A 72,089-nucleotide genomic window follows, 5' to 3' on the forward strand; every position below is an offset into this window, starting at 1 on the left:
ACGTTGGTTCCATGTCTGTATATGTGACAGTGTCCGAGATATTATAGCCATGCATAGTTAATGAGTTCCATGACCATATATAGTCATCAGGTATGTTTGTCAATTCTCTTGTTCAATGTCTTCAATGTAGCACTGGTTCCATGTTCCTACTTGCAACAGTGCCTAAGATATCAGAGACATGCATATTTAATACCATATATGGTCATCTACTATGTTGCTCAATTTTCTTGTCCAATGTCTTCAATATAGTGTTGGTTGCATGTCTATACTTGCAATAGTGTCCGAGATTTTAGGGACAAGCATATTTAATGATTTCTATGACCATATATGGTCATTGATTGTGTTGGTCAATTCTCTTGTTCAATATCTACAATATAGTGTTGGTACTATGTTTGTACTTGCAATAGTGCATGAGATATTAGGGACTTGCATATTTAATGAGTTCTATGACCATATATGGTCATTTTATATGTTGGTCATTTTTTGTGTCCAATGCCTTCAATATAGGTTTGGGTACATGTTTATATCTTTAAAAGTGATCGAGATATTATGGATATGCATATTTAATGAGTTCTATGACCTTATATGGTCATCGAATATGTTGGTCAATTCTCTCGTCCAATGTCTTCAATATAGCATTGGTAGCATGTTTGTACTTGCAATAGTGCCCGAGATATTAAAAACATGCATATTTAATGAGTTCTATGACCATATATAGTCATTGATTGTGTTGGTCAATTCTCTTGTTCAATATCTACAATATAGCTTTTGTTCCATGTTTGTACTTGCAATAGTGCATGAGATATTAGAGACATGCATATTTAATGAGTTCTATGACCATATATGGTTATCGAATATTTTGGTCAATTCTCTCGTCCTTTGTCTTCAATATAGCGTTGGTTCTATGTTTGTACTTGCAATAATGCCTGAGATATTAGAGACACGCATATTTAATGAGTTCTATGACCATATATGGTCATCAACTATGTTGATCAATTCTTTTGTTCAATGTCTTCAATATAGCATTGGTTCCATGTTTGTACTTGCAATAGTGCCTGAGATATGAAAGACATGTATATTTAATGAGTTATATGACCATATATGGTCATCCAATGTTTTGGTACATTTTCTTGTCCAATGTCTTCAATACAACGTTAGTTCCATGTTTGTACTTGCAATAGTGCCTGAGATATTAGAGACATGCATATTTAATGAGTTGCATAACCATATATGGTCATCCAATATTTTGGTAAATTCTCTTGTCCAATGTCTTCAATATAGCCTTAGTTCCATTCTTGTATGTGCAATAGTTCTCAATATATGTCAATTCAATGTGTATCGTATATGGGCCCTCCCCCCTTTCCCATAATGCAACATTGCTGACTATTTTATATAAAATGTGAAAAATATTCATAAATCAACTGCTCCAAAACTACTGGTCGCACTCTCATGATGCTTTGATTAATCTGTAGTATGTATGATGTTCTTCAAAATTATGGCGTGGAATTTTGATACGATCAAAATTATGCAAATGAGATGCAAAACAATATTTTAGAAAATTCTAGAAAAAAAAGTCACATGACCGTTCAACTTTTTTTTCATGAAATACGTAGCTCTAGGGCCAATGCTTCTTTTAAGCGAAAGTTTGAGACTCCTAGACCCTCAGAAAGGTGTTTAAATGAGCATACCATTTTTCGCCTTAAATTCAAAATGGCCGCCGTACCACGTGACCAATATGCATCATCTTAGGATATGCACTAGATCTCATCATACTTAACAAACATGTGAAAAAATTTTCCAGATATGTGCAACGGTGTTCGAATGGCGCTTAGCGAAAAAATCTGGCGGAATAATAATAATAAAAAACATAACGATTACAATAGGTTTCCAAGACATGTGTCTTGAAAACCTAAATATAGCTGCATAGCAGCAATCACCGGTTTTCAAGACCATGGCACATGGCGAAGTCACATGCAATGCATGGCCATGTATGACTGTTTGCAATAGCCCTGAAAATTAACGTTGGTTCCATGTTTGTATATGTGATAGTGTTCGAGATATTATAGCCATGCATATTTAATGAGTTCTATGACCATATATAGTCATCGGGTATGTTTGTCAATTCTCTTGTCCAATGTCTTCAATATAGCACTGGTTCCATGTTCCTACTTGCAACAGTGCCTAAGATATCAGAGACTTGCATATTTAATGAGTCTTATGACCATATATGGTCATTTAAAATGTTGGTCAATTCTTTTGTCCAATGCCTTCAGTATAGGTTTGGGTACATGTCTCTATCTTTAAAAGTGCTCGAGATATTATGGATATGCATATTTAATGAGTTCTATGACCATATATGGTCATCGAATGTGTTGGTCAATCCTCTTGTCCAATGTCTTCAATATAGGGTTGGTACCATGTTTGTACTTGCAATAGTGCATAATATATTAGAGACATGTATATTTAATGAGTTCTATGACCATATATGGTCATCAACTATGTTGGTCAATTCTGTTGTCCAATGTCTTCAATATAGGGTTGGTACCATGTTTGTACTTGCAATAGTGCATAATATATTAGAGACATGCATATTTAATGAGTTCTATTACCATATATGGTCATCGAATGTGTTCGTCAATTCTCTTGTCCAATGCTTTCAATATAAGTTTGGGTACATGTCTCTATCTTTAAAAGTGCTCGAGATATTATGGATATGCATTTTTAATGAGTTCTATGACCATATATGGTCATTGACTGTGCTGGTCATTTCTTTTGTCCAATGTCTTCAATATAGCATTGGTTTCATGTTTGTACTTGCAATTGTGCCTGCGATATTAGAGACATGTATATTTAATGAGTTATATGACCATATATAGTCATCGGGTATTATTGTCAATTCTCTTGTCCAATGTCTTCAATATAGCATTGGTTCCATGTTCCTACTTGCAATAGTACCCAAGATATTAGAGACATGCATATTTAATGAGTTATATGACCATATATGGTTATTTAATATGTTGGTCAATTCTTTCGTCCAATGCCTTCAGTATAGGTTTGGGTACATGTCTCTACCTTTAAAAGTGCTAGAGATATTATGGATATGGATATTTAATTAGTTCTTAGACCATATATGGTCATCAACTATGTTGGTCAATCCTTTTGTCCAATGTCTTCATTGTTTGGGCTAATCTGCACTGGCTCGGAAGGTTGTAAATGATTAGCTAGTTTGAATTTGCATAACAATACTGACAATGAACATGCATTCAAGTTTTTTTAGCCAATCAGAATTCATCTTCCGAGCCAGTGCAGATCAGCCGCATTGTTTCCATGTTTGTACTTGCAATAGTGCAATTATTGAGTAAACTTCTATGAGTAAAAAGAGTACTGGTAGGTATCAGTGTTTGAAACAAGAATTCATTGTAAGATACTGACTGAATTGACAAGATGCATACTATAGAACACAACTGAGGTTAATTTATTCACTTAAACTTAACTTTAACTGATATTAGTAGAAAACTTTTATTAAATATATATAGAAAAAAATAGAATATATTGGCTATTTGAGATAGTTTTGCTGTAAGCTATGCAATACTGAATAAAGGAATTGAAGATATTAGAAAATGAACCTGAGGTATGTATATGTTTAGTATCAAAGTAATCAGACTGGCTGTTTTCGAAAATGTTGGGTTTTTTTTTACCAAAATACTGTAAAATACCCGCTGAAGGAATGATTCATTGAAAATAAAATCAAACGAATATAACGTTTTTCCTATATTTTACATTGAACTTGTGAAAAAAGAGTAAAATACATTCCATAGTAAACGTTCAAAAAGTCTTCAGCAAAAATTAAGTATTTTACAGTATTCACCAAAACTAGATTGGATTCAATGTTTGTGGGATTTTACAATCATCACAAGTTATAAAAAACTACTGACTAATAAATCAAATAAAATAATTAAAAACTAGTACCCTTTCAGCTTTGTTGTTATCAATGCACATTTCAATAAAGGAATTGAAGATATGATTTGAAAATGAACAAATGTGATAGAGGTCTGCCTGAGGTCCCTATATGTATAGTATCAACGTAATTAGAGTTGCTGTTTTCAACAAGTTGAAAATATTACTTGTGACCAAAAATTACAAAAATATTTATCAAAATTAGAAAATTGAATATATCATCACGAAATGAACAAATCTGAAAGAGGTGTACCGAGGTACCTATATGTAATCAGACTTGCTGTTTTGAACTAGAAGTCTAAAATATCAGTGTTGTACCAAAAATACTGTAAAATGCTTGTTGCAACTAATTGTTGCTATTTTCATTGAAGGAATGATTCTGTGAAAATAAAATGCAGCTAATATAACTTATTTCATTTTCCTTATATTTCACATTCAACTTGCTGAAAATGAGTAAAAATACATTTCGTATCAAACACCCAAAAAGCCTTTTCAGTGAAAATTGAGTATTTTACAGTATTTGCCGATGTTCGTGGAATTTTAAAATTATAAGTTTTAAAAACTACCAACTACTAAATGAAATTAAAATAATTATAAACAAGATGCCTCTCAGTTCCATTGTTAGCAATGCACATTTCAATAAAGGAATCGAATATATGATTTGAAAATAAACAAATGTGATAGAGGTCTACCTGAGATCCCTATATGTATAGTATCAAAGTAATGAGAGTTGCTGTTTTCATTAAGTCGAAAAAGTTATAAGTTCTACTCGACAAAGGAATGAATAAAGTAACAAAGAGTCGCATGAAATACAAAAGTTCAATGTTCATCAGTGCCTTGTTGTTCTCCAGCAGGATCTGCATCTTTCGCATCTACCGGGGGAGTTTCTTTATTTTCATTTTCAGCTATAGCGTCCAGGTTATTTGGATCTTCTTCATCTTGTTCACTTTCACAATTTGTCATTGATACAATGTTGAAATTGTCTACTGTGAATTGGCAGTTTATAACATCTAATAACATTTCTTCTACCTCATCTGTATTTGTGATATCTTGATTTGGAAAATACGATTGCAATACCATTTGCGATACTGTCAGCTTGTGTAATTTTCCAGTTTCTGTCTTGATCGTGACATCTGCTTTTACCACTGGTTTGACGTTGGTTGTTTTCGTCCGCATTCTGCAATTCGTGCATTTAACCGAAGACGCCTCCATATTAAAGTCGTGTAGCTGTTTGCGGCAAATGCAAAAGTATTTGCATGAGACTTCAGCATACTGGATGGAACCTGTAATAATAGTGGATGCATCTGGGTCATCTGCAATACTTACAGTGTGGTCAAGTTGATTGTGCTGCTCGATGGTGGTCTGCGGTGTCGTTGTTAAAGATTTGCGCAACATATACGAACGCACAGTAATTTCATTGAACTTGTAAGTACTGTTTAATGATATCTGCGAAATCTTGTCACCCCATATTGCAATTCTAATTTGTCCAGTTTCATCTGCAATTGCGAACTCCTGTTTGGTCATTATTTGTCCGGAGGACAGCATATGATCTTGGGTATCCCCAATACTGAGTACTTTGGCTATTGTAGTCACCTGTATTGAGAAACATAAGGAATTAATAAGGAACATGCATTGTCAAATATACTATTGTATTACATATTGAACGTTAGTTATGAGTTTGCAGAATCAGTTTTGTTCATATCACACACGCCTGATTTAGTGCTCATGTTAGACTAAGTGCTCAATCCTGCCTTTTTAGAAGATTTGTACTTGTGAGTGCAAATTTGACTATGTGTACCCCTTTCAAAGTATTGAAAATATTATTGTCAAGTTTAAAAAAAAAGTAATTAGACATTTTTTTGAATAAATATGTCATCAATTGTGAGCATTGACTATCGTGAATGTGATGTGAATGAGTAAATTATGATTAAACAAATGTTTGTTGATGACCATAGGTGTTAAATGCATTTTCCTCACTCAGTTTACCTTTATAAATTGCTAATCATCAGTTTTGAAAACAGATGAGATTGTTTTACTGCTGAAATCAACAGCAATAAATTTTGAACAAACATTGTAACCACTATAACCTCTGTCCTTTATTATTATGGGCAAGGAAAAAATACTCTCCTGTTGGCCTTAAAATCAGTCAGAAAAAGCTGCAGGCGTGTTTGAGGACCAGGACAGCCAATTTTGTGTCTAAAATAGGTATTTGTGGACAAATTTTTGCTTGGATCATGAAATATCATGTGCCTATGTATGTTAATATGTATTGTCTTAATGTAAAATTTGAGAAATGATTATGGATACAGAGAGGGAGAGGGAGAGGAAGGAATGAATTAACAGACAAGAATCAAAATAATAGTTACTGTTTTTGGACTTTATGTCTGAATGAGGAACTGTTTTATAAGGAAAGTAGCTATATGGTCCTAGAATTATCATGTCTAACTATTACCTCAAGGAACAAGTGTACCAAATTTTGATATTTGTTGTACAGACACAAAATGATAAACAGATATTCCAAATAACGGTTTTGTATGTTTTGCACACTGAGGTGGTAATAACGACAGCATGTAGTACAATTTTTGAGAAGAACTTACTTTTTGTCCACTAACCACCTTGTTCCTTATATCCATTATTTTTTGCATTTTGACTGGTTGAGCTGCATGATGTGAATCGAAGTTGAAGTTGAGTTTCTTCACAATTGTCAGGTGCGAATAATTTGTAAATTTTAGGTCATTTTTTGACGAGTCTTTGCGTGATGGTACGCACAGCATATTTTGCAACTTAACAGGGCTTCTGAAATGAGAACAAAAAATACATAGTGATTAGACACTTCAATGCTCTTACTGTTACTGTGTTTTATAAAATATTAAGATGCTTATGGAATGTTTGAGTATGGTTTTCTCTCATATTTTGGCGTTCGGCTGTGCACTTGTTGAGGGCGAAAATAAGGGCAAAAAGTCAGATGGCTGTCAATCGGCCATCCTTGATCTGATTTTGACACAAATTGTGATGGACATTTATTGTAACATGTATAATCTATGTAGCAAGTTTGAATGAAAACTGACAAAGCATGTCCAAAATACCACATTTTCAAAAAACTAGATGGCTGCCAGTGAGCAATTTTGAATGAAATCGCTGAACCACTACATGTGCACATATCCCACATGAAATACTAGGGTCATGGAAAGAATGAACGGAATCAGCCCAAAGAATTCTGAAATATGACTCTGGAAAAATGGTTAATGGACACACGCATGGATGGTCGGAGGACATGTATGGTAATGTGTATAATCTATGTACAAAATTGTAATGGAAACTGACAAAGCATGTCGAAAATACAAAATTTTCAAATAACAAAATGGTTACCAGTCAGCTTATTTTGAATTCAATTGCTAAACCACTGCATGTGCATTTTTTCCACATAAAGTACTAGGCACATGCAAAGAATGAACAGAATTGGTCCACAGGATTCTGAAATATGACTCCGGACGGTCTCACAGAAGGACGGAGGCCAAACCATAAGTCCCCATTTTCAAACTTCGTTCAAAGAGGGACTATTAAAAAAAAAAATCATGATCGTTTGAACATTGCTATTACAAGATTGTTAGGATGTATCAAAGCATACAGCATTGTAGTTTTCAAAAAGAAGTCAAAAAGTAAAACATTGACATGGATGCCAATGGACAATCACTCATATGATAATCTCCGCTTGACAAAGTCGACAGCGAAGCTAAAAACCAATATAAACTTTTTGGCCACACTCAACCTGAGTAGAATGAGCTATAACTGTACTTTTTAATCCTAGAATTGTAGGGCGAGATACATTTGGAGCAAAGGTATTCAATTAATCAGGTTTTTGGCTGTTAGGATGGAAATGGTAGGCCAGAATTTGTTTGCAGATTTTACAACCTAATTAGAGTTAAGGCGTGACTTGCCTTTGGTTTTTTTCTTTTGTTTGAAACAAAATCGGAGCAGGGGAAAAAAAAAATCACAGAAGAATTAGAAAGCTATTCCTGGTGAACAGTTACCCCAACTTTGGGGTCAAATTTCTCTGTATTGAAACAAATTTTAAAAATTTAAATAGTAACTAATTACTTTGTGCCCACACTCAAGCCTAGTAGAATGAGCCATGTCTGAGGTGTTTTATCCTAAATTTGTAGGAGATAAATTGCGCCGCAAAGCTATCCGGAAATCAGTTTTTTGGCTGTTGCTATGGGCATAGTGGACCAAATTTTTGTTTCATATTTTTCCTAGTAACTAGGGTGAAGGGTGTTACCTGCCTGCCAAGTTTGAGCAAAAAAGTGACAGAAAAATAAATATAGGAAATGACACATACAGACACAACTGATTTTAAAGACAATCCTAGCAGAGAGCATTTCATGTGTACATGGCCAGTTAGACAAGGTCAGTTGGATGTAAGTTGTATAATGTGAAAGGTAGATTTGTAGTCATGTTAACAAATTTAATTTTAGAAAAACCAAGAATTTACAGCATGAACTAGTGTTCCATTTATTGTCATAGACACAGGATTTTTGGAATGAATCTGCTATGTGATAATGAGAATTGTGTTTTTGATTTTTATGCGGTCAAATTTCAACTTTTATACTATTTATTGTTATAAATACAACATATAAATTACAGTGAAATTATCGTCTTATACTTTGGCATGACATAATTGACCTGCAAGTTTGAGAAAACGCATGTTTACTTGAGCATGGCGAGAGTTGTTTACCATATTGTGATTTGTAAGGAAATAATCGCCATTGTTTAGAAGTGTATTTATAGTGCATGTATATACTTATGCAACTATGTCAACTGTAAATCTTATCTTGTTTATATATCCTGAATTTAAGTATTAGCAAGTTTTCCTGCATTTGTGTCTCTAAGGTAAGTTAGTTCTGCTGTGAGCAATGCACATTTGATTTATAAAGAAATAAAGATATCATTAGAAAATGAACAAATTTGAGAGATCTACGTGAGGTACGTACATGTACAGTATTCACAGAAAACTTTGAAAATAAAACTTTTTACCAAAAATATTTATAGAAAATTAGAGAATTAAAGATATCATCATGAAAGAAATCTAAGAGGTCTGACTAAAGTACATATACACATATCAAAACAATAAGAATTGTAGTTTTCAAGAAGATGTTGAAAAAGTAAAAAGTTGACACAGATGATGGACAATGATTTGTATGTTAAGCTCTGGTCAACAAACTTGATTTGGGACCTAAAAGTAGCAGGCATTTCACAGGCACATTTCGCAGAAATTAGTTTTAAGCTGTAAGTGATCATGGTTTTTAATATTCACTAATATTATTAGTCAAAGTCTAAATCAACCTAGCATTGGAAAAGTATACTCAATTTTTACATGACAAACAAATGGCATAATTATCTCACTTCAATACACGCTTTTCATTGAGCAAATGGTACTTTTAATTTATTGGGATTGGTGTTATGATTTTGATGTTATAAACATAAATGTGAATGAGCATATATACTGAATTAAAACTACATAAACAGCGACAGAAAAAAATAAATGGAACTCTTTATCACGAAGGTGACACATAGCCCTGTGTACAGTTCTGGGTGTACGGGGACGCGTCCGGTTGATAGCCGTGTGTACTTCCATAGACAAAGCGCGAGAGCGCACCGGAGTTGGTGTGCAATTTCAAAATAAGTAGTTTCCCAGCCGAAATCGGTTGAAATGACGATGGTTATCCGTAACAATCATTACAAAATTATCTGAAAGTGGAAAAATCGACTAGTAAAGACGGAAAATTGTAAACACGTAGGTTCCGAGGAATCATCCACCAAACGCCGCCATTTAATTCACGCAAGAGAATGTGTTTGTTTTTAGGGCAAAGTAGCCGATTTCATCCACAATTGAAATTCGAACTGGGAGGGATGGATATATGTGTTAATCGATCATCGTTTTGGTACATGGGCATGCTATTTCATTAAAAAAAATATTTGTCTACGGGGGTACACAGGGTTGTGAGGGGGGACATCTATCAAGCGAACGCGTCCCCGTACACACAGCACTAACACAGGCGAGATGCCACGTTGCACGAGTTCAAGCTCTGCAAAACTTTGGGTTTTACCAGGGGCTATGGGGGATGGTATGTTTGCTAAGTCAAGTGAATGAATTCAGTACAGTCTATATTTGCTAAATGTGTACAATTTAAATGCACATTATTTTGTCACTACAAAATAAGCCCCCCCCCTCGAAAATTGTTTTGGAATTTGAAAAGTAACGTCACAAGTTGTGTCATTGGACTGATCGAAAAGTAATTCGAAATAAAAGATGAATGATAGGTGAATGAAGATAAAACTTACCTATTATTTTCGGCGTTAATGAAATCTTTATGTTTGTTGGGTGAAAAACTCACCATTTCACTAAAACCATGCTGGTCTTGTACTGTCGCATTGAAATACTTCGTACTGGACTGTGTAGAGAGTTTAACTTTTGTAACATTGTGGACGTAACCTACCACGTCAGTATACAGGGTTGCAGAAAACTTAGCCATTTTACGTGAATGAATCGGAAAGCAAGAATCAAACGATACTAACATGAATAGGACATCAGCGCCACTGTTAAACTACGGTTGACAAACGTTGATTGCAATTGTGTTCACAGCGAGGCTAGAGAATTGCCGAGTGATGGCCGTTGAGGTGGTATCTGAGATGTGATACCCATTTCTATTATACTTTTTTTTTAAATTAAACTTAAAGTACCATCATTGACTAATACTTTTAAATCTGTTGGAATTTTTTTTATAGCTATTTTCGCGTCTCTAATGTGTTAATGTGAATTATTTAATGTAATAAATAGGGGGAGACGATACTTGTTATAAAAGCTGAAAATGACGTAAACAAACATGCCAGGCACTGCCCGATACCATCCCATAATTCCGTGCACGCTAGTAGTTCTGGGATGAAACATGAGCGGAGGAAAGAGTCAGGCGGTGTACACGTGATAATTAAATAAATGCCGATACTCGTACATGTATTTAGTACTGTAAAATGACTAATTTTCACTGGGTTTAAATTTCACTGATTTACCATTTCAGGCATAATCAGAGGGTTTTAAATTCACGGTTTTATCATTAAGATAATGTGTTTTATGCTAAATTTTACATATTTACTGGGTTTTAATTTAGCGCATTTTCCAGTCAGTGAAATAAGCAAAATTAAAACCCAGTGAATAATTAACCCCTTTTCAGTATATATTTTTAGGTATATTAGACCAAGCATCTTGAATACGGTTTGAAAGTAAATAAAGAGACAAGTTATAAAACGCCTCTCTTTAGATTATTACAGATCAGGAAAACAATACCAAACTTTAAAAGCCATATGATGTGCTTGGGCAACATTAAACCATCCGCTTAAAAAATTTAGCTAAATCCGTCGTGGAAAAATGTTTTGCATACGAACATCTAAGACTACTTTCGCTGGGTATTTGAAACTGAAACCGTTATGTAACTGTAATGGCGTCGTTGATTGGCCTCTGAGTTGGGTGGCGATTTCGGTTTCAAAAACCCCAGGGAAAGTGTGATAATAAAAATTTAATCCAAATTACCAATTTAACCAGGGGTCGAACAATGGTATTCTCGGGCGGACATCCGGGCATTTTCACCGCCTGGCAACCATGATGGTCACGGTGAACACAAAGGTCGAAAACTCGGAAAAGGGTACTTTGAGATGGTTGTTGAGAGTCCGCTGAACAGTGTGCAGCATATATATTAGGATTACTTTCTAATTTTAGTTGGTGTTGTTTTCTTTAATTTAACTATTTCACCGGCTTTTATATAGCAGCTCGCCCAGAGCCTATAAGTATAATAGAAATAGTTAGAAATACGTGGTACAGTGGTGCGTGTTTCCGAGGATTGTGACACTATGTTTATATTAACATTGTGAACTATTTTTAAACTTTAGGAAAAATAACTGTGTTCGACATTGAATATTTACAGTTTAGCTGGAAAACAGCTTTATAAAAATAGGTTAATAGTTTTAATATGTTGACGTTATGCCGTGGACGATTTCGATATGCATATCTCATTATACCCGTGTACACAGGGTTCACATGCATTATCATTATACGGCCCCCCCTCCGTTTTTAGCTTCCTTGAGTGTTCTGCTCGCATTGTCCACTACGTCGTAAATATCGTCGCGATTTTTCCCTCCAAAGAATGTTTTTCTAAAGGGAAAACACCATTCATTTTAGACATAATTTGATCTACAACCAACTACCCATTCCTTACACTACATAAAGCATTCCCTTTTTAGCCATTTCCTTGTTTCGTTCTTGCACTGTGCACTCTTTATCTATACTTCAATAATTCCCACTTAGCACCTTTTGTCCATCGTTTACTGGTTCCCCTTTCTACTATACCGCCAAAACATAGTTTCCAATCACCCTATTCAAACAATCTTCCCACGCCGTTTTTAATGTAAATACCAACGTCGAGACCAATTCCTCATTAGCTACACCACCGTCTCCTACCCCCTGCCCCGCCAACACAGTTACTTTAAAAACTACTCAATTTTTATTGCCAGCCCATTCCAAACCAGATATACCACCCGTGCATTTATATCTATACAATCTTAATTGCAAATACATGCACATTACCACCCTACCGCTTGTCCAAGCCCGCACTTGGCCCTACTATTTTTTTTTAAATCGTATGCCAAATTCAATCATTATTATTATTATTCAAAAATTATTTTAAACTGAAATGTTTAAAAAAAACGACCAGTAAAGACAGAAACATTTTTAAGCGCGTAGTGACCGAGAAATCATCCACCAAACGCCGCCAGTTTTCAGAGGGTTGGCAAGGGGTATTTTCGTAAACTGTAATCAATTGTTTTTATTTTCGTAATAATGTAATTTGAATAAATAAAAAAAAAAACGTACGTTCGTAGACATGATCAATGTGTGAAGTGTAATCAGCTATTTTATTCGTCCGTAATTTGTACAAAGATATTATTTTTTTCAAATTAAACGTCGTAATTTCCAATTGTGATTCTTAAACTCAAATTATCAAAAATATTATAAAAATGTATAATGTCATTAGGAATTTGCTTTATCTGTAAAGAGTAAAAACCTATTTTTTTTACTGTAAATGGAAGTTTTACATCCCTGTAAAAACGTAAAATGCCGTTTTCATTTGCTGTAACGTCTACCAACTATTCCCCTTGCTACCCCTTTTTAGGGCAAAGTAGCCGATTTCATCCACAATTGAACTCCGAAGTGGGAGTGCTGGATCATCGTCTTTGGTACCTGGGTATGGTATTTCATTTAAAAAGTTATAATTTTCAGTCCCGGATTTTGTCTATGGGCGTACACAGGGCTGTGGTAGGGAACATCTATCAACCAATACTTCCCTACCCACCCCTATTTACTATTCTTACCGCCTATCTCAACTTTCTATTGAGTAAGTTTAAGTGGTCCCCTACGCTCGTTTTTCTCAATGAGATGTAAACCACTTCTCTATGCTCGTTCCCTTACACCATCTTTTGTACCTGTCTACACTGAGTTCATAGGTGTCCACTCTATATGTTTAGTCTGAGTAAGAGAACACGAAAGGTAATTTGATGCAATTGCGCCACCAAGCGGCCAAGTTTGTACATGCTTATAAAAGAGGTGAGTAGTATTTTGGTCATTTGTATTCGTCTAGAAATTGAATTATTGTTATGTTGTAATTTTCATTTGTTATTTTAATGTGAATCAGTGGGCAATATAATACTCCTGGAAAATTATATGGTAAAATTTTATATAAATCGTACTTTTTTATTTGTTCACGGCTGGAACATCAATTTGAGCGTCGCGACTTGATAAAAATGGTCGTCAGCAAAAGTGACGATGACCCGAATCACATCGTGTCACTGTTAACAGGGAAGCTGATATGCACATCATATTTAAGGATTTTTTGACTGATTTCACCGTTTGTATGTTCAATGATTGTAGCTAAAGTTTTGGAAAAGTCGATTCTGCTGTAGACTGTGTATAATGCGACACGTCGGCGAAAACAAACATGGCGGCGCGAATTACAATTGTTGCTATTGGTTTACATTTTGACCGTTTGAACATAAACATTATAGTTTGACGTGTCGCAAGGATTGAGAATAATATAAATAATGAATAATATATAATAAATAATACAGTACTTGTCTCACACTTTTCTAGTTGCTCCGAATATTAACAATGTCATTTTCAAATCATTATTTACTTATATGTATGAAGCCAGGAAACAACACAGATGTAGGATAATTTATTTTATTTTCAATTTAATATATGTGTATAAATGTATATTAGTTATAAAACATTTCAATACTTGCCATGAATGTGGTTTATAGCTATTTTTTTTGCTCATTTGTAGTGTTCAATTACTGTGAATAATTACAATATGTTGGCTATCTGCTTCACTAGGTGTGTGTGTGGTATGTGTGATTTCCAGTGTTTTCACATATTAATTCTTCTGTGATTTATTTGGTTTGGCAGATTTCCACATTTTCGTTCTAGTTAGAAGGTAAAAGCTGAATAAATATTCTAGCCCATTGTTTCCATAGCAATAGCCAAAAAACTGATTTTTTGATAGCTTTGCACAAAATGTACATTGTATTTCTTTTTACAAATTTAGGATAAAACATCTTGGATGTAGCTTATTATATTCAGCTTGAGTGTGGGCACAAAGTAATTATTGAAATTTTTGAATTTTTGTTCATTACTGAGAAATTTGACCCCAAACGACTTTTTAGTTCCTCTGTGATTTTTTTGGCTTGGCTGATTTTGTTCATAGTTGACAGGCAGGATGTAATGTTACTATTTGGAAAAAATTCCTTGGCCGAACACTGCCATGGCATTCGCCAAAAAACTTGCCTGAAATGTATTTTTTTGCACCGGTTTTGTAATAGTAGTGTTCAAATGATCATGGTTTTTATTATTAACAACATTTACCACCAAGTTAGTTTGATCTCAGTAACTTGTCAGCTTGTGAAGGCTTTAACACCCTATTGTGGCACTAAATATATGCACAAATTTATTGTTATTTTACATTGAAAGTACTATATAATGTATTAAACTTCACTTTTTTTATTGTCATGGTAACAAGTTTGTTTTTAGCGGTGCTCTTATGTTAGCAGTGGTGAATTATAAATTCCAAATTTTGCATAAATTACAAATTAACAGTGAATTATGTTTACTAGTAAAATACAAATATATTAACATGGAACTAACTTCATATTATTTTATCATTATTTTTCAGTTTATGATAATCTACATTTTCAAAGGTGAGTGTGTAGTTGTAATTGTCAAACAAAATGCGCAACACATGGTCATGTACACTGACTGTTCATTTCATCATTACTGTTCTGTAAACAGCCTTGGTAGTGGAGTGAGTGTATGGATACCTCTGGTGCACATACACTTTTAAACACAGAATGGTGTACACTGACTGTTCATTTCATCTTCACTGTCATGTAAACAGCCTTGGTAGTGGAGTAAGTGTATGGATACCTCTGGTGCACATACACTTCTAAACACAGAATCGTGTACACTGACTGTTCATTTCATCTTCACTGTCATGTAAACAGCCTTGGTAGTGGAGTAAGTGTATGGATATGTCTGGTACACATACACTTCTAAACACAGAATAGTTTACACTGACTGTTCATTTCATCTTTACCGTCATGTGAACAGTCTTGGTAGTGGAGTGAGTGTATGGATATGTCTGGTACACATACACTTCTAAATACAGAATAGTTTACACTGACTGTTCATTTCATCTTTAGCGTCATGTAAACAGTCTTGGTAGTAGAGTGAGTGTATGGATACCTCTGGTACACATACACTTCTAAATACAGAATGGTGTACACTGACTGTTTATTTCAGATTCACTGTCATGTAAACACCCTTGGTAGTGGAGTGAGTGTATGGATATGTCTGGTACACATACACTTCTATATACAGAATGGTGTACACTGACTGTTCATTTCATCTTCACTGTCATGTAAACAGCCTTGGTAGTGGAGTAAGTGTATGGATATGTATGGTACACATACACTTCTAAATACAGAATAGTTTACACTGACTGTTCATTTCATCTTTACCGTCATGTAAACAGTCTTGGTAGTAGAGTGAGTGTATGGATACCTCTGGTACACATACACTTCTAAATACAGAATGGTGTACACTGACTGTTTATTTCAGATTCACTGTCATGTAAAGACCCTTGGTAGTGGAGTGAGTGTATGGATATGTCTGGTACACATACACTTCTAAATACAGAATAGTGTACACTGACTGTTCATTTCATATACACTGTTGGTAGTGGAGTAAGTGTATGGATACCTCTGGTACACATACACTTCTAAATACAGAATGGTGTACACTGACTGTTCATTTCATATACACTGTTGGTAGTGGAGTGAGTGTATGGATACCTCTGGTACACCTACACTTCTAAATACAGAATGGTGTACACTGACTGTTCATTTCATATACACTGTTGGTAGTGGAGTGAGTGTATGGATACCTCTGGTACACATACACTTCTAAATACAGAATAGTGTACACTGACTGTTCATTTCATATACACTGTTGGTAGTGGAGTCAGTGTATGGATACCTCTGCTACACCTACACTTCTAAATACAGAATGGTGTACACTGACTGTTCATTTCATATACACTGTTGGTAGTGGAGTAAGTGTATGGATACCTCTGGTACACCTACACTTCTAAATACAGAATGGTGTACACTGACTGTTCATTTCATATACACTGTTGGTAGTGGAGTAAGTGTATGGATACCTCTGGTACACCTACACTTCTAAATACAGAATGGTGTACACTGACTGTTCATTTCATATACACTGTTGGTAGTGGAGTGAGTGTATGGATACCTCTGGTACACCTACACTTCTAAATACAGAATGGTGTACACTGACTGTTCATTTCATATACACTGTTGGTAGTGGAGTGAGTGTATGGATACCTCTGCTACACATACACTTCTAAATACAGAATGGTGTACACTGACTGTTCATTTCATATACACTGTTGGTAGTGGAGTCAGTGTATGGATACCTCTGCTACACCTACACTTCTAAATACAGAATGGTGTACACTGACTGTTCATTTCATATACACTGTTGGTAGTGGAGTAAGTGTATGGATACCTCTGGTACACATACACTTCTAAATACAGAATGGTGTACACTGACTGTTCATTTCATATACACTGTTGGTAGTGGAGTGAGTGTATGGATACCTCTGGTACACATATACTCCTAAATACAGAATGGTGTACACTGACTGTTCATTTCATATACACTGTTGGTAGTGGAGTGAGTGTATGGATACCTCTGCTACACATACACTTCTAAATACAGAATGGTGTACACTGACTGTTCATTTCAAATACACTGTTGGTAGTGGAGTGAGTGTATGAATACCTCTGGTACACATACACTTCTAAATACAGAATGGTGTACACTGACTGTTCATTTCATATACACTGTCATGTAAACAGCCTTGGTAGTGGAGTAAGTGTATGGATATGTCTGGTACACATACACTTCTAAACACAGAATAGTTTACACTGACTGTTCATTTCATCTTTACCGTCATGTGAACAGTCTTGGTAGTGGAGTGAGTGTATGGATATGTCTGGTACACATACACTTCTAAATACAGAATAGTTTACACTGACTGTTCATTTCATTTTTACCGTCATGTAAACAGTCTTGGTAGTAGAGTGAGTGTATGGATACCTCTGGTACACATACACTTCTAAATACAGAATGGTGTACACTGACTGTTTATTTCAGATTCACTGTCATGTAAACACCCTTGGTAGTGGAGTGAGTGTATGGATATGTCTGGTACACATACACTTCTAAATACAGAATGGTGTACACTGACTGTTCATTTCATCTTCACTGTCATGTAAACAGCCTTGGTAGTGGAGTAAGTGTATGGATATGTATGGTACACATACACTTCTAAATACAGAATAGTTTACACTGACTGTTCATTTCATCTTTACCGTCATGTAAACAGTCTTGGTAGTAGAGTGAGTGTATGGATACCTCTGGTACACATACACTTCTAAATACAGAATGGTGTACACTGACTGTTTATTTCAGATTCACTGTCATGTAAACACCCTTGGTAGTGGAGTGAGTGTATGGATATGTCTGGTACACATACACTTCTAAATACAGAATAGTGTACACTGACTGTTCTTTTCATATACACTGTTGGTAGTGGAGTAAGTGTATGGATACCTCTGGTACACATACACTTCTAAATACAGAATGGTGTACACTGACTGTTCATTTCATATACACTGTTGGTAGTGGAGTGAGTGTATGGATACCTCTGGTACACCTACACTTCTAAATACAGAATGGTGTACACTGACTGTTCATTTCATATACACTGTTGGTAGTGGAGTGAGTGTATGGATACCTCTGGTACACCTACACTTCTAAATACAGAATGGTGTACACTGACTGTTCATTTCATATACACTGTTGGTAGTGGAGTGAGTGTATGGATACCTCTGGTACCAATACACTTCTAAATACAGAATGGTGTACACTGACTGTTCATTTCATATACACTGTTGGTAGTGGAGTGAGTGTATGGATACCTCTGGTACACCTACACTTCTAAATACAGAATGGTGTACACTGACTGTTCATTTCATATACACTGTTGGTAGTGGAGTAAGTGTATGGATACCTCTGGTGCACCTACACTTCTAAATACAGAATGGTGTACACTGACTGTTCATTTCATATACACTGTTGGTAGTGGAGTAAGTGTATGGATACCTCTGGTACACCTACACTTCTAAATACAGAATGGTGTACACTGACTGTTCATTTCATATACACTGTTGGTAGTGGAGTGAGTGTATGGATACCTCTGGTACACCTACACTTCTAAATACAGAATGGTGTACACTGACTGTTCATTTCATATACACTGTTGGTAGTGGAGTGAGTGTATGGATACCTCTGCTACACATACACTTCTAAATACAGAATGGTGTACACTGACTGTTCATTTCATATACACTGTTGGTAGTGGAGTAAGTGTATGGATACCTCTGCTACACCTACACTTCTAAATACAGAATGGTGTACACTGACTGTTCATTTCATATACACTGTTGGTAGTGGAGTGAGTGTATGGATACCTCTGGTACACATACACTTCTAAATACAGAATGGTGTACACTGACTGTTCATTTCATACACACTGTTGGTAGTGGAGTGAGTGTATGGATACCTCTGGTACACATACACTTCTAAATACAGAATGGTGTACACTGACTGTTCATTTCATATACACTGTTGGTAGTGGAGTGAGTGTATGGATACCTCTGGTACACATACACTTCTAAATACAGAATGGTGTACACCGACTGTTCATTTCATATTCACTGTCATGTAAACGCTGTTGGTAGTGGAGTGAGTGTATGGATACCTCTGAATATTAATGAGCTCATGAATATTAATTAGTGACCGGCACTCAAATCAAGCTGGGCAGAACCCTGGTGTACACTGACTGTTCATTTTATCTTCACTGTCATGTAAACAGCCTTGGTAGTGGAGTGAGTGTATGGATACCTCTGGTACACATACACTTCTAAATACAGAATGGTGTACACTGACTTTTCATTTCATCTTGACCGTTACGATGCATACTTTAATGGGAAATGACATATAACATTTTAATCAGAGGCCTTTAGGCTTAGTTTTGAAGATAATGATGTATTTGAAAATTTGCCCAGTGGAACAAGTAATTTCTTGTTTTACTGTAATTAAGGTTGACTTGTCAAAACTGGATTTCAATAAAAGGGCCCCCTTTGGAGATTGGACTTAACCATCTTTTGGCCATTTTTTTTTCACTTGTTGGTGAATTACAGTAAAACATCAGTATATAGCTTATATGCTATGGTTATAATATCAACATTGTGGTGATGGCCATTACAAATTTGGCAGCTTTAAATTGTTTCATGTTTATCAATAAAAATGTTTATTTTGCTTACCCAAACCAGTGTATAAAAAAGTATTTCCTATTGGTATTACTCTGGCTGTGCCTTTTTTATGATGTAAACATTTTTGTTTCAGTGGTTAATCACTTCTGAATTTATGAAAAAATTAGTGTAAGTCAATATTCTACTGGATTTCATCCCTAATTTGCACTGCAACACTTCCCACAATGCATGTTGTATACATTTTGTTAGTACATTCTGCAGTTTCTAAAGCACACACTAATTAATGAACATATAAGACAATAAATGTGTTTATTTTTTTACATAATAGTTGTTCAGTAATTGTAATGATCTGTATGTGACTCAATTTTGTATTACATATATATAATTATTTATATTATTTTGTTGTTTAGATGCCGAGAAAAAAGAATTGGAGAAGAAAAGAAGCAATGAAGAAAAGAGCAGCTCTGGGCATCGTCCCACCTGCTTCGAGCATTGTCCCACCAACTTTGGGCATCGTCCCACCAACTTTGGGCATCGTCCCATCAACCCTGGGCATCATCCCGCCAACTTTGGGCATCGTCCCAACAGACTTGGGCATCGACCCAACAGATACGGGCATTGTCCCACCAGACTTGGACATTGATCCAACAGATATGGGCATCGTCCCAGCAACTTTGGGCATTGTCCCACCTATTTTGGGCACCGACCCACCAGATATGGGCATAGTCCTTCCAATCAATGAAATGAATGACATCCTTCGGGAACAAAGTAATAGAACAAATGAAGCAAGACAGAATAAAACTGTGATAGTAAACATAACAAGGGAATCATTTGAGAATGAAATTATCAATTGTTACAAGACAACAGGTAATAAAATAAATGCTCTAGTTTCAGTTCAAGGTAGTTTTAATCAAGGTCACCCTCAGTTTCTATACAACAGTGGACGGCAATGTGTTGCAAACAGTTTAGTATCTATACTCTATAGTAAGATAAAACTTGTGTTTTCATGGGATACGTTTGATCTCGATACCATATTGCGAACAGGAAATGAATTGTATGGATTTTTGCAACAATCCTCAACATGTAATGATGCATACCTTTTAGTGACTGAATTACCAGAAATAATAGAGTTATTTGACTTAAGATTTGCATTGAATATTGCAGAATCTTTATCAGGTATTATAGGAAAAAGTGGTGATTTTAATGCCCCTCTCATGGCATTTAATGTTGCACTTGAAATAACCTTAAGAGATCACGATGCTTGTATTGTTATTTTTGGAGGTGCAGCATTTTCTGTATTGAAGAATGGTGACACATACTGGATTTTTGATCCTCATGCAAGGGATTCCAAGGGAATGGTGGAACCAGATGGAAAGAGTGTACTATTACAATGCAGGAATGTTGAGGTAGTGTATGAGCATTGTTGTAATCTTGCAGTATCCATGCATGTTAGCGCAAACACTCAGTTTGAAGATACTGGTATAAGTGCTAATGTTGAGGAGTATATGGAATGTCAGTCTGAAGATGAAGTGTTAGTTGTTAGTACTGATCATATTCCATTGTTGTTTTCTCCTTTGAGTTTAGAACTGTGTGAAAGTTTGTGCTTTCAACTCGGTATTAAAAATATTAGAAAGACAGAAGTTGTATATAGTGATCAGTGTAATGAAATTGGTGAGCCATGTAGAAGTAAGTCAATCAAAGAGGATGGTAATTGCTTTTTTAGAGCTCTGTCATATGCACTTTCTGGTAATGAAAATAATCACCATAGAATAAGGTTGGCTATTGTTAATCACCTAAAAGAGAATGCTACTGAGTTTTATGGTCATTTAAGACCAGGTTACAAGTCGGTTAGTGATTACTTAGTCAAGTCGAGAATGGAGAATTTGCGAATATGGGCAACAGAAGTTGAAATAGTTGCAGCTGCTCATCTTTTAAGAACAGATATTTACACATTTAGTCAAGGAAGATGGCTAAAATATTCAAGCACTCAAATCGACAAGAACATCATCAATAATGAAAAAGGGATATACTTGAATCACTGTATGGAGATCCACTATGAAGTTGTTGAGTGTGTAAAGATGCCAGGAGTATTGACATCTGTGTGTACACATAATACTAACTCGTCTACTATTTCTGAAGTGGGTAGAAGTAAGAGAAGTTTACAAACTGTTGGACATCATTTATCAGACCATAATATTGACCAGAAAATATCAAATAAACAACATAAATGTGAAAAGAAAGTGTCAACAGATACTTGTACATCATCAGTACATGTAGGCCAAATTTTAAAACGAAAAGGGAAGCGTGCAAATGATAGGCTGCGAAGAATTCTTTATCATCTTAAAAAAAAAACTAAGCAATGTGAAGAACCAGCTGATGACCACAGCAGCATAGCAAAAAAGTGGAAATTAAAAAAAGAAGTAGAACGATATCACACTGATGATCAATTTCAAGAGAAGAAGAAACTTTCAATAATTACTAGGTACAGAAAAAATAATGCTTATAAAGCAGAATTGAAGGAACAAAGTATTCAAAAGTATGCACAAAATGAAAGTCACAGACTAATTGTAAAGGAACAAAGTATAAAAAAGTATGCACAAAATGAAAGTCACCAAGCAGCAGTAAAGAAACGAGGTATTCAAAAGTATGCACAAAATGAAAGTACCAGGGAGGAAACTAAATTGAGAGTGCTTGCCACCAGGCAGTCCAAAGTGAATTCTATGAAAAACATAGATAAAGTTACAAATACCTTTAGGAATGAGATTGCGAATGGCCCAAAGTATGTCTGTTCAGTTTGCCATCGACGACTTTTCAGAGATCAAGTTCTTTTTTGTAAACAAGAGATGTACTTCAATAAAGGAGGGAATGTATCATCTATTGCTGAAAAGTGTATTACCAAAGATTATGTTCATGAATGCACCAACACGTGTGATGATAACTGTCTGTATCTGAGACAAGAGCATTGCAGATTATGGATATGTTTCACTTGTCATCGAAAACTTCTAAAAGGGAAAATGCCAGCGGAAGCTGTTGCCAATAATCTGTATATAAAGCCTATTCCAGAGGAACTGAAGTGCCTGAATTCCCTTGAACAACATTTGATTTGTTTGCACATTCCATTTATGAAAATGTTAGCTCTACCAAAGGGTGGTCAAAATGGTGTCCATGGGCCTGTTGTCTGCGTTCCTTCAAGTGTTGAGAAGGTAACATCTATTTTACCAAGATTTGAGTCTGATGATCAAATGATCAGAGTTAAATTAAAGAGGAAACTCACTTATAAAGGACACTATCAGTATCAGTTTGTAAACGATGTTCATATAAGGGATGCTTTGCACTATCTCAAGACAAACAACAAATGGTATAGTGATATTTGTTTCAATGAAAATTGGAGAAATCCCCTATTGGAAACTGTTGAAGACAATGAGCCACATCATGAAAATGATGCCTCAAATGTGATTGGTTCAGTAAATGAAGACGATGAAAACATTGATACAGAGCATGAAGAACAGGTTACACAACAGCAGGGAATGTTTCTTGATACATGTCTTCAACCTGTTGATATAGCTCAGGAAGTTCTTGACCATCATTATGACACCATTCAATGTGTGGCTCCTGCTGAGGGAAACAATCCAGTGCAGATGTTGATGGATGAAACCAATGAAGCCAAATCTTTTCCTGCTTTGTATCCAACAGGCTCACCAACTTTTTATGATAAACGGGATGAAAGAATAACACTTGCTCGTTATCTCCATATGCGACTAATGAATGCAGATGGTAGATTTGCAAAAAACACTGATTTCATATTTTATGCTCAGTATCTATCAGAGGTGCAACAAGTTGTATCAAATGTGTCTATTGCTTTAAGAAAAGGGTCTGGTAAAGCATGTGGTAAAAAAGTAACTTCTGCTACTCTCACAGATGCACAGTCACTGAAAGAAATCTTGAATAATGATGAAGGTTTTAAATTTCTCAAGCCAATTCGAGGAACACCACCTTTTTGGCAAAGCACACAGAAAGACTTATTTGCTATGTTAAGGCAGCTGGGAATACCTACATGGTTTTGCAGTTTTAGTTCAGCTGATATGAGGTGGCCTGAATTTATAGAGGCTATTCTAAGTGAGCAAGGTGACACACGCACAATTGAAGAGCTTGATTGGTCTGAAAAATGTGCCATATTGAGAAACAACCCTGTGACAGCTGCTCGAATGTTTGATCATAGATTTCATTGTTTTTTAAAACATGTAATTATGTCACCTGCGGAACCTATTGGAGAAATTGTAGATTACTTTTATAGAGTTGAGTTTCAGCAACGTGGATCCCCCCACACACACTGTCTCTTTTGGGTTAAAGATGCACCAAGAGTGGATGATAATGAGGACATAGAAGTAACAGAATTTGTTGACAAATATATTACTTGTGGAATTCCATCTGAAGAAAGTGATGATGAACTCTTTGAGATTGTAAACAGTGTTCAGAAACACAGTATGCGACATTCTAAAAGTTGTCGGAAGCAAGGTACTTCTTGTAGGTTTAATTTTCCGCGACCCCCTTCTAAAGAAACATTCATTGCACGAGTTGATAATGCTGTGACTGAAACTACAGATGTCAATGTTAATCTGTTAGATGAAGTGAATCCTGAGTATAATGATATTAATGCAGATTATACAGAAATGGACCAAAGTGACTCGAAACAAGTTCCAAAATTACTTACTACAGATGAAGCAAAAGCAATTTTGACAAAAATATGGAATGAACTATCAAACCCGGAGAAGAGCTATCTAACAGTTGAGTCCTTGTTTACTAGTATTGGGGTATCTCAGGATCTATTTGAAAAAGCAAGCTCAAAGTTAACGAAGAAAACCAGTATAATTTTGAAAAGGCAAACAAATGATGTTTGGGTAAACCAATATAATAAAGACCTGTTGCGCTGTTGGAATGCAAATATGGACATACAATTTGTGGTAGATGCTTATAGTTGCATTGTGTATATTATTAGTTATATATCAAAATCAGAAAGAGAAATGGGTTTGTTGTTGGGTCATGCACAGAAAGAAGCTTCAAAGGAAGGAAATACAGATGCAAAACTGGCAATGAAACAGCTAGGAGGTGTATATCTAACAAACAGAGAAGTTTGTGCTCAAGAGGCTGTATATAGAGTATGCAATTTGAGGTTAAAAGAAGGTTCAAGAAAAGTTCAGTTCATTCCAACAGGGGACAATCCCATTAAAATGAGCTTACCTCTTCGGGTACTTCAAATGAAAAATAAAGATCGTAACCTGAATAAAGAAGATATCTGGATGACTAGCCTATTAGATCGTTATAAGAGTAGACCAAATGAAGACATATTTGATAATCTATGCCTTGCTAGTTTTGTTTCAGAGTATAGAGTGGTCTCAACATCAGAGATCATGGGGAATACAAAGTCAAACAATGCATTTGTTAAACTTCAAAATGGTCTTGGCTATGTGCGAAAAAGAACTCGAACCGATGCAGCAGTTGTCAGGTATGCACGATTTTCACCCTTCAAATATCCGGAGAAGTATTATCAAAGCATTCTTCAACTTTTTCTGCCTCATCGAACTGATAGTCAGTTGAAACCATGCAACTTTGATTCATTCGAAGATTTTTATCAAACTGGTGCTGTAAAGTATGCATGCAAAACATTAGAAACTGTGAAAGCTATTGTTGACAGAAACAGAGCACTTTTTGAAAAAGAAGTGGATGAAATAGATGCAGCAGAGCAAATTCTGGAAGCATGTCCTCCTTTAGAAGATGCCTGGGCGCAGATTCATTCCCAGTCTGAAATGGAACGATTGCAATGTCAGGAAATGGTGAATAACATTTCCTTATCAGATGAAGCAGAAAATGATGACTCAGTTCCAGATTTGCTGGGAAAAGACAAGACTAATTCATGTGCAGAAGTGCATCGTCAATGTGGAATGTCAAGAAATGATGCTAAAATATTGCTTAGATCATTAAATGACAAGCAACAGGACATATTCTACACAGTACGACAATGGTGTTTAAATAAAACCACAGATCATAGTGTACAAGCATTTTATATGTTCTTGTGTGGTGGTGCAGGTACTGGAAAGTCTCATTTAATCAAAGCTTTATATTATGAAGCTTCTAGAATTCTTTCCCGTGTATTGCCAAATCCTGACAACATTTCTGTATTGTTGACGGCACCAACAGGTGTTGCTGCTTTTAATATAGATGCAACAACTATACACAGTACTTTCTCAATAGCAATTGATGCCAAACTACCATACCAGCCACTGGGAGAAGAGAAAATAAACACACTACGTACAAAGCTTGGTAGTTTGCAGATTCTTATTATTGACGAGATTTCAATGGTGGATAAGAAGCTTCTTGCTTATATTCATGGGAGGCTGAGACAGATTAAACAAAGTGGTGATTATTCTCCGTTTGGAGGTGTTTCTGTGGTGGCAGTGGGTGATTTCTATCAGTTGCCACCAGTGAAAGGAAAGGCACTGTATTTTAACAATGAAGGTGTTGACCTATGGAATGATTATTTTTCTATTGCTGAATTGAGTGATATTGTGAGACAAGAAGACTATGCATTTGCTGAAACACTCAATGTTATCAGAAGCAAAAAGAAATCAGATGACTTGGACACTAGTGCAGTGAACATGCTTCGTCAATGCGAAACTGGTGAAGATGGTAATGGTATTCACATATTTGCAACCAATAAAGAAGTTAATGAATGTAATGTTATGAAACTGCAATCATCCTGTACTGATCCGATAACCATTAAGGCACAGGACTTCTGTAGAGATCCTAAAACAAAGAAATTAGTCAGGCAGAACAGCCAACATAAGAAGATATACAATACAAATTTGGCAAATACAGTAACTTTAGCTGTTGGTGCCCGTGTGATGTTAACAAAAAACATTGATGTATCTGATGGTCTAGTAAATGGTGTTTTTGGAACTGTTTCCTATATATCTATGAAGCCTGGTGAAGTATTCCCTTCCACTATATACGTAGTTTTTGATAATGAAAATGTTGGAACAAAACTGCGTAGTAAAACTGATGTGTTATCATCAATACCAGAGAACAGTTTGCCAATAATGCCCCAGGAAGACCGTGTGAACAGTAGTGGAAGTATCAGACGACAATTCCCATTAAAACTTGCTTGGGCATGTACAGTACATAAAGTACAAGGCTTAACAGTAGAAGAAGCTGTAGTTTCATTAGACAAAATATTTGCACCTGGACAAGCTTATGTGGCCTTGAGTAGGGTAAAATCCTTGAGTGGACTTGTTATCAAAGACTTCAAGGAATCTGCCATTTATTGCAATGAGAAAATAGATGCTGCCTTATCAAGTATGCCCAAGTTTATCACTTTGACTGAAAGTAACTCAAATATAGAATGTTCATATACTATCACTTTGCATAACATAGAAGGTATATATTCACACATTGAAGACCTAAAATATGACAAAAGATTGGTAAAAAGTGATTTTATTTGTTTGACAGAAACATGGTTGACCAGTGCAGATTCAGAAGACGGATTAGGTCTAAGTGGTTTTGTTTTTCACCACAAACCTAGGTCATTATCATATGATACATCTGACCATGTTACAACTGATTTGAAGCATCAAGCTCATGGAGGAGTAGGAGTTTATATCAGTAGTAATGAGTGTATTGAAATCTTGAATCTGTGTATCACAGATTTGGAGTACATGGCATTTTATGTAAAGGACGGACATTTTACAGTAGCAATAATCTATAGACCTCAGTCTTACAGAGCAGACATATTCAGAAGAAACTTATTGAGTTTGGTTGAAGAATTGGAGAAACTACCTGGTGGAAGCATTGTTCTTGGTGATTTTAACGAGAATGTGCTTGTGTGTTCTTCTGTACAAAAGTTGATGGAGGAAAGAGGATTTAAACAGTGTGTTGCACAGCCAACAACAGACAGTGGTACATTGATTGATCATGCTTATGTCAGACATACAAATATTATAAATGTTGAAGTTATTCAGACATATTTTGGTTCTCACAATGCAGTTTGTCTGAAGGTGTGAACTTATTAATAATGTAAATCATAATCTTGAAGTATCTGTAAATTTAGTGTCATGAAAATATTACTTAATTCATCTGTACAAGCATGTTTTTTGTAAAATGATGGGGTGGGTTGGGAGGGCCAAGGGATGCCATTACAGGCTTTTTTTTTAAATTATGCATTAGGTAGTTGATGGTCAAATTGTATTTAACCTAAAAGCTGTTGACAGCTAATAAAAGGTATGATACAAGGCATCATTGACTGACTGTTGGCAACTATTCATGTCATTGTGACTTACTGAATCATGACTAGCAAAGAATCTCTATCATTAATTCAATTTGTGTAATATTTTGTATGGGAAAAAGTCAGGAGAGACAACAGTGACATTTAATGTCCAGAACAGTCGCCTGGCACAAAAAAAAAATAATTACTGCTTGTACAGGTGTAATTATATGAGTACTCATATTGCGCATTTAATAAATGAAGTATAATACTGGCAATGATCTATCATATACTTGTGTTGTACATATACTTGTGTTGTACATATGGACTGAATACATGGACATGTCCGAATACAAAGTGGCAAAAGAATGTCCCTGGTGCCAAGTGACGCGGTGGCATTAGGGATAAAATTTAGTATGCACTTTTTAGATGTAGCGTCTGTGTGTTGTTGTTTTTCATGTCTGTCTTTTTTGTGTGTGTGTGTGTGTGTCTGTCTGTCTTTGTATTTCAAGTTAATATTAAATAATCTATTGTATTTCTGAGATTTCTTCAATTCAAATTATTTTATATACATTATATATGACACAAATGTAAAACATGCAGCATATTGCATTGTCACTAAGTGCTAGCATATTGTAGAAACAATAACGTTAAACAATTCTAGTACTTACTGGAAGATTACATTGCTGTGAAGTTTTAAGATCAAACTTTGCAAAGTAACTGCAATGTCTTTAACATATTGATTATTTAGCAGTGGAACAATTGTGCTGAACTTGGTATAGCATCGCCATTCTACAAGTCAATGTATCATCAGTGTGCCTCATCAAAAGGACACAATTTTAATGCAGTATTGATAACCAACACTGGTCAAAACTGTCAAATAAAAGTGCAATATTTACTTTTTTTAGAGAACACTTATTTTGAAAGTAATACCATGTTATGTATCTTTTTATGGCAAGTTTGAGCTTTAGATATAGTTAGATTTTCGTTTGCTTTTAATTATTTTTTGTGAACTTGTGAATATATGAATAAGATTTACAGTTAAAAACAGGTGATGATAACTTTCTGCTATGTTCTTGTATTCACGTTTGAATGAACCTTTAATAGCTACATGTAGGAAGTTGGTTTCTATTGAATGTACTTTACCACATCCTTCAATAGTCTGATTGCTTAAAAACACTTTTGTCTGGCTGTGTTGATGATGCTGGCATCTAAACATACTGCTATTAGTTTGCCAGACAGAACTCTCAGTATCATGTGGCAATATCAGTGAAGTAAAGTGGCTGAAGTTAATAAGGTGCTTACCTACACATTAATTATTATTTTTCTGGAATATGGGCTACTTCAGTTGTACATTAAAGCTATTATCCTATTTTAGTACTTTTGTGATAATATATGCATACTCCTGCTATAAATAGTCTACAACAAACTTGTATAGTTTTTCCTTGAAAATTTAAAGAAAATGTGAAATTTTAAGCAGAAAGCATATTAACCATTCTTGTTGTTGTTTATGTTTACAGGTTATATGACAAGAATATGAACAACAACACTCAAGAAAAATTTCTGAACCAAACACCAGTGTTCACAAACTACTAGCCAACTACATAAGTTAAACAAGTGACATTTGCTATTCAGAACTCACATTATCATGTGGCAATATCAGTGAAGTGAAGTGGCTGAAATTAATAAGGTGCTTAACTACAATGTATTTATTATTTCTCTGGAATTTTGATCATCTCAGCTGTACATTAAGGCTTAGTATTTTATACTAGTATATAGTCTTGGAAGTTGTATATGTTTCAAACATGTTAAACTTATTATTTGTTTTGGTATATATGTTCCTTCACATAGATTTGATTACAAATGTCTACATCTACACAGTGCACTTGCCGAATACATCTTTCACAGAAAAGTCATGCTGAGTGTGGTTGCTAGTCGACACAAATTTCAGGGTTAGTCTTTCACGTCATGACCCTTTGGCTGTATGTATTATGGTTCATTTATCAATCTTTTACTAATTTAGGTTTAATGTTTTAAATGTGATTGTATTTAATAACTAGCATTTTTTCCTAGGTTTTATTACATTTCAAAATAGTATGTGCAAATATTGAACAATTGTATAACAATTATTCTGTCAATCTTTCAAACAACTCAGCCTTTGGTCTTCTGCAATACATAACTTTAATATAACAACTGGCATTTACTGTGATAAACACACTCATGCACACTTGTGTCATAATAGTCAATGTTTTATCTCTGAAAGTAAAACAAATCTGAAATTTGGAGCAGAAAGTATAATAATAATATTTTTTTTTTATATATTTTCAGGTTACATGACAAGATTATGAACAATAATATTTAAGAAAATGCCTGAACCAAACAGCTGTGTTCACAAACTACCAGTTACATACACAAGTTAAATAAGTGAAATTTGCTAGTCAGAAGATAACAACTAGTTATAAGAGCTCCAAAGTGTAATTTAATACACATCCAAAAAATGAATCAATCTTGTCGCAGCTGTATGCTATATTTTAATAAATTAACCCCCAATTAAAATTTGCTTGAGAGTCACTACCATACTAATGTAGTTCAACACTAGCTGAGTTTAAATTTATATTTGTCCTTTTACTAGAACTCAATATAATGCATATTGTAAATAACTACTCATTGGTAACAAGGTTGTGTTGTTAACGATTATGATTTTTGTATTATCAGTATTGTATCCAATATGACATGACAATATTACATCTTGTGAAAAGTTTACTTTATTTTTAGCATTAAAATCAACTCTATTCATCCAATTATATCTTGAATACACAAGTATGACAAGTTGTATGTGGCAACGCGTGTCCACTGGAAATAGGTATTGTATGTTTAATATATAACAATGCATACCAAGATCTAGTTCTGCAATAGCAAATGCTTGGTTTTGATGAATTTTTATCTTTACATTTTTTGTATAATGTGGCCATCCTGAATATTGTGTACATTGTTTAAATATAATCGCTTATGAAATCCTAGAGATACTAGTGTATATTGTTTCATGGATAGGGACAGGGAGGATCTTTATGAATAAATTGTGCGGGAAAAAACAACACTGGCAATTTTTCTACCACTATTGGTTATCAACTTTAGAGCTTTGAAACACTTGCAGACTTGTTCACAATTAATATAAAAAAAAATGTACCACTATTGGTTATCAACTTTAGAGCTTTGTAACCAGGAAATACAACAAAATGGAATGCTTTTGTCAGCATATATTTTTACTTTATTAATATCACTCCAGTATTTATGAGCTTGTAACTTGGCTGTTCAGCTTTGTTTTCAAAACTAGCTGGAATAAATTATTTTTCATTCACTTTTGTACATATTATGTAGATATTATGGATACTAGCTATATCTTTTACTATTTTTTTTTGTATTGGGAAACCTGATATACATGACTAATATAAAAATATTATTACCATGCACATGACCATTACTTGCTATACTGAGTTCTGTGATGATATATGGTCACTTAATATGTTAGCCATTTCTCTTGATCAATGCCTTCAATATAGCCTTAGTTCCATGTTCGTATGTGTGATAGTGCTTGATATATTAGAGACTTGCAAGAAACAGGCATATTTAATGAGTTCTGTGACCATATATGGTCATTGAATATATTGGTCAAATCTTTTGTCTAATGTCTTCAATATAGCGTACGTTACATGTCTGTACTTGCAATAGTTTTCGAGATATTACAGACATGCATATTTAATGAGTTCTTTGACCATATATGGTCATTGAATATGCTGGTCAATTCTCTTGTCCAATGCTTTCAATATAGGTTTGGGTACATGTCTATCTTTTTAAGTGCTAGAGATATTAGAGACATGCATATTTAATGAGTTCGATGACCATATATGGTCATCAACTATGTTGGTCAATTCTTTTGTCCAATGTCTTCAATATAGCATTGGTTCCATGTTTGTACTTGCAATAGTGCACGAGATATTAGAGACATGCATATTTAATGAGTTATATGACCATATATGGTCATCGAATATGTTGCTCAATTGTCTCGTCCAATGTCTTCAATATAGCACTGGTTGCATGTTTGTACTTGCAATAGTGCCTGAGATATTAGAGACATGTATATTTAATGAGTTCTATGACCATATATGGTCATCGAATGTGTTGGTCAATTCTCTTGTCCAATGCCTTCACAATAGGTTTGGGTACATGTTTCTATCTTTAAAAGTGCATGAGATATTAGAGACATGCATATTCAATGAGTTCTATGACCATATATGGTCATCGAATATGTTGGTCAATTTTCTCGTCCAATGTCTTCAATATAGCCATGGTTTCATGTTTGTACTTGCAATAGTGCATGAGATATTAGAGACATGCATATTTAATGAGTTTTATGTCCATATATGGTCATCCAATATTTTGGTCAATTCTCTTGTCCAATGTCTTCAATAAAGCGTTGGTTCCATGTTTGTATATGCAATAGTTCTCATTATATGGCAATACAATGTGTATCGTATTAAGGGCCCTCCCCCCTTTCCCATAATGCATCATTGCTCACTATTTGATATAAAATGTGAAAAATATTCATAAATCAACTCCTCCAAAACTGTTGGTCGCACTTTCATGATTCTTTGATTAATCGGTAGTATGTATGATGTTCTTCAAAATTATGGCGTGGAATTTTGATACGATCAAAATTATGCAAATGAGATGCAAAACAATATTTCAGAAAATTCTAGAAAATAAAGTCACATGACCGTTCAACTTTTTTTTCATCAAATACGTAGCTCTAGGGCCAATGCTTCTTTTAAGCGAAAGTTTGAGACTCCTAGACCCTCAGAAAGGTGTTTAAATGAGCATGCCATATTTCGTCTTAAATTCAAAATGGCCGCCGTACCACGTGACCAACATGCGTGATCTTAGGATATGCACTTGATCTCATCAACCTTTACAAACATATGAAAAAATTTTCCAGATATGTCCAACGGTGTCGAAATGGCGCTTAGCGAAAAAATCTGGCGGAATAATAATAAAAAACATAACGATTACAATAGGTTTCCAAGACATGTGTCTTGAAAACCTAATAATAATAAACGGAACAATTACAAAAGGGTTTCGACCAAATGGGCTCGAAACCCTAATAATAATAAACGGAACAATTACAAAAGGGTTTCGACCAAATGGGCTCGAAACCCTAAATATAGCTGCGTTGCAGCAATGTCGGGTTTCGAGCCCACTGACTTATTAGCAGCATTCCAAAATCAGCATCATTGACAATAATATATTAAAGGAAATTGCATGGCCTTCATACCAAACATGTTACATGTTCCTGTCTGTAACAGTGCTTAAGGTATTACAATCTCGCATATTTAATGATGTCACATGACCATATATGGTCATCTGATGTTTTTTTGTCAGCTGTGTTGTGCAATAACTTCAATATTGCATTGGTTGCATGTTCCTATCTGTAACAGTGCTTGAGATATAACATTTATGCATATTTGATGAGGTCACATGACCATATATGGTCATCGGATATGTTAGTCACTTCTGTTGTGCAATAGCTTCAATATTGCACTGGTTGCATGTTCCTATCTGTAACAGTGCTTGAGTTATTACATTTATGCATATTTGATGAAATTACGTGACCATATATGGTCATCACATTAGTTAGTCACATCTCTTGTTCCATAGATTCGATATTGCACAGGTTGCATGTTCCCGTCTGTAATAGTGCTTGAGTTATTACATTTATGCTTATTTGATGAGGTCACATGACCATATATGATCATCGGATATGTTAGTCACTTCTGTTGTGCAATAGCTTCAATATTGCACTGGTTGCATGTTCCTATCTGTAACAGTGCTTGAGTTATTACATTTATGTATATTTGATGAAGTCACATGACCATATATGGTCATGACATTAGTTAGTCACATCTCGTGTCTTATAGCTTCGATATTGCACAGGTTGCATGTCCCTATCTGTAACAGTTCTTGATATATTACATTCATGCATATTTAATGAGATCACATGACCATATATGGTCATCTTGTTTGTTAGTAGAATTTCATGTACCATCACTTCAAAATTGCACTGGTTGCATGTTCCTATCTGTAACAGTGCTTGAGATATTGCAATTATGTCTATAAAATGAGGTCACGTGACCATATAAAAGAACAAAAAAATATGAAAAAACATTCTAAAATCTTCTTATAAAAAACGGCTTATCGCCTGGACTCGATATTTTGGAATTAAATACTATGTGATATGGTCTTTCAAAGTTATTCAGGGTTAGTTGATTTGTCGAAAATTATGCAAATGAGATGCAAAACAAAATTTAAAAAAATTCTAAAAAAAAAAGTCACGTGACCGCTAAAGTTTTTTTTGATGAAATTTGTAGCCCTTGTCGCACTGCTACTATCATAAAAAAATTGGAGTACTCAGACCCTCAGAAAGGTGCGCAATTCGGCATTGAAAATTTCGCATTTAATCCAAGGTGGCGGCCTGGTCATGTGACCTATGTGTCTGAACTTAGGATATGCACCAGATCTCATATAGCTTTACCATTGTGGCAAGTATTGAATTGATCGGTCCAACGGTGTTGACATAAAGCGTGACCAAAAATTTAGGCGGAAGAATAATAATAATAAATATAGCTGCGTTGCAGCAATGTCGGGTTTCGAGCCCACTGACTTATTAGCAGCGTTCCAAAATCAGCATCATTGACAATATATTAAAAGAATTGCATGGCCTTCATACTAAACATGTTACATGTTTCTGTCTGTAACGGTGCTTAAGGTATTACAATCATGCATATTTAATGATGTCACATGACCATATATGGTCATCGGATAAGTTAGTCACCTCTCTTGTGCAATAGCTTCAATATTGCACAGGTTGCATGTCCCTATTCGTAACAGTGTTTGAGATATTACAATTATGCATATTTGATGAGGTCACATGACCATATTTAGTCATCGGATATGTTAGTCACATCTGTTGTGCAATAACTTCAATATTGCACTGGTTGCATGTTTCTATCTGTAACAGAGCTTGAGTTATTACATTTATGCATATTTGATTAGGTCACATGACCATATATGGTCATCGGATGTGTGAGTCACCTCTTTTGTCCTATACTTTCAGTATTGCACTGTTGCTTGTTCCTGTCTGTAACAGTGCTTGAGTTATTATATTTAAGCATATTTGATGAGGTCACATGACCATATATGGTCATCGAATATGTTAGTCACATCTGTTGTGCAAAAACTTCAATATTGCACTGGTTACATGTTCCTATCTGTAACAGTGCTTCAGATATAACATTTATGCATATTTGAAAGCGGTCACATGACCATATATGGTCATCCGATATGTTAGTCACCTTCCTTGTGCAATACCTTCAATACTGCACTGGTTGCATGTTCCTGTCTGAAACAGTGCTTGAGTTATTAAATTTATGCATATTTGATCAGGTCACATGACCATATACGGTCCTCGAATTTGTTAGTCACCTCTGTTGTGCAATAACTTCAATCTTGCACTGGTTACATGATCTTATCTTCAACAGTGCTTGAGATATAACATTTATGCATATTTGATGAGGTCACATGACCATACATGGTCATCACATTAGTTAGTCACATTTCGTGTCTCATAGCTTCGATATTGCACAGGTTGCATGTCCCTATCTGTAACAGTGCTTGATATATTACATTTATGCCTATTTAATGAGGTCACATGACCATATATGGTCCTCTTGTTTGTTAGTAAAATTTCATGTACCATCACTTCAATATTGCACTGGTTGCATGTTCCCGTCTGTAACTGTGCTTGAGTTATTACATTTATGCATATTTGATGAAGTCACATGACCATATATGGTCATCACATTAGTTAGTCACATCTCGTGTCTTATAGCTTTGATATTGCACAGGTTGCATGTCCCTATCTGTAACAGTGCTTGATATATTACATTTATGCATATTTAATGAGATCACATGACCATATATGGTCATCTTGTTTGTTAGTAGAATTTCATGTACCATCACTTCAATATTGCACTGGTTGCATGTTCCCATCTGTAACAGTGCTTGAGATATTGCAATTATGTCTAAAAAAAATGAGGTCACGTGACCATGTAAAAGAACAAAAAAATATGGAAAAACATTCTAAAATCTTCTTATAAAAAACGGCTTATCGCCTGGACTCAATATTTTGGAATTAAATACTATGTCATATGATCTTTCAAAGTTATTCAGGGTTAGTTGATTTGTCGAATATTATGCAAATGAGATGCAAAACAAAATTTAAAAAAATTCTAAAAAAAAAAGTCACGTGACCGCTAAAGTTTTTTTTGATGAAATTTGTAGCCCTTGCCGCACTGCTACTATCATAAAAAAATTGGAGCACTCAGACCCTCAGAAAGGTGCGCAATTCGGCATTGAAAATTTCGCCTTTAATCCAAGATGGCGGCCTGGTCATGTGACCTATGTGTCTGAACTTAGGATATGCACCAGATCTCATACAGCTTTACCATTGTGGCAAGTATGGAACTGATCGGTCCAACGGTGTTGACATAAAGCGTGACCAAAAATTTAGGCGGAAGAATAATAATAATAATAATAATAATAATAAACGGAACAATTACAAAAGGGTTTCGACCAAATGGGCTCGAAACCCTAAATATAGCTGCGTTGCAGCAATGTCGGGTTTCGAGCCCACTGACTTATTAGTAGCGTTCCAAAATCAGCATCATTGACAATAATATATTAAAGGAAATTGCATGGCCTTCATACTAAACATGTTGCATGTTCCTGTCTGTAACAGTGCTGAAGGTATTACAATCTTGCATATTTAATGATGTCCCATGACCATATATGGTCATCGGATGTTTTTGTCAGCTCTGTTGTGCAATAACTTCAATATTGCATTGGTTGCATTTTCCTATCTGTAACAGTGCTTGAGATATAACATTTATGCATATTTGATGAGGTCACATGACCATATGTGGTCATCACATTAGTTAGTCACATCTCTTGTTCCATAGATTCGATATTGCACAGGTTGCATGTTCCCGTCTGTAACAGTGCTTGAGTTATTACATTTATGCATATTTAATGACGTCACATGACCATATACGGTCATCACATTAGTTAGTCACATCTCTTGTTCCATAGATTCGATATTGCACAGGTTGCATGTTCCCGTCTGTAACAGTGCTTGAGTTATTACATTTATGCATATTTAATGATGTCACATGACCGTGTATGGGCATCAGATGTGTTAGTCACATATCTTGTCTCATAGCTTCGATATTGCACAGGTTGTGTGTTTCTATCTGTTACTGTGTTTCAAATATAACATTTATGCATATTTGATGAGGTCACATGACCATATATGGTCATCACATTAGTTAGTCACATCTCTTGTTCCATAGATTCGATATTGCACAGGTTGCATGTTCCCGTCTGTAATAGTGATTGAGTTATTACATTTATGCTTATTTGATGAGGTCACATGACCATATATGGTCATCGGATATGTTAGTGACTTCTGTTGTGCAATAGCTTCAATATTGCACTGGTTGCATGTTCCTATCTGTAACAGTGCTTGAGATATAACATTTATGCATATTTGATGATGTCACATGACCATATATGGTCATCGGATGTGCTAGTCACTTCTGTTGTGCAATAGCTTCAATATTGCACTGGTTGCATGTTCCTATCTGTAACAGTGCTTGAGTTATTACTTTTATGCATATTTGATGAAATTACATGACCATATATGGTCATCACATTAGTTAGCCACATCTCTTGTCTCAGAGCTTCGATATTGCATAGGTTGCATGTCTCTATCTGTGATTCTGCTTGAGATATTACAATTATGCATATTTAATGACGTCACATGACCATATACGGTCATCACATTAGTTACTCACATCTCATGTCCCACAGCTTCGATTTTGCACATGTTGCATGTTCATGTCTGTAACAGTGCTTGAGATAATTCAATTACGCATATTTAATGAAGTCACATGACCATATATGGTCATCACATTAGTTAGCCACATCTCTTGACCATACCTTCGATATTGCACAGGTTGCATGTCCCTAACTCTTGCAGTGCTTGATATATTACATTTATGCATATTCAATGAGGTCACATGACCATATATGGTCATCTTGTTTGTTAGTAAAATTTCATGTACCATCACTTCAATATTGCACTGGTTGCATGTTCCCGTCTGTAACTGTGCTTGAGTTATTACATTTATGCATATTTGATGAAGTCACATGACCATATATGGTCATCACATTAGTTAGTCACATCTCGTGTCTTATAGCTTCGATATTGCACAGGTTGCATGTCCCTATCTGTAACAGTGCTTGATATATTACATTTATGCATATTTAATGAGATCACATGACCATATATGGTCATCTTGTTTGTTAGTAGAATTTCATGTACCATCACTTCAATATTGCACTGGTTGCATGTTCCTATCTGTAACAGTGCTTGAGATATTGCAATTATGTCTATAAAATAAGGTCACGTGACCATATAAAAGAACAAAAAATATGAAAAAAACATTCTAAAATCTTCTTATAAAAAACGGCTTTTCGCCTGGACTTCCATATTTTGGAATTAAATACTATGTCATATGATCTTTCAAAGTTATTCAGGGTTAGTTGATTTGTCGAAAATTATGCAAATGAGATGCAAAACAAAATTTAAAAAAATTCTAAAAAAAAAAGTCACGTGACCGCTAAAGTTTTTTTTGATGAAATTTGTAGCCCTTGTCGCACTGCTACTATCATAAAAAAATTGGAACACTCAGACCCTCAGAAAGGTGCGCAATTCGGCATTGAAAATTTCGCCTTTAATCCAAGATGGCGGCCTGGTCATGTGACCTATGTGTCTGAACTTAGGATATGCACCAGATCTCATACAGCTTTACCATTGTGGCAAGTATGAAACTGATCGGTCCAACGGTGTTGACATAAAGCGTGACCAAAAATTTAGGCGGAAGAATAATAATAATAAATATAGCTGCGTTGCAGCAATGTCGGGTTTCGAGCCCACTGACTTATTAGCAGCGTTCCAAAATCAGCATCATTGACAATAATATATTATAGGAAATTGCATGGCCTTCATACTAAACATGTTGCATGTTCCTGTCTGTAACAGTGCTTAAGGTATTACAATCTTGCATATTTAATGATGTCCCATGACCATATATGGTCATCGGATGTTTTTGTCAGCTCTGTTGTGCAATAACTTCAATATTGCATTGGTTGCATTTTCCTATCTGTAACAGTGCTTGAGATATAACATTTATGCATATTTGATGAGGTCACATGACCATATGTGGTCATCACATTAGTTAGTCACATCTCTTGTTCCATAGATTCGATATTGCACAGGTTGCATGTTCCCGTCTGTAACAGTGCTTGAGTTATTACATTTATGCATATTTAATGATGTAACATGACAGTGTATGGGCATCAGATGTGTTAGTCACATATCTTGTCTCATAGCTTCGATATTGCACAGGTTGTGTGTTTCTATCTGTTACTGTGTTTCAAATATAACATTTATGCATATTTGATGAGGTCACATGACCATATATGGTCATCACATTAGTTAGTCACATCTCTTGTCCCATAGCTTCGATATTGCTCAGGTTGCATGTTCCCGTCTGTAACAGTGCTTGAGTTATTACATTTATGTATATTTGATGAAGTCACATGACCATATATGGTCATGACGTTAGTTAGTCACATCTCGTGTCTTGTAGCTTCGATATTGCACAGGTTGCATGTCCCTATCTGTAACAGTGCTTGATATATTACATTCATGCATATTTAATGAGATCACATGACCATATATGGTCATCTTGTTTGTTAGTAGAATTTCATGTACCATCACTTCAAAATTGCACTGGTTGCATGTTCCTATCTGTAACAGTGCTTGAGATATTGCAATTATGTCTATAAAATGAGGTCACGTGACCATATAAAAGAACAAAAAAATATGAAAAAACATTCTAAAATCTTCTTATAAAAAACGGCTTATCGCCTGGACTCGATATTTTGGAATTAAATACTATGTCATATGATCTTTCAAAGTTATTCAGGGTTAGTTGATTTGTCGAAAATTATGCAAATGAGATGCAAAACAAAATTTAAAAAAATTCTAAAAAAAAAAGTCACGTGACCGCTAAAGTTTTTTTTGATGAGATTTGTAGCCCTTGTCGCACTGCCACTATCATAAAAAAATTGGAGCACTCAGACCCTCAGAAAGGTGCGCAATTCGGCATTGAAAATTTCCCCTTTAATCCAAGATGGCGGCCTGGTCATGTGACCTACGTGTCTGAACTTAGGATATGCACCAGATCTCATATAGCTTTACCATTGTGGCAAGTATTGAATTGATCGGTCCAACGGCATTGACATAAAGCGTGACCAAAAATTTAGGCGGAAGAATAATAATAATAAATATAGCTGCGTTGCAGCAATGGCGGGTTTCGAGCCCACTGACTTATTAGCAGCGTTCCAAAATCAGCATCATTGACAATAATATATTTAAGGAAATTGCATGGCCTTCATACTAAACATGTTGCATGTTCCTGTCTGTAACAGTGCTTGAGATATAACATTTATGCATATTTGATGAGGTCACATGACCGTATGTGGTCATCACATTAGTTAGTCACATCTCTTGTTCCATAGATTCGATATTGCACAGGTTGCATATTCCCGTCTGTAATAGTGCTTGAGTTATTACATTTATGCTTATTTGATGAGGTCACATGACCATATAAGGTCAACGGATATGTTAGTCACTTCTGTTGTGCAATAGCTTCAATATTGCACTGGTTGCATGTTCCTATCTGTAACAGTGCTTGAGATATAACATTTATGCATATTTGATGAGGTCACATGACCATATATGGTCATCGAATGTGTTAGTCACTTCTGTTGTGCAATAGCTTCAATATTGCACTGGTTGCATGTTCCTATCTGTAACAGTGCTTGAGTTATTACATTTATGCATATTTGATGAAGTTACATGACCATATATGGTCATCACATTAGTTAGTCATATCTCTTGTCACATAGCTTCGATATTGCATAGGTTGCATGTCTCTATCTGTGATTCTGCTTGAGATATTACAATTATGCATATTTAATGACGGCACATGACCATATACGGTCATCACATTAGTTACTCACATCTCATGTCCCATAGCTTCGATTTTGCACAGGTTGCATGTAACTAACTCTTGCAGTGCTTGATATATTACATTTATGCATATTCAATGAGGTCACATGACCATATATAGTCATCTTGTTTGTTAGTAAAATTTCATGTACCATCACTTCAATATTGCACTGGTTGCATGTTCCCGTCTGTAACTGTGCTTGAGTTATTACATTTATGCATATTTGATGAAGTCACATGACCATATATGGTCATCACATTAGTTAGTCACATCTCGTGTCTTATAGCTTCGATATTGCACAGGTTGCATGTCCCTATCTGTAACAGTGCTTGATATATTACATTTATGCATATTTAATGAGATCACATGACCATATATGGTCATCTTGTTTGTTAGTAGAATTTCATGTACCATCACTTCAATATTGCACTGGTTGCATGTTCCTATCTGTAACAGTGCTTGAGATATTGCAATTATGTCTAAAAAATGAGGTCACGTGACCATGTAAAAGAACAAAAAAATATGGAAAAACATTCTAAAATCTTCTTATAAAAAACGGCTTATCGCCTGGACTCAATATTTTGGAATTAAATACTATGTCATATGATCTTTCAAAGTTATTCAGGGTTAGTTGATTTGTCGAAAATTATGCAAATGAGATGCAAAACAAAATTTCAAAAAATTCTAAAAAAAAAAGTCACGTGACCGCTAAAGTTTTTTTTGATGAAATTTGTAGCCCATGTCGCACTGCTACTATCATAAAAAAATTGGACCACTCAGACCCTCAGAAAGGTGCGCAATTCGGCATTGAAAATTTCGCCTTTAATCCAAGGTGGCGGCCTGGTCATGTGACCTATGTGTCTGAACTTAGGATATGCACCAGATCTCATATAGCTTTACCATTGTGGCAAGTATTGAATTGATCGGTCCAACGGCGTTGACATAAAGCGTGACCAAAAATTTAGGCGGAATCATAATAATAATAATAATAAACGGAACAATTTCAATAGGGTTTCGACCAAATGGGCTCGAAACCCTAATAATAATAAACGGAACAATTACAAAAGGGTTTCGACCAAATGGGCTCGAAACCCTAATAATAAATATAGCTGCGTTGCAGCAATGTCGGGTTTCAAGCCCACTGACTTATTAGCAGCGTTCCAAAATCAGCATCATTGACAATAATATATTAAAGGAAATTGCATGGCCTTCATACTAAACATGTTGCATGTTCCTGTCTGTAACAGTGCTTAAGGTATTACAATCATACATATTTAATGATGTCACATGACCATATATGGACATCGGATGTGTCGGTCACTTCTGTTGTGCAATAACTTCAATATTGCACTGGTTGCATGTTCCTATCTGTATCAGTGCTTGACATATAACATTTATGCATATTTGATGAGGTCACATGACCATATATGGTCATCACATTAGTTAGTCACATCTATTGTTCCATAGATTCGATATTGCACAGGTTGCATGTTCCCGTCTGTAATAGTGCTTGAGTTATTACATTTATGCTTATTTGATGAGGTCACATGACCATATATGGTCATCGGATATGTTAGTCACTTCTGTTGTGCAATAGCTTCAATATTGCACTGGTTGCATGTTCCTATCTGTAACAGTGATTGAGATATAACATTTATGCATATTTGATGAGGTCACATGATCATATATGGTCATCAGATGTGTTAGTCACTTCTGTTGTGCAATAGCTTCAATATTGCACTGGTTGCATGTTCCTATCTGTAACAGTGCTTAAGTTACTACATTTATGCATATTTGATGAAGTTACATGACCATATATGGTCATCACATTAGTTAGTCACATCTCTTGTCTCATAGCTTCGATATTGCATATGTTGCATGTCTCTATTTGTGATTCTGCTTGAGATATTACAATTATGCATATTTAATGACGTCACATGACCATATACGGTCATCTCATTAGTTACTCACATCTCATGTCCCATAGCTTCGATTTTGCACAGGTTGCATGTTCATGTCTGTAACAGTGCTTGAGTTATTTCATGTATGCATATTTGATGAAGTTACATGACCATATATGGTCATCACATTAGTTAGTCACATCTCTTGTCTCACAGCTTCGATATTGCACAGGTTGCATGTTTCTAACTGTAACAGTGCTTGAGATAATTCAATTATGCATATTTAATGAAGTCACATGACCATATATGGTCATCACATTAGTTAGTCACATCTCTTGACCCATACCTTCGATATTGCACAGGATGCATGTCCCTAACTCTTACAGTGCTTGATATATTACATTTAATCATATTCAATGAGGTCACATGACCATATATGGTCATCTTGTTTGTTAGTAAAATTTCATGTACCATCACTTCAATATTGCACTGGTTGCATGTTCCCGTCTGTAACTGTGCTTGAGTTATTACATTTATGCATATTTGATGAAGTCACATGACCATATATGGTCATCACATTAGTTAGTCACATCTCGTGTCTTATAGCTTCAATATTGCACAGGTTGCATGTCGCTATCTGTAACAGTGCTTGATATATTACATTTATGCATATTTAATGAGATCACATGACCATATATGGTCATCTTGTTTGTTAGTAGAATTTCATGTACCATCACTTCAATATTGCACTGGTTGCATGTTCCTATCTGTAACAGTGCTTGAGATATTGCAATTATGTCTATAAAATGAGGTCACGTGACCATATAAAAGAACAAAAAAAATATGAAAAAACATTCTAAAATCTTCTTCTAAAAAACGGCTTATCGCCTGGACTTCATATTTTGGAATTAAATACTATGTCATATGATCTTTCAAAGTTATTCAGGGATAGTTGATTAGTCGAAAATTATGCAAATGAGATGCAAAAGAAAATTAAAAAAATTCTAGAAAAAAATTAGTCACGTGACCGCTAAAGTTTTTTTTGATGAAATTTGTAGCCCTTGTCGCACTGCTACTATCATAAAAAAATTGGAGCACTCAGACCCTCAGAAAGGTGCGCAATTCGGCATTGAAAATTTCGCCTTTAATCCAAGATGGCGGCCTGGTCATGTGACCTATGTGTCTGAACTTAGGATATGCACCAGATCTCATACAGCTTTACCATTGTGGCAAGTATGGAACTGATCGGTCCAACGGTGTTGACATAAAGCGTGACCAAAAATTTAGGCGGAAGAATAATAATAATAATAATAATAATAAACGGAACAATTACAATAGGGTTTCGACCAAATGGGCTCGAAACCCTAATAAATATAGCTGCGTTGCAGCAATGTCGGGTTTCGAGCCCACTGACATATTAGCAGCGTTCCAAAATCAGCATCATTGACAATAATATATTAAAGGAAATTACATGGCCTTCATACTAAACATGTTACATGTTCCTGTCTGTAACAGTGCTTAAGGTATTACAATCTTGCATATTTAATGAGGTCCCATGACCATATACGGTCATCGGATGTTTTTTTTCAGCTCTGTTGTGCAATAACTTCAATATTGCATTGGTTGCATGTTCCTATCTGTAACAGTGCTTGAGATATAACATTTATGCATATTTGATGAGGTCACATGACCATATATGGTCATCGGATATGTTAGTCACTTCTGTTGTGCAATAGCTTCAATATTGCATTGGTTGCATGTTCCTATCTGTAACAGTGCTTGAGATATAACATTTATGCATATTTGATGAGGTCACATGACCATATATGGTCATCGGATGTGTTAGTCACTTCTGTTGTGCAATAGCTTCAATATTGCACTGGTTGCATGTTCCTATCTGTAACAGTGCTTGAGTTACTACATTTATTCATATTTGATGAAGTTACATGACCATATATGGTCATCACATTAGTTAGTCACATCTCTTGTATCATAGCTTTGATATTTCATAGGTTGCATGTCTCTATCTGTGATTCTGCTTGAGATATTACAATTATGCATATTTAATGACGTCACATGACCATATACGGTCATCTCATTAGTTACTCACATCTCATGTCCCATAGCTTCGATTTTGCACAGGTTGCATGTTCATGTCTGTAACAGTGCTTAATATATTACATTTAAGCATATTCAATGAGGTCACATGACCATATATGGTCATCTTGTTTGTTAGTAAAATTTCATGTACCATCACTTCAATATTGCACTGGTTGCATGTTCCCGTCTGTAACTGTGCTTGAGTTATTACATTTATGCATATTTGATGAAGTCACATGACCATATATGGTCATCACATTAGTTAGTCACATCTCGTGTCTTATAGCTTCGATATTGCACAGGTTGCATGTCGCTATCTGTAACAGTGCTTGATATATTACATTTATGCATATTTAATGAGATCACATGACCATATATGGTCATCTTGTTTGTTAGTAGAATTTCATGTGCCATCACTTCAGTATTGCACTGGTTGCATGTTCCTATCTGTAACAGTGCTTGGGATATTGCAATTATGTCTAAAAAATGAGGTCATGTGACCATGTAAAAGAATAAAAAAATATGAAAAAACATTCTAAAATCTTCTTATAAAAAACGGCTTATCGCCTGGACTCCATATTTTTTAATTAAATACTATGTCATATGATCTTTCAAAGTTATTCAGGGTTAGTTGATTTGTCGAAAATTATGCAAATGAGATGCAAAACAAAATTTAAAAAAATTCTAAAAAAAAAAGTCACGTGACCGCTAAAGATTTTTTTGATGAAATTTGTAGCACTTGACCCACTGCTGCTATCATAAAAAAATTGGAGCACTCAGACCCTCAGAAAGCTGCGCAATTTGGCATTGAAAATTTCGCCTTTATTTCAAGATGGCGGCCTGGCCATGTGACCTATGTGTCTGAACTTAGGCTATGCACTAGATCTCATCCAGCTTTACCATTGTGGCAAGTACTGAGCTGATCGGTCCAACGGCGTTGACATAAAGTGTGACCGAAAAACGGCGGAAGAATAATAATAATAAATATAGCTGCGTTGCAGCAATGTCGGGTTTCGAGCCCACTGACTTATTAGCAGCGTTCCAAAACCAGCATCATCGACAATAATATATTAAAGGAAATTGCATGGCCTTCATACTAAACATGTTGCATGTTCCTGTCTGTAACAGTGCTTAAGGTATTACAATCTTGCATATTTAATGATGTCCCATGACCATATATGGTCATCGGATGTTTTTGTCAGCTCTGTTGTGCAATAACTTCAATATTGCATTGGTTGCATTTTCCTATCTGTAACAGTGCTTGAGATGTAACATTTATGCATATTTGATGAGGTCACATGACCATATGTGGTCATCACATTAGTTAGTCACATCTCTTGTTCCATAGATTCAATATTGCACAGGTTGCATGTTCCCGTCTGTAATAGTGCTTGAGTTATGACATTTATGCTTATTTGATGAGGTCACATGACCATATATGGTCATCGGATATGTTAGTGACTTCTGTTGTGCAATAGCTTCAATATTGCACTGGTTGCATGTTCCTATCTGTAACAGTGCTTGAGATATAACATTTATGCATATTTGATGAGGTCACATGACCATATATGGTCATCGGATGTGTTAGTCACTTCTGTTGTGCAATAGCTTCAATATTGCACTGGTTGCATGTTCCTATCTGTAACAGTGCTTGAGTTATTACATTTATGCATATTTGATGAAATTACATGACCATATATGGTCATCGCATTAGTTAGCCACATCTCTTGTCTCATAGCTTCGATATTGCATAGGTTGCATGTCTCTATCTGTGATTCTGCTTGAGATATTACAATTATGCATATTTAATGACGTCACATGACCATATACGGTCATCACATTAGTTACTCACATCTCATGTCCCACAGCTTCGATATTGCACAGGTTGCATGTCCCTAACTCTTGCAGTGCTTGATATATTACATTTATGCATATTCAATGAGGTCACATGACCATATATGGTCATCTTGTTTGTTAGTAAAATTTCATGTACCATCACTTCAATATTGCACTGGTTGCATGTTCCCGTCTGTAACTGTGCTTGAGTTATTACATTTATGCATATTTGATGAAGTCACATGACCATATATGGTCATCTAAAAAAAAAAGTCACGTGACCGCTAAAGATTTTTTTGATGAAATTTGTAGCACTTGACCCACTGCTGCTATCATAAAAAAATTGGAGCACTCAGACCCTCAGAAAGCTGCGCAATTTGGCATTGAAAATTTCGCCTTTATTTCAAGATGGCGGCCTGGCCATGTGACCTATGTGTCTGAACTTAGGCTATGCACTAGATCTCATCCAGCTTTACCATTGTGGCAAGTACTGAGCTGATCGGTCCAACGGCGTTGACATAAAGTGTGACCGAAAAACGGCGGAAGAATAATAATAATAATAATAAACGGAACAATTTCAATAGGGTTTCGACCAAATGGGCTCGAAACCCTAATAATAAACGGAACAATTTCAATAGGGTTTCGACCAAATGGGCTCGAAACCCTAAATATAGCTGCATAGCAGCGATGACGGGTTTCGAGCCTGCGTGGCTCATGGCAAATTGCACTTGCTCGATGTGATTATTTGACGAATGTTTCATGTCTAGAATGAAAGATAGCAGACAAACTACACAACATATGGATTTGATTTCACAGGAATATGATAAACTTAATGCAAGAACAAATAGTTCATGAGTTATAGAACTTTTTCTCTTTTACTAAATCCAAGATGGCTGCCAAAGGAAGCCATTTTTCGATAATCTAATTTAGTAACTTTGTAGAGCTATCAACAGAGATACTATATGCTAAATTGCTTTTCAAACAAGGAAGCAGTTTTTAACAAGATAATTTTTTGAGGTTTTTTGAATTTTTGTGATAAATTCAACATGGCCGCCAAAACCACTTGAATCATGGGAAATATTTTCATGAACACATAATCATCTCATTGAGCGGATGTTGTATGCCAAGTTTTATTTAAATCTGGCAAATCGTTCATAAGTTATAGCGTACTTTCACTTTTTACTAAATCCAAGATGGCTGCCAAAGGAAGCAATTTTTCGAAAATCGGCTTCAGTAACTTTGTAGAGCTATCAACAGAGATACTATATGCTAAATAGATTGTCAAACAAGCAAGCAGTTTTTAAGATAATAATTTCTTGAGGTTTTTGGCATTTTTGTGATAAATTCAAGATGGCCGCCAAAACCACTTGAGTCATGGGAAATATATTTATGAACACATAATCATCTTATTGAGTGGATGTTGTATGCCAAGTTTTGTCGAAATCTTGAAAATTGTTCATAATTTATAGCGTAATTTCACTTTTCACTAAATCCAAGATGGCTGCCAAAGGAAGCCATTTTTCAAAAATCTGCTTCAGTACCTTTGTAGAGCTATCAACAGAGATACTATATGCTAAATTGATTGTCAACCAAGCAAGCAGTTTTTAAGAAGATAATTTTTTGAGGTTTTTGCAATTTTTTGATAAATTCAATATGGCCGCTAAAACCACTTGAATCATGGGAAATATTTTTATGAACACATAATCATCTTATAGAAGGGATGTTGTATGCCAACTTTGGTTTAAATCTGGCAAATTGTTCATGAGTTATAGCGTACTTTCACTTTTTACTAAATCCAAGATGGCTGCCAAAGGAAGCCATTTTTCAAAATTCTGCTTCAGTCACTTTGTAGAGCTATGGCCATAGGTGCTGCAAAGTAAATGTCTAATCACATGAACGAGCCATTTTTGAGAAGAAGATTTTAAAATTTTTTTGTCAATTTTCACAAAATCCAATATGGTGGCCAAGGTCACATGACCGCTAAAGATTTTATTGCTGATATTTGCTAGACATGAGCCAATGATGCCACACAAAAAAACCGGAAGTTCCTAGACCCTCAGAAAGTGGTGCAATTGAGCACTTCCGGTTTGTGTTCTACCTAAGATGGCGGCCAGGTCATGTGACCTACATGGCTGGTTTTGGGGTATGCACCACAACTTATGGCCCTTCATCAGCATGCAAAATGCCTATTCAATCGCAGCATTATTTTTCAAGTTACAGTGGTTTATAAAAACGGCGGAAAAATAATAATAATAAATATAGCTGCAGAGCAGCTATTAACGGCTTTCAAGAAAAAAGGGCCATAACACCATTAAATTTGGAAAAAAAAGTTTGAAGATTTGATTTGTGCAATGTATATAAGTGTAGGTTACACAACGTTCTGGCCCAATGCCTTCATTATAGCGCTATTTTCATGTCTCTAACTTCAATACTGCTTGAAATATTAGAGACATGCATATTTAATGAGATCTATGACCATATATGGTCAACTGATATGTTGGCCAATTCTCCTTTTCTATTTCCTTCAATATAGTGTCTGTTCCATTTTTGTACATGGAATAACGCTTGAGATATTAGAGACATGCATATTAAATGAGTTCTATGACCATATATGGTCAACGGATATGTTGGCTAATTTTCTTTCCCAGTGCCTTCAAAATAGCATTGGTACCATGTTTATATATGCAATAGTGCTTGAGATATTGGAGACATGCATATTTAATGAGTTATATGACCATATATGGGCATTGAACATGTTGACAATTTCTCTTGTCCAAAGCCTTCAATATAGCAATGGTTCCATGTCTGTATGTGCAATAGTGCCTGATATATTATAGATATGCATATTTAATGAGTTCTATGACCATATATGGTCAACGGATATGTTGGCCAATTCTCTTTTCTATTGCCTTCAATATAGCATTGGTACCATGTTTATACATGCAATAGTGCTTGAGATATTGGAGACATGCATATTTAATGAGTTATATGACCATATATGGCAATTGAACATGTTGACAATTTCTCTTGTCCAAAGCCTTCAATATAGCAATGGTTCCATGTCTGTATGTGCAATAGTGCCTGAGATATTATAGATATGCATATTTAATGAGTTCTATGACCATATATGGCCATCGAATGTGTTGGTCAATTCTCTTGTCCAATGTCTTCAATATAGGTTTGGGTACATGTCTATACCTTTAAAAGTGATCGAGATATTATGGATATGCATATTTAATGAGTTCTATGACCATATATGGTCATCGAATATGTTGGTCAATTCTTTTGTCCAATGTCTTCAATATAGCGTTGGTTCCATGTTTGTACTTGCAATAATGCCTGAGATATTAGAGACACGCATATTTAATGAGTTCTATGACCATATATGGTCATACACTATGTTGGTCAATTCTTTTGTCCAATGTCTTCAATATAGCGTTGGTTCCATCTTTGTACTTGCAATAATGCCTGAGATATTAGAGACATGCATATTTAATGAGTTGCATGACCATATATGGTCATCCAATATTTTGGCCAATTCTCTTGTCCGTTGCCTTCAATATACCGTTAGTTCCATGTTTGTACATGCAATAGTTTTTGAGATACAAGAGACATGCATATTTAATGAGTTTCAAGATGGCGGCCGAACCACGTGACTAATCGAAAATCTGTTTCAGTCACTTTTAATGGCATGACATGTAGAAGGTATATACAAATTTTCAGGCAAAACGGTCCAGCCGTTTCAGAGAAGAAGTCGTTTGAAGTTGGCGGAAGAATAATAATAATAATAAATATAGCTGCGTTGCAGCAATGTCGGGTTTCGAGCCCACTGACATATTAGCAGCGTTCCAAAATCAGCATCATTGACAATAATATATTAAAGGAAATTACATGGCCTTCATACTAAACATGTTACATGTTCCTGTCTGTAACAGTGCTTAAGGTATTACAATCTTGCATATTTAATAATGTCCCATGACCATATACGGTCATCGGATGTTTTTTTCAGCTCTGTTGTGCAATAACTTCAATATTGCATTGGTTGCATGTTCCTATCTGTAACAGTGCTTGAGATATAACATTTGTGCATATTTGATGAGGTCACCTGACAATATATGGTCATCACATTAGTTAGTCACATCTCTTGTTCCATAGATTCGATATTGCACAGGTTGCATATTCCCGTCTGTAATAGTGCTTGAGTTATTACATTTATGCTTATTTGATGAGGTCACATGACCATATATGGTCAACGGATATGTTAGTCACTTCTGTTGTGCAATAGCTTCAATATTGCACTGGTTGCATGTTCCTATCTGTAACAGTGCTTGAGATATAAAATTTATGCATATTTGATGAGGTCACATGACCATATGTGGTCATCGGATGTGTTAGTCACTTCTGTTGTGCAATAGCTTCAATATTGCACTGGTTGCTTGTTCCTATCTGTAAAAGTGCTTGAGTTATTACATTTATGCATATTTGATGAAGTTACATGACCATATATGGTCATCACATTAGTTAGTCATATCTCTTGTCACATGGCTCCGATATTGCATAGGTTGCATGTCTCTATCTGTGATTCTGCTTGAGATATTACAATTATGCATATTTAATGACGGCACATGACCATATACAGTCATCACTTTAGTTACTCACATCTCATGTCCCATAGCTTCAATTTTGCACAGGTTGCATGTTTCTATCTGTAACAGTGCTTGAGATAATTCAATTATGCATATTTAATGATGTCACATGACCATATATGTTCATCACATTAGTTAGTCACATCTCTTGACCCATACCTCCGATATTGCACAGGTTTCATGTAACTAACTCTTGCAGTGCTTGATATATTACATTTATGCATATTCAATGAGGTCACATGACCATATATAGTCATCTTGTTTGTTAGTAAAATTTCATGTACCATCCCTTCAATATTGCACTGGTTGCATGTTCCCGTCTGTAACTGTGCTTGAGTTATTACATTTATGCATATTTGATGAAGTCACATGACCATATATGGTCATCACATTAGTTAGTCACATCTCGTGTCTTATAGCTTCGATATTGCACAGGTTGCATGTCCCTATCTGTAACAGTGCTTGATATATTACATTTATGCATATTTAATGAGATCACATGACCATATATGGTCATCTTGTTTGTTAGTAGAATTTCATGTATCATCACTTCAATATTGCACTGGTTGCATGTTCCTATCTGTAACAGTGCTTGAGATATTGCAATTATGTCTATAAAATGAGGTCACGTGACCATATAAAAGAAAAAAAAAATATGAAAAAACATTCTAAAATCTTCTTATAAAAAACGGCTTATCGCCTGGACTCGATATTTTGGAATTAAATACTATGTCATATGATCTTTCAAAGTTATTCAGGGTTAGTTGATTTGTCGAAAATTATGCAAATGAGATGCAAAACAAAATTTAAAAAAATTCTAAAAAAAAAAGTCACGTGACCGCTAAAGTTGTTGTTGATGATATTTGTAGCCCTTGTCGCACTGCTACTATCATAAAAAAATTGGAGCACTCAGACCCTCAGAAAGGTGCGCAATTCGGCATTGAAAATTTCGCCTTTAATCCAAGATGGCGGCCTGGTCATGTGACCTACGTGTCTGAACTTAGGATATGCACCAGATCTCATATAGCTTTACCATTGTGGCAAGTATTGAATTGATCGGTCCAACGGCGTTGACATAAAGCGTGACCAAAAATTTAGGCGGAAGAATAATAATAATAATAATAATAATAATAATAATAAACGGAACAATTACAAAAGGGTTTCGACCAAATGGGCTCGAAACCCTAATAATAATAATAAATATACGTGTAGGTTGCACGACGTTCTGGCCCAATGCCTTCATTATAGCACTATTTCCATGTCTCTAACTTCAATAGTGCTCGAGATATTATATATATGTATATGTATATTTAATGATTTCTATGACCATATATGGTCAACGGATATGTTGGCCAATTCTCTTTTTCATTGCCTTCAATATAGCGTTGGTACCTTGTCTGTACATGCAATACTGCTTGAAATATTAGAGACATGCATATTTAATGAGTTCTATGACCATATATGGTCAACGGATATGTTGGTCAATTCTCTTTGCTATTGCCTTCAATATAGTGTTTGTTCCATGTTTGTACATGGAATAGCGCTTGAGATATTAGAGACATACATATTAAATGAGTTCTGTGACCATATATGGTCAACGGATATGTTGGCCAATTTTCTTTCCCAGTGCCTTCAATATAGCATTGGTACGATGTTTATACTTGCAATGGTGCTTGAGATATTGGAGACATGCATATTTAATGAGTTCTATGTCCATATATGGTCAACGAATATGTTGGTCAATTTTCTTGTCCATTGCCTTCGGTGTACCGTTAGTTCCATGTTTGTACATGCAATAGTGCTAGAGATATTGGAGACATGCATATTTAATGAGTTATATGACCATATATGGTCATTGAAGATGTTGACAATTTCTCTTGTTCAAAGCCTTCAATACAGCAATGGTTCCATGTCTGTATGTGCAATAGTGCCTGAGATATTATAGGTATTCATATTTAATGAGGTATATGACCTTATATGGTCAACGAATATGTTGGCTCATTCTCTTGACCATTTCCTTCAATATAGCGTCAGTTTCACGATTGTACATGCAATAGTGCTTGAGATATAAGAGACATGCATATTTAATGAGTTCTATGACCATATATGGTCAACGAATCTTTTGGCCAATTCTCTTGTCCGTTGCCTTCAATATGCCGTTAGTTCCATGTTTGTACATGCAATAGTTTTTGAGATACAAGAGACATGCATATTTAATGAGTTCCAAGATGGCGGCCGAACCACGTGACTAATCGAAAATCTGTTTCAGTCACTTTTAATGGCATGACATGTAGAAGGTATATACAAATTTTCAGGCAAAACGGTCCAGCCGTTTCAGAGAAGAAGTCGTTTGAAGTTGGCGGAATAATAATAATAATAATAATAATAATAATAATAATAATAATAAACATAACAAAAACAATAGGCTTTCAAGCCTGAAGGGACTTGAAAGCCTAATAAGAATAATAAACATAGCAATTACAAAAGGGTTTCGCCCCATAGGGCTCGAAACCCTAATAATAATAAACGGAACAATTACAAAAGGGTTTCGACCAAATGGGCTCGAAACCCTAATAAATATAGCTGCATAGCAGCAATCACCGGTTTTCAAGACCATGGCACATGGCGAAGTCACATGCAATGCATGGTCAGGTATGACTGTTTGCAATACATACAAAATTAACGTTGGTCCCATGTTTGTATATGTGATAGTGTCCGAGATATTATTGCCATGCATATGTAATGAGTTATATGACCATACATAGTCAGTGGGTATGTTTGTCAATTCTCTTGTCCAATGTCTTCAATATAGCATTCGTTCCATGTTCTACCTTCAACAGTGCATAAGATATTAGAGGCATGCATATTGAATGAGTTCTATGACCATATATGGTCATCTCATATGTTGGACAATTTTTTTTGTCCAATGTCTTCAGTATAGCTTTGGGTACATGTCCCTATCTTTAAAAGTGCTCGAGATATTATGGATATGCATATTTAATGAGTTCTATGACCATATATGGTAATCGAATATGTTGGTCAATGCTTTTGTTCAATGTCTTCAATATAGCATTGGTTCCATGTTTGTGCTTGCAATAGTGCTCGAGATATCAGAGACATGCATAGTTAATGAGTTGTATGACCATATAAGGTCGTCGGCTGTGTTGGTCACTTCTTTTGTCCAATGTCTTCAATATAACATTGGTTTCATGATTGCGCTTGCAATAGTGCCTAAGATATTAGAGACATGCACATTTAATGAGTACTATGACTATATATGGTCATCGAATGTGTTGGTCAATTCTCTTGTCCAATACCTTCAATATAGGTTTGGGTACATGTCCCTATCTTTAAAAGTGCTCGAGATATTATGGATATGCATACTTAATGAGTTCTATGACCATATATGGTAATCGAATAAATTGGTCAATCCTTTTGTCCAATGTCTTCAATATAGTATTGGTTCCATGTTTGTGCTTACAATAGTACTCGAGATATTAGAGACATGCATATTTAATGAGTTGTATGACCATATATGGTCATCGACTGTGTTGGTCAATTATCTTGTCCAAAATCTTCAATATAGGTTTGGGTACATGTTTCTATCTTTAAAAGTGCTCGAGATATTATGGATATGCATATTTAATGAGTTCTATGACCATATATGGTCATCGAATGTGTTGGTCAATCCTTTTGTTCAATGTCTTCAATATAACATTGGTTCCATGTTCTACCTTCAACAGTGCATAAGATATTAGAGGCATGCATATTGAATGAGTTCTATGACCATATATGGTCATCTCATATGTTGGACAATTTTTTTTGTCCAATGTCTTCAGTATAGCTTTGGGTACATGTCCCTATCTTTAAAAGTGCTCGAGATATTATGGATATGCATATTTAATGAGTTCTATGACCATATATGGTAATCGAATATGTTGGTCAATGCTTTTGTTCAATGTCTTCAATATAGCATTGGTTCCATGTTTGTGCTTGCAATAGTGCTCGAGATATCAGAGACATGCATAGTTAATGAGTTGTATGACCATATAAGGTCGTCGGCTGTGTTGGTCACTTCTTTTGTCCAATGTCTTCAATATAACATTGGTTTCATGATTGCGCTTGCAATAGTGCCTAAGATATTAGAGACATGCACATTTAATGAGTACTATGACTACATATGGTCATCGAATGTGTTGGTCAATTCTCTTGTCCAATACCTTCAATATAGGTTTGGGTACATGTCCCTATCTTTAAAAGTGCTCGAGATATTATGGATATGCATACTTAATGAGTTCTATGACCATATATGGTAATCGAATAAATTGGTCAATCCTTTTGTCCAATGTCTTCAATATAGTATTGGTTCCATGTTTGTGCTTACAATAGTACTCGAGATATTAGAGACATGCATATTTAATGAGTTGTATGACCATATATGGTCATCGACTGTGTTGGTCAATTATCTTGTCCAAAATCTTCAATATAGGTTTGGGTACATGTTTCTATCTTTAAAAGTGCTCGAGATATTATGGATATGCATATTTAATGAGTTCTATGACCATATATGGTCATCGAATGTGTTGGTCAATCCTTTTGTTCAATGTCTTCAATATAACATTGGTTCCATGTTTGTGTTTGCAATAGTGCCTGAGATATTAGAGACATGCATATTTAATGAGTTCTATGACCATATATGGTCATCGAATGTGTTGGTCAATTCTCTTGTCCAATGTCTTCAATATAGGTTTGGGTACATGTCTATATCTTTAAAAGTGCTCGAGACATTATGGATATGCATATTTAATGAGTTCTATGACCATATATGGTCATCAACTATGTTGATCAATTCTTTTGTTCAATGTCTTCAATATAGCATTGGTTCCATGTTTGTACTTGCAATAGTGCCTGAGATATTAAAGACATGTATATTTAATGAGTTCTATGACCATATATGGTCATCCAATATTTTGGTCAATTCTCTTGTCCAATGTCTTCAATATAGCGTTAGTTCCATGTTTGTATATACAATAGTTCTCAATATATGTCAATTCAATGAGTATCGTATATGGGCCCTCCCCCCTTTCCCACAATGCAACATTGCTGACTATTTTATATAAAATGTGAAAAATATTCATAAATCAACTGCTCCAAAACTACTGGTCGCACGTTCACGATTCTTTGATTAATCTGTAGTATGTATGATGTTCTTCAAAATTATGGCGTGGAATTTTGATACGATCAAAATTATGCAAATGAGATGCAAAACAATATTTCAGAAAATTCTAGAAAAAAAAGTCACATGACCGTTCAACTTTTTTTTCATGAAATACGTAGCTCTAGGGCCAATGCTTCTTTTAAGCGAAAGTTTGAGACTCCTAGACCCTCAGAAAGGTGTTTAAATGAGCATGCCATTTTTTGCCTAAAATTCAAAATGGCCGCCGTACCACGTGACCAATATGCGTCATCTTAGGATATGCACTAGATCTCATCAGACTTTACAAATATGTGCAAACATTTTCAAGATATGTGTAACGGTGTTCGAATGGCGCTTAGCAAAAAATCTGGCGGAATAATAATAATAATAAATATAGCTGCGTTGCAGCAATGTCGGGTTTCGAGCCCACTGACATATTAGCAGCGTTCCAAAATCAGCATTATTGACAATAAATATATTAAAGGAAATTGCATGGCCTTCATACTAAACATGTTACATGTTCCTGTCTGTAACAGTGCTTAAGGTATTACAATCTTGCATATTTAATGATGTCCCATGACGATATACGGTCATCAGATGTTTTTTTCAGCTCTGTTGCGCAGTAACTTCAATATTGCATTGGTTGCATGTTCCTCTCTATAACAGTGCTTGAGATATAACATTTATGCATATTTGATGAGGTCACATGCCCATATATGGTCATCACATTAGTTAGTCACATCTCTTGTTCCATAGATTCGATATTGCACAGGTTGCATGTTCCCATCTGTAATAGTGCTTGAGTTATTACATTTATGCTTATTTGATGAGGTCACATGACCATATATGGTCATCGGATATGTTAGTCACTTCTGTTGTGCAATAGCTTCAATATTGCACTGGTTGCATGTTCCTATCTGTAACGGTGCTTGAGATATAACATTTATGCATATTTGATGAGGTCACATGACCATATATGGTCATCGGATGTGTTAGTCACTTCTGTTGTGCAATAGCTTCAATATTGCACTGGTTGCATGTTCCTATCTGTAACAGTGCTTGAGTTATTACATTTATGCATATTTGATGAAGTTACATGACCATATATGGTCATCACATTAGTTAGTCACATCTCTTGTCTCATAGCTTCGATATTGCATAGGTTGCATGTCTCTATCTGTGATTCTGCTTGAGATATTACAATTATGCATATTTAATGACGTCACATGACCATATATGGTCATCGTGTTCATTAGTAAAATTTCATGTACCATCACTTCAATATTGCACAGGTTGCATGTTCCCGTCTGTAACAGTGCTTGACTTATTACATTTACGCATATTTGATGAGGTCACATGACCATATATGGTCATCACTTTAGTTAGTCACATATCTTGCCACATAGCTTCGATATTGCACAGGTTGTATGTTCGTATCTGTATCAGTGCTTGATATATTACATTAATGCATATTTAATGAGGTCACATGACCATATATGGTCATCTTGTTTGTAAGTAAAATTTCTTGTACCATCACTTCAATATTGCACTAGTTGCATGTCCCTATCTGTAACAGTGCTTGAGATATTGCAATTATGTCTACAAAATAAGGTCACGTGACCATATAAAAGAACAAAAAAAATATGAAAAAACATTCTAAAATCTTCTTCTAAAAAACGGCTTATCGCCTTGACTTCATATTTTTGAATTAAATACTATGTCATATGATCTTTCAAAGTTATTCAGGGATAGTTGATTAGTCGAAAATTATGCAAATGAGATGCAAAAGAAAATTAAAAAAATTCTAGAAAAAAATTAGTCACGTGACCGCTAAAGTTTTGTTTGATGAAATTTGTAGCCCTTCTCCCACTGCTACTGCCATAAAAAAATTGGAGCACTCAGACCCTCAGAAAGGTGTGCAATTCGGCATTGAAAATTTCGTCTTTAATCCAAGATGGCGGCCTGGTCATGTGACCCATGTGTCTGAACTTAGGATATGCACCAGATCTCATCCAGCTTTACCATTGTGGCAAGCATGGAGCTGATCGGTCCAACAGCGTTGACATAAAGCATGACCAAAAATTAAGGCGGAATCATAATAATAATAATAAACGGAACAATTTCAATAGGGTTTCGACCAAATGGGCTCGAAACCCTAATAATAAATATAGCTGCGTTGCAGCAATGTCGGGTTTCGAGCCCACTGACATATTAGCAGCGTTCCAAAATCAGCATCATTGACAATAATACATTAAAGGAAATTGTATGGCCTTCATACTAAACATGTTACATGTTCCTGTCTGTAACAGTGCTTAAGGTATTACAATCTTGCATATTTAATGATGTCCCATGACCATATACGGTCATCGGATTTTTTTTTCAGCTCTGTTGTGCAATAACTTCAATATTGCATTGGTTGCATGTTCCTATCTGTAACAGTGCTTGAGATATAACATTTATGCATATTTGATGTGGTCACATGCCCTAATATGGTCATCACATTAGTTAGTCACATCTCTTGTTCCATAGATTCGATATTGCACAGGTTGCATGTTCCCGTCTGTAACAGTGCTTGAGTTATTACATTTATGCATATTTAATGATGTCACATGACTGTGTATGGGCATCAGTTGTGTTAGTCACATATCTTGTCTCATAGCTTCGATATTGCACAGGTTGTGTGTTTCTATCTGTTACTGTGTTTCAAATATAACATTTATGCATATTTGATGAGGTCACATGACCATATATGGTCATCACATTAGTTAGTCACATCTCTTGTTCCATAGATTCGATATTGCACAGGTTGCATGTTCCCGTCTGTAATAGTGCTTGAGTTATTACATTTATGCTTATTTGATGAGGTCACATGACCATATATGGTCATCGGATATGTTAGTGACTTCTGTTGTGCAATAGCTTCAATATTGCACTGGTTGCATGTTCCTATCTGTAACAGTGCTTGAGTTATTACATTTATGCATATTTGATGAAATTACATGACCATATATGGTCATCACATTAGTTAGCCACATCTCTTGTCTCATAGCTTCGATATTGCATAGGTTGCATGTCTCTATCTGTGATTCTGCTTGAGATATTACAATTATGCATATTTAATGACGTCACATGACCATATACGGTCATCACATTAGTTACTCACATCTCATGTCCCACAGCTTCGATTTTGCACAGGTTGCATGTTCATGTCTGTAACAGTGCTTGAGATAATTCAATTATGCATATTTAATGAAGTCACATGACCATATATGGTCATCACATTAGTTAGCCACATCTCTTGACCCATACCTTCGATATTGCACAGGTTGCATGTCCCTAACTCTTGCAGTGCTTGATATATTACATTTATGCATATTCAATGAGGTCACATGACCATATATGGTCATCTTGTTTGTTAGTAAATTTCATGTACCATCCCTTCAATATTGCACTGGTTGCATGTTCCCGTCTGTAACTGTGCTTGAGTTATTACATTTATGCATATTTGATGAAGTCACATGACCATATATGGTCATCACATTAGTTAGTCACATCTCGTGTCTTATAGCTTCGATATTGCACAGGTTGCATGTCCCTATCTGTAACAGTGCTTGATATATTACATTTATGCATATTTAATGAGATCACATGCCCATATATGGTCATCTTGTTTGTTAGTAGAATTTCATGTACCATCACTTCAATATTGCACTGGTTGCATGTTCCTATCTGTAACAGTGCATGAGATATTGCAATTATGTCTATAAAATGAGGTCACGTGACCATATAAAAGAACAAAAAAATATGAAAAAACATTCTAAAATCTTCTTATAAAAAACGGCTTTTCGCATGGACTTCCATATTTTGGAATTAAATACTATGTCATATGATCTTTCAAAGTTATTCAGGGTTAGTTGATTTGTCGAAAATTATGCAAATGAGATGCAAAACAAAATTTAAAAAAATTCTAAAAAAAAAAGTCACGTGACCGCTAAAGTTTTTTTTTATGAAATTTGTAGCCCTTGTCGCACTGCTACTATCATAAAAAAATTGGAGCACTCAGACCCTCAGAAAGGTGTGCAATTCGGCATTGAAAATTTCGCCTTTAATCCAAGATGGCGGCCTGGTCATGTGACCTATGTGTCTGAACTTAGGATATGCACCAGATCTCATACAGCTTTACCATTGTGGCAAGTATGGAACTGATTGGTCCAACGGTGTTGACATAAAGCGTGACCAAAAATTTAGGCGGAAGAATAATAATAATAAATATAGCTGCGTTGCAGCAATGTCGGGTTTCGAGCCCACTGCCTTATTAGCAGCGTTCCAAAATCAGCATCATTGACAATAATATATTAAAGGAAATTGCATGGCCTTCATACTAAACATGTTACATCTTCCTGTCTGTAACAGTGCTTAAGGTATTACAATCTTGTATATTTAATGATGTCACATGACCATATATGGTCATTACATGAGTTAGTCACATCTCTTGTTCCATAGATTCGATATTGCACAGGTTGCATGTTCCCGTCTGTAACAGTGCTTGAGTTATTACATTTATGAATATTTAATGATGTCACATGACCGTGTATGGTCATCAGATGTGTTAGTCATCTCTCTTGTGCAAGACCTTCAATATTGCACTAGTTGCATGTTCCTGTCTGTAACAGTGCTTGAGTTATTACATTTATGCATATTTGATGAGGTCACATGACCATATACGGTCATCGGATATGTTAGTTACCTCTGTTGTGCAATAATTTCAATATTGCACTAGTTGCATGTTCCTGTCTGTAACAGTGCTTGAGTTATTACATTTATCCATATTTGATGAGCTCACATGACCATATATGGTCATCACATTAGTTAGTCACATCTCTTGTCTCATAGCTTCAATATTGCACAGGTTGCATGTTCCCGTCTGTAACAGTGCTTGACTTATTACATTTACGCATATTTGATGAGGTCACATGACCATATATGGTCATCACATTAGTTAGTCACATATCTTGCCTCATAGCTTCGATATTGCACAGGTTGCATGTTCGTATCTGTATCAGTGCTTGATATATTACATTAATGTATATTTAATGAGGTCACATGACCATATATGGTCATCTTGTTTGTAAGTAAAATTTCTTGTACCATCACTTCAATATTGCACTAGTTGCATGTCCCTATCTGTAACAGTGCTTGAGATATTGCAATTATGTCTACAAAATGAGGTCACGTGACCATATAAAAGAACAAAAAAAATATGAAAAAACATTCTAAAATCTTCTTCTAAAAAACGGCTTATCGCCTGGACTTCATATTTTGGAATTAAATACTATGTCATATGATCTTTCAAAGTTATTCAGGGATAGTTGATTAGTCGAAAATTATGCAAATGAGATGAAAAAGAAAATTAAAAAAATTCTAGAAAAAAATTAGTCACGTGACCGCTAAAGTTTTTTTTGATGAAATTTGTAGCCCTTCTCCCACTGCTACTGCCATAAAAAATTTGGAGCACTCAGACCCTCAGAAAGGTGTGCAATTCGGCATTGAAAATTTCGTCTTTAATCCAAGATGGCGGCCTGGTCATGTGACCTATGTGTCTGAACTTAGGATATGCACCAGATCTCATCCAGCTTTACCATTGTGGCAAGTATTGAATTGATCTGTCCAACGGCGTTGATATAAAGCGTGACCAAAAATTTAGGCGGAATCATAATAATAATAATAAACGGAACAATTTCAATAGGGTTTCGACCAAATGGGCTCGAAACCCTAATAATAATAATAATAATAAACGGAACAATTACAAAAGGGTTTCGACCAAATGGGCTCGAAACCCTAATAATAAAAAACATAACAATTACAAAAGGTTTCCAAGACATGTGTCTTGAAAACCTAATAATAAACGGAACAATTACAAAAGGGTTTCGACCAAATGGGCTCGAAACCCTAATAATAATAAACGGAACAATTACAAAAGGGTTTCGACCAAATGGGCTCGAAACCCTAAATATAGCTGCATTGCAGCAATGTCGGGTTTCGAGCCCACTGACTTATTAGCAGCATTCCAAAATCAGCATCATTGACAATAATATATTAAAGGAAATTGCATGGCCTTCATACCAAACATGTTACATGTTCCTGTCTGTAACAGTGCTTAAGGTATTACAATCTCGCATATTTAATGATGTCACATGACCATATATGGTCATCTGATGTTTTTTTGTCAGCTGTGTTGTGCAATAACTTCAATATTGCATTGGTTGCATGTTCCTATCTGTAACAGTGCTTGAGATATAACATTTATGCATATTTGATGAGGTCACATGACCATATATGGTCATCGGATATGTTAGTCACTTCTGTTGTGCAATAGCTTCAATATTGCACTGGTTGCATGTTCCTATCTGTAACAGTGCTTGAGTTATTACATTTATGCATATTTGATGAAATTACGTGACCATATATGGTCATCACATTAGTTAGTCACATAACAATTACAAAAGGTTTCCAAGACATGTGTCTTGAAAACCTAATAATAAACGGAACAATTACAAAAGGGTTTCGACCAAATGGGCTCGAAACCCTAATAATAATAAACGGAACAATTACAAAAGGGTTTCGACCAAATGGGCTCGAAACCCTAAATATAGCTGCATTGCAGCAATGTCGGGTTTCGAGCCCACTGACTTATTAGCAGCATTCCAAAATCAGCATCATTGACAATAATATATTAAAGGAAATTGCATGGCCTTCATACCAAACATGTTACATGTTCCTGTCTGTAACAGTGCTTAAGGTATTACAATCTCGCATATTTAATGATGTCACATGACCATATATGGTCATCTGATGTTTTTTTGTCAGCTGTGTTGTGCAATAACTTCAATATTGCATTGGTTGCATGTTCCTATCTGTAACAGTGCTTGAGATATAACATTTATGCATATTTGATGAGGTCACATGACCATATATGGTCATCGGATATGTTAGTCACTTCTGTTGTGCAATAGCTTCAATATTGCACTGGTTGCATGTTCCTATCTGTAACAGTGCTTGAGTTATTACATTTATGCATATTTGATGAAATTACGTGACCATATATGGTCATCACATTAGTTAGTCACATCTCTTGTTCCATAGATTCGATATTGCACAGGTTGCATGTTCCCGTCTGTAATAGTGCTTGAGTTATTACATTTATGCTTATTTGATGAGGTCACATGACCATATATGATCATCGGATATGTTAGTCACTTCTGTTGTGCAATAGCTTCAATATTGCACTGGTTGCATGTTCCTATCTGTAACAGTGCTTGAGTTATTACATTTATGTATATTTGATGAAGTCACATGACCATATATGGTCATGACATTAGTTAGTCACATCTCGTGTCTTATAGCTTCGATATTGCACAGGTTGCATGTCCCTATCTGTAACAGTTCTTGATATATTACATTCATGCATATTTAATGAGATCACATGACCATATATGGTCATCTTGTTTGTTAGTAGAATTTCATGTACCATCACTTCAAAATTGCACTGGTTGCATGTTCCTATCTGTAACAGTGCTTGAGATATTGCAATTATGTCTATAAAATGAGGTCACGTGACCATATAAAAGAACAAAAAAATATGAAAAAACATTCTAAAATCTTCTTATAAAAAACGGCTTATCGCCTGGACTCGATATTTTGGAATTAAATACTATGTCATATGATCTTTCAAAGTTATTCAGGGTTAGTTGATTTGTCGAAAATTATGCAAATGAGATGCAAAACAAAATTTAAAAAAATTCTAAAAAAAAAAGTCACGTGACCGCTAAAGTTTTTTTTGATGAAATTTGTAGCCCTTGTCGCACTGCTACTATCATAAAAAAATTGGAGCACTCAGACCCTCAGAAAGGTGCGCAATTCGGCATTGAAAATTTCGCCTTTAATCCAAGATGGCGGCCTGGTCATGTGACCTACGTGTCTGAACTTAGGATATGCACCAGATCTCATATAGCTTCACCATTGTGGCAAGTATTGAATTGATCGGTTCAACGGCGTTGACATAAAGCGTGACCAAAAATTTAGGTGGAAGAATAATAATAATAAATATAGCTGCGTTGCAGCAATGTCGGGTTTCGAGCCCACTGCCTTATTAGCAGCGTTCCAAAATCAGCATCATTGACAATAATATATTAAAGGAAATTGCATGGCCTTCATACTAAACATGTTACATGTTCCTGTCTGTAACAGTGCTTAAGGTATTACAATCTTGCATATTTAATGATGTCACATGACCATATATGGTCATTACATTAGTTAGTCACATCTCTTGTTCCATAGATTCGATATTGCACAGGTTGCATGTTCCCGTCTGTAACAGTGCTTGAGTTATTACATTTATGAATATTTAATGATGTCACATGACCGTGTATGGTCATCAGATGTGTTAGTCATCTCTCTTGTGCAAGACCTTCAATATTGCACTAGTTGCATGTTCCTGTCTGTAACAGTGCTTGAGTTATTACATTTATGCATATTTGATGAGGTCACATGACCATATACGGTCATCGGATATGTTAGTTACCTCTGTTGTGCAATAATTTCAATATTGCACTGGTTACATGTTCCTATCTGTAACAGTGATTGAGTTATTACATTTATGCATATTTGATGAGGTCACATGACCATATATGGTCATCAGATGTGTTAGTCACCTCTCTTGTGCAAGACCTTCAATATTGCACTAGTTGCATGTTCCTGTCTGTAACAGTGCTTGAGTTATTACATTTATCCATATTTGATGAGCTCACATGTCCATATATGGTCATCACATTAGTTAGTCACATCTCTTGTTCCATAGATTCGATATTGCACAGGTTGCATGTTCCCGTCTGTAACAGTGCTTGAGTTATTACATTTATGAATATTTAATGATGTCACATGACCGTGTATGGTCATCAGATGTGTTAGTCATCTCTCTTGTGCAAGACCTACAATATTGCACTAGTTGCATGTTCCTGTCTGCCCGTCTGTAACAGTGCTTGAGTTATTACATTTATGCATATTTGATTAGGTCACATGACAATATATGGTCATCACATTAGTTATTCACATCTCTTGTCCCATAGCTTCGATATTGCACAGGTTGCATGTTACCATATGTAACAGTGCTTGAGTTATTACATTTATGCATATTTGATGAAGTCACATGTCCATATATGGTCACAACATTAGTTAGTCACATCTCTTGACCCATAGTTTCGATATTGCACAGGTTGCATGTCCCTAACTCTTACAGTGCTTGATATATTACATTTATGCATATTCAATGAGGTCACATGACCATATATGGTCATCTTGTTTGTTAGTAAAATTTCATGTACCATCACTTCAATATTGCACTGGTTGCATGTTCCCGTCTGTAACTGTGCTTGAGTTATTACATTTATGCATATTTGATGAAGTCACATGACCATATATGGTCATCACATTAGTTAGTCACATCTCGTGTCTTATAGCTTCGATATTGCACAGGTTGCATGTCCCTATCTGTAACAGTGCTTGATATATTACATTTATGCATATTTAATGAGATCACATGACCATATATGGTCATCTTGTTTGTTAGTAGAATTTCATGTACCATCACTTCAATATTGCACTGGTTGCATGTTCCTATCTGTAACAGTGCTTGAGATATTGCAATTATGTCTATAAAATGAGGTCACGTGACCATATAAAAGAACAAAAAAATATGAAAAAACATTCTAAAATCTTCTTATAAAAAACGGCTTTTCGCCTGGACTTCCATATTTTGGAATTAAATACTATGTCATATGATCTTTCAAAGTTATTCAGGGTTAGTTGATTTGACGAAAATTATGCAAATGAGATGCAAAACAAAATTTAAAAAAATTCTAAAAAAAAAAGTCACGTGACCGCTAAAGCTTTTTTTGATGAAATTTGTAGCCCTTGTCGCACTGCTACTATCATAAAAAAATTGGAGCACTCAGACCCTCAGAAAGGTGCGCAATTCGGCATTGAAAATTTCGCCTTTAATCCAAGATGATAAGATGTGACCTATGTGTCTGAACTTAGGATATGCACCAGATCTCATACAGCTTTACCATTGTGGCAAGTATGAAACTGATCGGTCCAACGGTGTTGACATAAAGCGTGACCAAAAATTTAGGCGGAAGAATAATAATAATAATAATAATAATAATAATAATAATAAACGGAACAATTACAAAAGGGTTTCGACCAAATGGGCTCGAAACCCTAATAATAATAATAATAATAATAAACGGAACAATTACAAAAGGGTTTCGACCAAATGGGCTCGAAACCCTAATAATAATAAATATAGCTGCGTTGCAGCAATGTCGGGTTTCGAGCCCACTGACTTATTAGCAGCGTTCCAAAATCAGCATCATTGACAATAATATATTAAAGGAAATTGCATGGCCTTCATACTAAACAAGTTGCATGTTCCTGTCTGTAACAGTGCTTAAGGTATTACAATCTTGCATATTTAATGATGTCCCATGACCATATATGGTCATCAGATGTTTTTGTTAGCTCTGTTGTGCAATAACTTCAATATTGCATTGGTTGCATTTTCCTATCTGTAACAGTGCTAGAGATGTAACATTTATGCATATTTGATGAGGTCACATGACCATATGTGGTCATCACATTAGTTAGTCACATCTCTTGTTCCATAGATTCGATATTGCACAGGTTGCATGTTCCCGTCTGTAACAGTGCTTGAGTTATTACATTTATGCATATTTAATGATGTCACATGACCGTGTATGGGCATCAGATGTGTTAGTCACATATCTTGTCTCATAGCTTCGATATTGCACAGGTTGTGTGTTTCTTTCTGTTACTGTGTTTCAAATATAACATTTATGCATATTTGATGAGGTCACATGACCATATATGGTTATCACATTAGTTAGTCACATCTCTTGTTCCATAGATTCGATATTGCACAGGTTGCATGTTCCCGTCTGTAATAGTGCTTGAGTTATTACATTTATGCTTATTTGATGAGGTCACATGACCATATATGGTCATCGGATTTGTTAGTGACTTCTGTTGTGCAATAGCTTCAATATTGCACTGGTTGCATGTTCCTATCTGTAACAGTGCTTGAGATATAACATTTATGCATATTTGATGAGGTCACATGACCATATATGGTCATCGGATGTGTTAGTCACTTCTGTTGTGCAATAGCTTCAATATTGCACTGGTTGCATGTTCCTATCTGTAACAGTGCTTGAGTTATTACATTTATGCATATTTGATGAAATTACATGACCATATATGGTCATCACATTAGTTAGCCACATCTCTTGTCTCATAGCTTCGATATTGCATAGGTTGCATGTCTCTATCTGTGATTCTGCTTGATATATTACAATTATGCATATTTAATGACGTCACATGACCATATACGGTCATCACATTAGTTACTCACATCTCATGTCCCACAGCTTCGATTTTGCACAGGTTGCATGTTCTTGTCTGTAACAGTGCTTGAGATAATTCAATTATGCATATTTAATGAAGTCACATGACCATATATGGTCATCACATTAGTTAGCCACATCTCTTGACCCATACCTTCGATATTGCACAGGTTGCATGTCCCTAACTCTTGCAGTGCTTGATATATTACATTTATGCATATTCAATGAGGTCACATGACCATATATGGTCATCTTGTTTGTTAGTAAAATTTCATGTACCATCACTTCAATATTGCACTGGTTGCATGTTCCCGTCTGTAACTGTGCTTGAGTTATTATATTTATGCATATTTGATGAAGTCACATGACCATATATGGTCATCACATTAGTTAGTCACATCTCGTGTCTTATAGCTTCGATATTGCACAGGTTGCATGTCCCTATATGTAACAGTGCTTGATATATTACATTTATGCATATTTAATGAGATCACATGACCATATATGGTCATCTTGTTTGTTAGTAGAATTTCATGTACCATCACTTCAATATTGCACTGGTTGCATGTTCCTATCTGTAACAGTGCTTGAGATATTGCAATTATGTCTATAAAATGAGGTCACGTGACCATATAAAAGAACAAAAAAATATGAAAAAACATTCTAAAATCTTCTTATAAAAAACGGCTTTTCGCCTGGACTTCCATATTTTGGAATTAAATACTATGTCATATGATCTTTCAAAGTTATTCAGGGTTAGTTGATTTGTCGAAAATTATGCAAATGAGATGCAAAACAAAATTTAAAAAAATTCTATAAAAAAAAGTCACGTGACCGCTAAAGTTTTTTTTGATGAAATTTGTAGCCCTTGTCGCACTGCTACTATCATAAAAAAATTGGAGCACTCAGACCCTCAGAAAGGTGCGCAATTCGGCATTGAAAATTTCGCCTTTAATCCAAGATGGCGGCCTGGTCATGTGACCTATGTGTCTGAACTTAGGATATGCACCAGATCTCATACAGCTTTACCATTGTGGCAAGTATGGAACTGATCGGTCCAACGGTGTTGACATAAAGCGTGACCAAAAATTTAGGCGGAAGAATAATAATAATAATAATAATAAATATAGCTGCGTTGCAGCAATGTCGGGTTTCGAGCCCACTGACTTATTAGCAGCGTTCCAAAATCAGCATCATTGACAATAATATATTAAAGGAAATTGCATGGCCTTCATACTAAACATGTTGCATATTCCTGTCTGTAACAGTGCTTAATGTATTACAATCTTGCATATTTAATGATGTCCCATGACCATATATGGTCATCGGATGTTTTTGTCAGCTCTGTTGTGCAATAACTTCAATATTGCATTGGTTGCATTTTCCTATCTGTAACAGTGCTTGAGATATAACATTTATGCATATTTGATGAGGTCACATGACCATATGTGGTCATCACATTAGTTAGTCACATCTCTTATTCCATAGATTCGATATTGCACAGGTTGCATGTTCCCGTCTGTAACAGTGCTTGAGTTATTACATTTATGCATATTTAACGATGTCACATGACCGTGTATGGGCATCAGATGTGTTAGTCACATATCTTGTCTCATAGCTTCGATATTGCACAGGTTGTGTGTTTCTATCTGTTACTGTGTTTCAAATATAACATTTATGCATATTTGATGAGGTCACATGACAATATATGGTCATCACATTAGTTAGTCACATCTCTTGTTCCATAGATTCGATATTGCACAGGTTGCATGTTCCCGTCTGTAATAGTGCTTGAGTTATTACATTTATGCTTATTTGATGAGGTCACATGACCATATATGGTCATCGGATATGTTAGTGACTTCTGTGGTGCAATAGCTTCAATATTGCACTGGTTGCATGTTCCTATCTGTAACAGTGCTTGAGATATAACATTTATGCATATTTGATGAGGTCACATGACCATATATGGTCATTGGATGTGTTAGTCACTTCTGTTGTGCAATAGCTTCAATATTGCATGGTTTGCATGTTCCTATCTGTAACAGTGCTTGAGTTATTACATTTATGCATATTTGATGAAATTACATGACCATATACGGTCATCACATTAGTTACTCACATCTCATGTCCCACAGCTTCGATTTTGCACAGGTTGCATGATCCCGTCTGTAACAGTGCTTGAGTTATTACATTTATGAATATTTAATGAGGTCACATGATCATATAAGGTCATAGGATATGTTAGTCACCTTCCTTGTGCAATACCTTCAATACTGTACAGGTTGCATGTTCCTGTCTGAAACAGAGCTTGAGTTATTATATGTATGCATATTGAATGAGGTCACATGACCATATACGGTCATCGAATATGTTAGTCACCTCTGTTGTGCAATAACTTCAATATTGCACTGGTTACATGTTCCTATATGTAATAGTGCTTGAGTTATTACATAATTGCATATTTAATGATGTCACATGATCATATATGGTCATCGGATATGTTAGTCACCTTAATTGTGCAATACCTTCAATACTGCACTGGTTGCATGTTCCCATCTGAAACAGCGCTTGAGTTTGTACATTGATGCATATTTAATGATGTCACATGATCATATACGGTCATTGGATATGTTAGTCATCTCTGTTGTGCAATAATTTCAATATTGCACTGGTTACATGTTCCTATCTGTAATAGTGCTTGAGATATAACATTTATGCATATTTGATGAGGTCACATGACCATATATGTTCACCACATTAGTTAGTCACATCTCTCGTCTCATAGCTTCGATATTGCACAGGTTACATGTTCCCATCTGTAACAGTGCTTGAGTTATTACTTTTATGCATATTTGATGAGGTCACATGATCATATATAGTCATCGGATATGTCAGTCACCTCTGTTGTGCAATAACTTCAATATTGCACTGGTTGCATGTTTCTATCTGTTACTGTGTTTCAAATATAACATTTATACATATTTGATGAGGTCGCATGACCATATATGGTCATCACATTAGTTACTCACATCTCATGTCCCACAGCTTCGATTTTGCACAGGTTGCATGTTCATGTCTGTAACAGTGCTTGAGATAATTCAATTATGCATATTTAATGAAGTTACATGACCATATATGGTCATCACATTAGTTAGCCACATCTCTTGACCCATACCTTCGATATTGCACAGGTTGCATGTCCCTAACTCTTGCAGTGCTTGATATATTACATTTATGCATATTCAATGAGGTCACATGACCATATATGGTCATCTTGTTTGTTAGTAAAATTTCATGTACCATCACTTCAATATTGCACTGGTTGCATGTTCCCGTCTGTAACTGTGCTTGAGTTATTACATTTATGCATATTTGATGAAGTCACATGACCATATATGGTCATCACATTAGTTAGTCACATCTCGTGTCTTATAGCTTCGATATT

At 35.4% G+C, this 72,089-nt stretch overlaps 1 protein-coding gene and 1 long non-coding RNA gene across 2 annotated transcripts; both read left to right on the forward strand.

Moving 5' to 3' along the window:
• The first annotated feature begins 13,515 nt into the window (after window positions 1–13,515).
• On the forward strand, window positions 13,516–20,142 carry LOC146726076 (uncharacterized). Its single transcript, XR_014928660.1, has 3 exons — window positions 13,516–13,606; window positions 15,228–15,252; window positions 20,108–20,142. It is a non-coding gene; the product is annotated as an uncharacterized LOC146726076 (long non-coding RNA).
• A 242-nt stretch (window positions 20,143–20,384) lies between these two features.
• Window positions 20,385–28,028, forward strand: LOC146726077 (uncharacterized). The gene has a single exon (XM_085496286.1). It carries the CDS (start codon window positions 20,385–20,387, stop codon window positions 28,026–28,028), a length of 7,644 nt encoding a protein of 2,547 aa, XP_085352412.1.
• Window positions 28,029–72,089: the final 44,061 nt, after the last annotated feature.

Source organism: Saccoglossus kowalevskii, unplaced genomic scaffold, assembly GCF_978046115.1.
Source record: "Saccoglossus kowalevskii unplaced genomic scaffold, keSacKowa6.1 SCAFFOLD_68, whole genome shotgun sequence".
NCBI classification, from domain to species: Eukaryota; Metazoa; Hemichordata; class Enteropneusta; family Harrimaniidae; genus Saccoglossus; species Saccoglossus kowalevskii.

Bases quoted from the DNA above. Each gene is read 5' to 3' on its own strand.
- LOC146726077 (XM_085496286.1), top strand. From the start codon at position 20,385: ATGCCGAGAAAAAAGAATTGGAGAAGAAAAGAAGCAATGAAGAAAAGA.